General features: G+C 35.0%; 2 protein-coding genes and 1 long non-coding RNA gene across 6 annotated transcripts; 2 read left to right on the top strand and 1 right to left on the bottom strand.

Annotated features, from left to right (window-relative positions):
- Nucleotides 1-36,602: 36,602 nt before the first annotated feature.
- On the top strand, nucleotides 36,603-40,704 carry LOC108453734 (peroxisomal nicotinamide adenine dinucleotide carrier-like). 4 transcript variants are annotated; one of them, XM_017752016.2, is made up of 12 exons: nucleotides 36,603-36,857; nucleotides 36,932-37,021; nucleotides 37,099-37,173; nucleotides 37,251-37,381; nucleotides 37,681-37,735; nucleotides 38,078-38,230; nucleotides 38,488-38,556; nucleotides 38,637-38,744; nucleotides 39,131-39,199; nucleotides 39,306-39,360; nucleotides 39,968-40,179; nucleotides 40,319-40,704. In XM_017752016.2, the coding sequence occupies exons 1-11, from the start codon at nucleotides 36,771-36,773 to the stop codon at nucleotides 40,153-40,155; spliced, it is 1,080 nt and encodes a 359-aa protein (XP_017607505.1). In that variant the 5' UTR covers nucleotides 36,603-36,770; the 3' UTR covers nucleotides 40,156-40,179; nucleotides 40,319-40,704. The 4 variants fall into 4 exon arrangements, with proteins under 4 accessions (XP_017607505.1, XP_017607504.1, XP_017607502.1 ...); XM_017752015.2 differs by having other exon boundaries at nucleotides 40,302-40,704; XM_017752013.2 differs by having other exon boundaries at nucleotides 39,968-40,183.
- Nucleotides 40,705-41,271: 567 nt separating this feature from the next.
- Nucleotides 41,272-47,812, bottom strand: LOC108453736 (SH3 domain-containing protein 1). The gene is made up of 10 exons (XM_053028425.1): nucleotides 47,464-47,812; nucleotides 47,061-47,174; nucleotides 46,882-46,951; nucleotides 46,655-46,803; nucleotides 45,352-45,453; nucleotides 44,704-44,904; nucleotides 43,876-43,938; nucleotides 43,573-43,719; nucleotides 42,470-42,544; nucleotides 41,272-42,358 (listed from the first exon to the last, which is right to left on the bottom strand). The coding sequence occupies exons 1-10, from the start codon at nucleotides 47,521-47,523 to the stop codon at nucleotides 42,227-42,229; spliced, it is 1,113 nt and encodes a 370-aa protein (XP_052884385.1). The 5' UTR covers nucleotides 47,524-47,812; the 3' UTR covers nucleotides 41,272-42,226.
- Nucleotides 47,813-50,499: 2,687 nt separating this feature from the next.
- LOC128293261 (uncharacterized) lies at nucleotides 50,500-51,508 on the top strand. Its single transcript, XR_008283413.1, has 2 exons — nucleotides 50,500-50,911; nucleotides 51,280-51,508. It is a non-coding gene; the product is annotated as an uncharacterized LOC128293261 (long non-coding RNA).
- Nucleotides 51,509-72,089: the final 20,581 nt, after the last annotated feature.

The following is a 72,089-nucleotide window of genomic DNA, read 5'->3' as shown; positions in this document are numbered from 1 at the left end:
GGTGTATCCAATGATAGTTGACCATGTCGCTGAAAATGAAATGTGGAATAGAATTCCAAAACTAACTCATAATAGGCACAGTGAGCATTATCAAATTACCAACCTAACTAATATTGCGAAAATAAGTAGTAACATCAGTCACAAGATGTAAAGCATCCAAAACAGGTAATGACAAACATTTACAAGGCACGAGTTGTTTATAGCGTAAATGATCATACCTGTTTCAGCTGATAGGAGTATCAAAGACTAAGTTTCCATGTAAATGACACTCAGGTGGTAAGACAGTTGCTCGAGATTGATAGGTACGTCCACGAGTGGGTAGCGATTGCTGGTTGTCGCAAATATCGGGGGTGCCAGAGCGAGTAGGTTGTTCGGGGGCGCTGGCATTGGAGTTGGAGGAATGACCGACGCTTGAGTCCGTTGGTTGGGCCAAGGGCTATGTAGTCTTACGGCAGTGCCATCGTCGTGACGATTTTTATGCCGAACTTGGTGGTGGCGTCGTGGCGTGTGCATAAGGGGTAGGGGCAATGGTGGTGGAAGGCAAAGAAGGGTTTGTTCGTCATGTAGAGGAAAGGGCGACAGCGGTGGTTCAGTTTGCAACGGAGATGAGGGAAAAGGGGTGGTGCTTAGTAAAGAAGACGGCGCGCACAGAGGGATCGAGAACACTGTGGTGTCATCGACGTTTGGAGACGGCGTGGGAAAGGTGTGCGACGAAGAAAAAGACGAGGAGGAAGCTTCGTGTGGAGGAGAAAAAGAGGACGCCGGTGGGAAGTATGATGAGGAGGACTCACCGTCAGCCAAATTCACGTGTTGGGGTGCCAAAAATCAGCGCGGCAACTATTCACGGTGAAGGACGGCTCGACAGCGGCGCAGCTACGGGTGTGCACCATGGGTTGCGGTAAATCGACGGTGAGGGGTGGGTGAAAGTGTTTCGGTGGCTAGGGAATAATTAAGGGAAAGTGGGTTAAAATTTTAGGGTTTGGGGTTTTTAGTTGGTTGAAAGGAAGTGTTTGGCTGCAGGAGTAGAGTTGTTTGGCTGTAGGTTTTAGGTAATCTAGGGTAGGAAGGCGCTATTCCAGCCTGGAATAGGAGTGGAATACGATCTGTTTGGCTGAGGTTTATCTTTTCTCCTTGTGCTCCCTATTTATGCTTCGGTTTACCTAGACAGAAGAAGAGAATTTTTGTTAATATCCAAAATAAATAATAAATAATTAAATAAAATAATAAATACTAATAAAATGAAATAAAATAATAGATACTAATAAAATGAAATAAAATAATAAATAATAAAAATTAAGTAAAGTAAAAAAATAAAGGTTAGGTTGCCTCCCAATAAGCGCTTGTTTAACTTGCTAGCTTGAAGCCGTGATTGGTTTTACAGTGGCTCTAACTGAATTTTCTCGATCGGTTAGGCCTGAAAATTCTCGTAAAATGGCTTCAACCATTGGCCATTGACTACAAACCGCTTTCTTGTTTCATTACTCTCTATTTCAACTGCACCATGTGTGAATACTAGGGTCACAATAAAAGGTCATTGCCATCGAGATCGATGCTTACTTGGGAATAGTTTTAATACGGAGTTATAAAGCAAAACCTTTTGCCCTACCGAAAAATGCTTCTGAACTATTTTTTTTGTCATGAAACAACTTTGTTTTGTCTTTATAAATGCGAGCATTCTCGTAGGCATCGTTACGTATTTCTTACAATTCTTGGATGTCTAATTTCCTTGCCCTCCCTGCAGGCTCTAATTCCATATTACATTGTCGAACAACCTAATATTCTTTATGCTCCAACTCTACCAGAAGATGGCAAGCTTTGAAAAAAACAAGCCAATATGGGGTCATGCCAATTGGTTCTTTATACGTCGTTGATAAGCCCAAAGTACATTATTAAGCTGAAGACTCCAATCCTTTCAGTTGAGCCAAACTGTTTTCTTTAAACTAGTTTTGATCTCCCTGTTCGAAATCTCTGCTAGGCCATTCGTCTAGGGATGGTAGCCTGTCGCTATACGATGATGAACTCCGTATTTTTTCATGAGTGCCTCAATGACTTTATTGCAAAAGTGAGTGCCACGATCGCTGATCAAAGCTCGAGGTGTGCCAAACCTAGAAAAAATAGTTCGCTTTAGAAACTACACAACAGTTTTAGCATTATCGTTGCAAGTAGGCTTTGCTTCTATCCACTTAGAAACATAGTCTACTACAAGAATTATATATATGTTTCTAAATGAGGAAATAAATGGGCCCATAAAATCAATACCCCATACATCAAAAATCTCACATACATGAATCGGGGACAGTGGCATTTGATTTCGTTTAGTGACGGTACCTGTATGTTGGCATTTATCGCAAGACTTACAGAAATTATATGCGTCACGAGAAATTGTGGGCCAATATAGCCCACACTCCAATACCTTATGAGCAGTCCATTTAGGGCCAAAGTGACCTCCGCAAGCTTCTGTATGACAAAAAGTAAGGATAGAGGTTACCTCGGTTTCTAGAACACATCGTCTTATTATCTGATCTGAGCAGAGTTTCCACAAGTATGGGTCATCCCAAATGTAATAGCGAGCTTCACGTCTAAGCTTGTCCTTCACGGAACATGCTAATTCAGTAGGTAACGAACCTGTGGTTAAGAGGTTTACTATATCCGCATACCATGGGTAATGAGCCTCGGTCAAAAATAAGCTCTCATCAGGGAATTCATCTTTAATAGGAGTGTTATCATGAAATATTTTTAGCCTACTCAAATGGTCAGCCACAAAGTTTTCACATCCCTTTTTGTTATGAATCTCGATGTCAAATTCTTGGAGCAGTAAAATCCATCTAATGAGCCGTGACTTTGCCTCATTCTTTACGGTCAAGTACATAAGAGCTGCATGGTCAGAAAAAATAATCACTTTAGATCCTAATAAATAAGATCGAAATTTTTCTAAAGCAAATATAACTGCTAAAAGTTCTTTTTCTGTGGTGGTGTTGTTACTTTGTGCAGCATCTATGGTTTTTGAGGCATAGCAAATGACATGAGGCTCTTTGTTAATCCTTTGCCCCAACATGGCTCCCACACTGCGTTCGCTTGCGTCGCACATAATTTTAAAAGGGTATTTCCAATCTGGCGCATACACTATAAGAGTGGAGACCAACTTCTGCTTGAGTACGTCGAAGCCTCCTTACATTTTGGGCCAAACTCAAATTTCTTATCTTTTTGCATTAACTCGCATAGTGGTTCAGCTACTTTAGAGAAGTCCTTTATAAAACGCCTGTAAAATCTTGCATGGCCAAGGAAAGAACGTATCTCCCTTACAGTAGAGGGATATGAAAAAGAATTTATAATGTCAGTTTTGGCCTTATTGACCTCAATTCTCTTAGCTGAAACTACATGCCCTAGAATTAAACTTTTGTCTACCATAAAATGACACTTTCCATAGTTCAAGACAAGTTAAATTTTAACCTACTTAAAATTATCATGAGATTTTTAAGGTATTCATCAAAACAATTCCCATGCACAGTAAAATCATCTATAAAAACTTCGATAATTTTTTTCACATATTCGGAAAATATACTCATCATGCATCTCTGGAAGGTGGCCGGTGCGTTACAAAGTCCAAACGACATCTTTTTGTATGCAAATGTGCCGAATGGGCGCGTAAAAGTGGTCTTTTCTTGGTCCTCTAGTGTGAATGGAATTTGGAAGAAACCTGAGTATCCATCAAGACAAAAAAAGTGAATTTTACCTGCTAAACGTTCAAGCATTTGATCTATGAAAGGAATAGGGAAATGATCTTTTCTAGTGTAAGAGTTCAACTTCCTGTAATCAAAGCAGACACACCACCCATTTTGCACTCGAGTTGGTACCAAGTCGCCTTCAGCATTTTTCTTTACTGTCACGCTCATTTTCTTGGGCACGACTTGTACCGGACTTACCCATCTGCTGTCTGAAATGGGGTAGATTATGTCAGCATCTAGCAGCTTGATTATCTCCTTTGTTTACCATCTTCATAATATTCGAGTTTAACCGCCTTTGGGCCTCTCGCCTCGGTTTTGTGTTTTCCTCCAAGTAGATTTTGTGTGTGCATGTCAAAGGGCTTATTCCTTTTAAATCGGCAATGGTCCAGCCAATCGCCTTCTTATGACTTTTTAGCACCTGGATCAAACTTTCTTCTTCGAGCTTAGAGAGTTTGTTTGAAACTATGATTGGTAAGGTATTACCCATCCTAAAAAATGCATACTTAAGATGTTCGAGAAGCAGTTTCAATTCCAATTCTGGAGCCTGCACAATAGCAGGTAAAAGTTTAGTGTTTGATGGGAATAATAATTCATTAACAGATTTATGGTCATCAAATATAAATTCAAATTTATCTTCATAAATCGCCTCAAAAGTCTCGTCAACTAATGAGTCAATTATGTCGATACGGTTTACGCTCAAAATTTTACTTGGATGACTAATGGCGTCGTAAACATTAAACTTCACGATCTCCCCAACAAATTTTATCGTAAGAGTTCTGTTTCGAACGTCGATCTTGGTGCTAGCGGTACTAAGGAAAGGTCGACCCAACAAGAGGTCTGAAGATCCAGGATCACTATCCTCCTCTATTTTTATCATATAAAAATCTGCAGGGAAAATAAGTTCGTTAACTTTTACAAGTATGTCCTCGAGGACCCCTTCGGGATGTACAATAGATCTATCTGCCAACTGAATTATAACACTTGTTTTTGCCAAAAAGCCCGCGTTAAGTGATTCATAAATAGAATAAGGCATAACATTTATGAAGGCCCCTAAATCACACACGGTCTTCTTAATTCCCAAATGACCTATTTTGCATGGTATAACGAACATACCCCTATCTTTGCATTTTGCCAGCATTTTTTGCTGTAGTACTGCGGAAACATTCTCACCAACACTTACCTTTTCATTTCTTGCTAGTTTTCGTTTGTTGGTGCAGAGCTCTTTAGGGAACTTGGCATACCGCAAAATTTGTTTGATGGCATCCAACAGTGGTATGTTGATCTCGACATTTCTGAATGTTTCGAGGATCTCCTTGTCTTCTTTACCTTTTTAACATTAATTTAATTGTCCTGAGAATGGAGGTTGAACTTTCGGTAACGAAGGTTTCGCTCGGACCTGTTCATCGTTTTCAGGCTTTTCCTGGGTGATTTCTTGGCCAAGATTTTTGCCAGGAATTGGTTTCAGTACCTTTCCACTTCGCAGCATCACTGTATTTGCATTTTGCCTCGGGTTTGGTTCTGTTTGTGACGGCAGCTTCCCTTGAGAACTCATCTTCTCAATTGATGTGGTCAATTCTCTTATAGACGCTCCAGTTTTCTTTTGAAAATCAAGAATATTAGCTGCTAATTTATTGACCAAAGTTTCTAGAGAATTACCTAAATCTCGTAGCTATTGTGGAACTCGGTTCTGGTATGGCTGGTTATATCGTAGGTTGCCCCATAACTTAAGTTAGGGTGATCCCTCCATCCTGGGTTGTAGGTATTAGCGTAAGGGTCGTATCGCCTTTATGGTGGCCCAGGAAAGTTTCCTACAGCATCTAAATGGGCCATAGTATCATCATACAAACTGGGACATGCATCAGTTGTATGTTCAGGGGTAGCATATATTTCGCATAATTGGGCTGGTTTCACTTTTTCTGCAACAAGAGAATTCACAATATTAGTAAGTCTATCAACTTTATCTTCTAAAGTTGAATTACTTAGCTGGTGAACCCTTCTAGGGGGTTCAGGATTGGCTCGAAATTGCTGAGAAGTTGTAGCCATCATAGAGATCAAGTCTCTTGCTTGTTGAGGAGTCATGTTAACCAACGCTCCTCCACTAGCGGCATCTACTATATTTATCTCCATGGGTTTCAGGCCATCGTAAAAGTATTGGAGGAGAGATTGTTCTGTTATACCATGTTGTGAGCAACTTGCACACAACTTCTTAAATCGTTCCTAATAATCGTAAAGAGACTCTGCTTCTTTTTGCCTTATTCCAACGATCTTTTTTCTTAACTCAGCTGTTCGTGATTGTCGCGACGTAAAAAAAATTTTGGTTTCGGGTCGCTAATTGTGGCAATTTATTGAGAACTTTAAAACTGAAGTTTGATTTTTTTTTTACATAAACTGAAAAAAAAAAAGAAATAAAGATGGGAGTCGCCACCGATCTTTTTTATAGGTATGATCGGACACCTAATAAATTTATTTTCTTTAAAAAGAAGGACGAGTTTAGGTCTACGTTAAATTAGAGAAAAAGTAGGGTTCGGGAGTCAGTTACATGCGAGGAAGGTATGAGCACCCTCGTGACGCCCAAAATTGGTATCTTTTAAACATGTGTTGTCTTAATTTTCAAAAATGCTAGTTCAATTTAAATTCTAATCGTGATCCAATTTAAAAGACGAGAACTTTCAATTTTGATTTTTGAGAAGGATATACCGCTTTAACACGAGTACTAATTCCATCCAACATAGCGATGAAATTTACGACTTAACGTTAAACCGTGTATTGCCTCAACTAGTAATTAAAACATAAAAATTATTCATGAAATAAGAATTTGAAATAAATCAAATATGCAAACAATGACATTTTCAAATGAAAAATATTAATATAATACTAGAGCAAGAGCAAAACAATAATAATATTTAAAAGATAAATAAAAACCAAACATAAACAAATATAAAGTACATTTAGTAATAATAATATAAGGTAATATATACATAAGATAATATGCAAAAATATAATATATGATATATATACATGATGTATGAAAATATAATGCCTAATAGACATATATATGCAATATTACTAAATATATACGCATTAGATACAAATACACATAGTATAATTCAACATATACAATAATATTAGAATACTATGGACAAGGAAAATACATTTATACTAATAATAGTAAAAGATATATATACACCAAATAATAATATAATAAGTAGCAATAGGAAAATAATAAATACAAAATCAATAATGCAACATACACAAATAATACAAATAAGAAAGGTATATGCATACGGACTATAAAATAAATGTATTAAAATTAATAATAAATACAATATGGGTAAAATAAATATATACATGATATATACATAATGTGGTACTAAGAAAATATATATATATATATAAATAATAGTATTAGAAATCATATAGTATATATAATCGATAATATTAAAATATATACATAATATTATATATGAATTATTCATATAATATATATTAAAAATTGACTATTAATACGCACTAAAAATATATACTGGGGGTAAGCGGCATACACTAATAAATATAATAATAATAACCATGTAATACAATACTAAAAGGTAAATATAATAAAATGATATTAAAATAAAGGTATTAAAAACAGAATATACATATGTATACATCTAACAAGGATATATAATAATAATAATAATAATAATAATAATAATAATAATAATAATATTGAAACACAAAACCATTATAATAAAAATATTAAAATAAAGTAATAGAAACATTACTACATATATATATACATACATGAAGATATACACTAATGTATTTCAATAATAATAATAATAATAATAATAATAATAATATTGAAATGCAAAAATGTAATATTTAATAAAGAAACAAAACAAATAAAAAGGACTAAAATTGAACTAATAACAAAGTTCGGGGCAAATGTGAAAGGAAATAAAGAGAAAAGGGCTTATTTGAACGAAAAAAACAAAGGTGGACCGAAACAATAATTATTCCTCCCATTAAAATGCAAAGACATTAAGGGACTAAATCGAAAAGCGAAAAATTATGGGGCCAAATTGAAAATAAAAAATGACTTAATTGTAAAACCTTGAAAAGCGGAAGGACCGCAAGATAAATAACCCATTCAAACAAAACACGCGGATCCTCCTAGCGGGTCGGGCCGACATGGCGAAAACGACGTCGCTTTGGGGCTTAGTGTAGCCCCAAAACGACGCTGCTTTGGAGGGCTATATAAGGCCTAAAATAACCAAAAAATCATTTGGGAGAGGGAAAGAAAAAAAAAGAGAGAGGGAAGAGAGAGGAGAGAGAAGGGAGGAATCGGCCAGGGTCGGCCACCGGACGGCCACGGAGGCTCGCCAAGACACGCATGGCGTAAAAGGTAAATTTTTTTTTTTGTATATTTTTTTTATGTTTTAATATATATATAGGTTAAAAAAAACTTAAAACCGAATTTAAAATAGAAAGAAAAAGAAATCACCTTAGGTTTTTTTTTTTTAAGCTTTCAATCCTTTGATCTTGGTATTTTTTTATGCTTGAATGCTATTTCGTATTTAAACGCTGATTGAATCACTATATTGAATCGAGATTGAATGTTTCACTTTCTTGTTTTTGTGCTCATTTCTCTCGCAAAAATGAAAGAAAAAAAATAAGAAGAGTCCCTCCTTTTACCATCTTTTTCATTCGGCTTTTATAGCCTTATTTACAAACTATTTTTACTATTTTTACTATTGTTGCATGTTTGCTTCCTTCCTCTGTCTTTGCAGGTGCGGTGGGAGTGTGTGATGGTGTTGGTGGCAGACAGCATGGGAGAGTGGGAATAGAGCAATGGGAGAGTGGGTTCGGAGAATGGTTCGGGTTCGGAGTCTAGGGTTTTGGGATTGGGCTTGGATGTTGGGCTAGGTTAATTTTAAGTTTTGGGTTTGAGGATGGGTTAAATGGGTTAATGGGCCTGGGTATTTTGTAAACGGGCCAAATTGGCCTACAACAGCTGCCCCTCTTTGCTTATTGTCGTGTAACGGGAATAGAGCAAAGATACAAAGAAAGGCCAATTTTGCCCGGTCTCGCTAAGTTTTGACTTCTTTTGGTGATCTTCTCATCCGTGTGGTCTCTTTTAGTTCCCGTATCTTGTAGCTTTAGTTCAATCCATTGCATCTTTCGATATATGCTTTGTGGCTTCAATCCACTTTAATGTAACTTCAAGGATATAAGATTTGTTGCTTCGATCGCTTTTATCGTGACTTCGTAAATATAAGATTAATGACTTCAATTTGCTCTTCGTTGCTTTAGTCGATAAGGCTGTGGTCTTCTCTCAGTAACTTTAGAAGGACATCATCTAATATCCTTGATCACTCCACCGCAACTTCAAGGAAACAAAATCGTGTCTTCAATCAGTCCCAATCTTATTCTTTACTCGATATGTGATCCCGAGCTCAACTCACTCAACAGGTCCCAAGCTCAACTCACTTCTCGCAATATGAGTTGATTTTGAACAACAAAATAAAAAGGCTTAACTTACCTCTCGCAATGTAAATTGAAAAAATACCACAAGCAGTGTGATCTCAAGCTCAATTCACCTCTCGCAATATGAGTTGATTTTTTTTTTGAAAGACGGAAATTGAGAATACCTCAAGATGTGAACCGAGGCTCAACTCACCTCTCGCAATATAAGTTGATTTTTGAAAACAGAAATTGAAAATACCTCAACGTGTCTTGAGGCTCAACTCATTTCTCGTAATATGAGTTGAATTTTGAAAATGAAATTGAAATTACCTCAACGTGTCTTGAGGCTCAACTCACCTCTCGCAATATGAGTTGATTTTGAAAATGAAATTGAAATTACCTCAACGTGTCTTGAGGCTCAACTCACCTCTCGCAATATGAGTTTATTTTGACAAATGTAAATTGAAAACAGAATTGAAAATACCTCACAGTGAATGAGACTCAACTCACCTCTCGCAATATGAGTTGATTTTTTAATGAATGAAATTAAAATTACCTCAACGTGTCCCGAGGCTCAACTCACCTCTCGCAATATGAGTTGATTTTGATGAATGTAAATTGAATAATGAAATTGAAAATACCTCAACAGCGTGAGTGAGACTCAACTCACCTCTCGCAATATGAGTTAATTTTTTTATGAACAGAAATTAAAATTACCTCAACGTGTCCTGAGGCTCAACTCACCTCTCGCAATATGAGTTGATTTTTTTGAAAGACAGAAATTGAAAATACCTCAGCATGTGAACCGAGGCTCAACTCACCTCTCGCAATATAAGTTGATTTTTTGAAAACAGAAATTGAAAATACCTCAACGTGTCTTGAGGCTCAACTCATTTCTCGCAATATGAGTTGAATTTTGAAAACAGAAATTGAAATTACCTCAACGTGTCTTGAGGCTCAACTCATCTCTCGCAATATGAGTTGATTTTTGAAAATGAAATTGAAATTACCTCAACGTGTCTTGAGGCTCAACTCACCTCTCGCAATATGAGTTGATTTTGACGAATGTAAATTGAAAATGTGAATTGGAAATACCTCAGCAGGAGTGAGACTCAACTCACCTCTCGCAATATGAGTTGATTTTTTTGATGAATGAAATTAAAATTACCTCAACGTGTCCTGAGGCTCAACTCACCTCTCGCAATATGAGTTGATTTTGACGAATGTAAATTGAAAAAGAATTAGAAATACCTCAAATAGCGAGGTGAGGCTCAACTCACCTCTCGCAATATGAGTTGATTTTTGAAAACAAAAAGGTACAACTCACCTCTCGCAATATGAGTTGCTTTTGAAAGACAGAATTATCAGTGCTCAACTCACCTCTCGCAATGTGAGTTGATTTTTGAAAAACAGAATTGGAAAGTAGAGACCTGAAAATACCTCAACAGTGTTCTCGAGGCTCAACTCACCTATGAGTTGATTTTTGAAACATAAAGTGAAATTACCTCAACGTGTCTTGAGGCTCAACTCACCTCTCGCCATATGAGTTGATTTTGAAACATAAATTGAAAATTGAAATTACCTCAACGTGTTTTGAGGCTCAACTCACCTCTCGCAATATGAGTTGATTTTGAAACATAAATTGAAATTACCTCAACGTGTCTTGAGGCTTAACTCACCTCTCGCAATATGAGTTGATTTTGAAACATAAATTGAAATTACCTCAACGTGTCTTGAGGCTCAACTCACCTCTCGCCATATGAGTTAATTTTGAAACATAAATTGAAAATTGAAATTACCTCAACGTGTTTTGAGGCTCAACTCACCTCTCGCAATATGAGTTGATTTTGAAATATAAATTGAAATTACCTCAACGTGTCTTGAGGCTTAACTCACCTCTCGCAATATGAGTTGATTTTGAAACATAAATTGAAATTACCTCAACGTGTCTTGAGGCTCAACTCACCTCTCGCAATATGAGTTGATTTTGAAACATAAATTGAAATTACCTCAACGTGTCTTGAGGCTCAACTCACCTCTCGCAATGTGAGTTGATTTTCTGTCACTTGGTAGAACTCAGGTGTCTTTTCCTTTGATTCAGCAGCTATCATCACGCCCTCTTGCTTTATCGATTACTCAGATATGCCATGCATGATGTCATCATGATATGCACATGTTTGTCTTAAATGCCTTTATGCCTACGTGATTATGCAAGGCTCCTTAAGCATATTTGTCGATGTCCTTTTCGCTCGATTGTTGAGGATCTGCGCTCATTGCTTTGATTCTCGACTTCCTCTTCAGCCTCGCACTGCCTTCGAGGATCGACGCTTCTCGATATCACTCTTCCGCCTCGATTGAACTTTGTTCTTACTTTGAGACTCTTGCGCTTATTAACTTTTCATCCGTAATGCTTAACATTTCTTTTGTTTAGAGCATGCCATTTCACCATTTATCATGTAAATAAACACATAATGAAAATAGTCGTAGGGACAAAAGGATATCTCGTATTCCTTTATTTCAAATGTGGCAAACAAAGAAAGTTAATCGATGATAGTACAAAAATGTCAAAAAAAGAAAGGGTCGATTCAACGGATACAAATGCTCTAGATATTCAACACATGAACTCTTCCACGCTCCTCAATCAATAATCTTTTCGAGCATGGCTTCTTGCGTAGAAGATTTCAAGCTTTCAAAGATGCTTCAAATCATCGTAGTCTCACCGTGTGTCGTATGCTTTAAAACGCCTTGCCTTGTGTCGAATATTTGCTTCATTAGAACGCCTCTTGGGTTTTCATCCTAATCTTTTATGTTTAACCAAAGCGCCTTTTCGGTTTTCGCTCGATCCTTTTTTTTTAGATGCCCTTTTCGGTTTTCATCCTAAGCATAATATTTCTTCACCGCATCCGAGTTCACTGGATTCGACAACTCTTTCCCATCCATCTCGGTAAGGATCAAAGTCTACCGAGAATGCCTTTTTACAACGTATGGTCCTTCCCAATTTGGTGCCCATTTTCCTCGCAGTCTTTTTGTACCGGGAGAATCTTTCAAGACGAGTTCTCCTTCATGGAATTCTCTTGGTCGTACCTTCTTGTCATGGGTCGCGATCATTCTCTTTTGGTACATTTGCCCGTGACAAATTGCCCTTAGGCGTTTTTCTTCAATGAGGTTCAACCGATCATATCGAGCTCGAATCCATTCTCGCTTCTTCTAACTCGATTCCATCAATACTCGCAGAGAGGGATCTCAACCTCGATAGGTAGCACGCCTTCCATTCCATAGACTAGAGAGAAAGGAGTTGCTCAGAGATGTTCGCATGATGTGCGATATGCAAACAAAGCAAATGGAAGTTTCTCGTGCCAATCTTTATATGTCTCACCATTTTCCCAATGATCCTCTTGATATTCTTGTTAGTCGCTTCAATGACCCTGCTCATCTTTGGGTGATAGGGCGAGGAATTATGATGCTTTATTTTGAATTGCTCGCACATTTCTTTCATCATCTTATTGTTCGATTCGTGGCATTATCTCGAAATGATTCTTTCAGCAAACCATACCGCAAATGATTTCCTTTTTCAAAACTTACAAACCGCAGTCTTCGTCACATTGGCAAACGAAGCAGCTTCTATCCATTTTGTGAAGTAATCAATAACCACAAAAATGAATCGATGTCCATTTGATGCTTTTGGAGAAATTGGCCCTATAACATCTATGCCCCACATAGAAAAAGGCCACGGAGAAGTCATGACGTGAAGGGGCGAAGGGGCTACATGAATTTTATCGCCATAGATTTGACATTTGTGGCATTTTCGCAAAACTAATACGCCGCTTTCCATCGTCACCCAAGAGTAACCGAGTCTCATAATCTTTCCGCCATATCGAAACCATTGGCATGTGTCCCATGATTCCTTCATGGACATCTTCAAGTATCTTTCGCTTCGACATCCTCCACGATCTCAAAAGTACTTGATCCTTTCCCTTTATATAGGATATCCCCATCGAGAATAAATCCTGCCGCCATTCTTCCGATTGTTCTTTTGTCGTTCTCATTCGCTTGTTCGGATAGCTTTGATTTTTGATATATTCTAAGATATCATAGAACCATGGTCGTCCGTCCGCCTCTTTCTCAATGCTACAACAAGTGTGGGGACCTCGATATGCTCATTTTGAGGGCATTATTTCGCTTCTTTACTTGCTTTGAACATTGAAGCCAAAGTGGCCAAGGCATCCGCCATTGGTTCTCTCGTGGGAAGTAATGAAAAGTTGTTTCTTTGAATTCCTTGATCAATCTAGCCACTAAATCATCAGACTTAATCAATTTCGAGTCCCTCACTTCCCACTCTCCACGGATTTGGTAAATCACTAGGTCGAGTCCCCATACACCTCTAAGATCTCGATGTTTCGCTCGATAGTCGCATCGAAGCCCCATGATACAGCCTCATATTCTCGCGATATTATTAGTATGTAAGAAGTTTAGTCTTGCGTTGAACGGATAATGATTCCCGTCTGGTGATACCAGAATTGCTCCAATTCCATGCCCTAAAGCATTTGACGCACCATCAAAGCACATCTTCCATGACTTCTATTTTGATGATTCGGACTCTATTTCTATGATGCACATTAAGTCTTTGTCTGGGAAATCGAATCTTAAAGGCTCATATTCCTTTATCGTTCGAGTTGCTAAGAAGTCAGCTATTGCGCTCCCTTTTATCGACTTCTGACTTACATAGGCAATGTCATATTCGAAGGAGGATCTGCCATCGCGCCATTCTTCCTGATAGTGCCGGCGATTCCATCATGTATTTTATCGGGTCCAGTTTTGAAATCAGCCATATCGTATGGTACAACATGTATTGTCTAAGTCTCCGAGCTACCCGAACCAGAGCACAACAATATTTCTCAATGGACGAATATTTTGCCTCATATTCAGTGAACTTTTTGCTGAGGTAGTAGATCACTTTTTCTTTCTTTCCTGACTCATCGTGTTGCCCCAGTATGCAACCCATTGAACTTTCGAACACAGTCAAATACAATATCAATGGTCTTCCAGGAGTTGGCGGTACTAGTACTGGAGGACTAGACAAATATTGTTTTATCTTATCAAAGGCCACCTGGCATTCCTCATTCCATTCTCCCGGGTTATGTTTTCGAAGAAGCCGAAAGATTGGGTCACATTGGTTGGTAAGTTGAGCGATAAATCGGGCGATGTAGTTTAATCTCCATAAAAATCCTCTAACTTCCTTTTACGTGCGCGGAGGTGGTAATTCTTGGATGGCTTTTATTTTATCCGGATCGACTTCGATACCTCTTTCATCGACAATGAAGCCTAGCGACTTCCCGAGGTAGCCCCGAATGTACATTTGGTTGATTAAGCTTTAGCTGAAACTTTCTCACCTCTCGAACAACTTCTTGAGGTTCACTACATGTTCTTCTTCCCTCGGATTTAGCAATCATGTCGCCGACGAGACCTCTATTTCTTTGTGCATCATGTCATGGAATAACGCTACCATAGCCCTCTCGATATGTTGCCCAAAGATTCTTTAACCCGAATGGCATCACCTTGTAGCGTAACGTTCCCCACATTGTTATGAAGGTAGTTTTCCATATCCTCGGGGCCATCTTGATCCGATTATACCCCGAGAATCATCCATAAAAGAAAACAATGAATGTTTTGTTGTGTTGTCCACCAAAGTGTCAAAATGTGGCAAGGAAAATTATCTTTGGGCTTGCTCGATTCAGTCACTGTAATCCACGCACATTCTGCATTTTGCCATCTTTCTTTGGTACCGGACTATGTTAGCCACCCATTCGGATATTTGAGGCTTGTAGGAAGCCAAAGATCAAATTGTTTCTTGACTTCCTCTTTTATTTTTAGCAAGATTTGGGTCTCATCCGCCTTAATTTTTGCTTATGGGCTTGCATTCGCTTTAATGGGAGCTTATGGACCACTAAATCTTCATCTAGCCTCGCATGTCCTGGTATGACCATGCGAAAACATCTTTGTATTCATGAGTAAAGTGATCAAACTATGCCCGGTACTCTCTCAAATAGAAGTCCCAATCTTCACTTCTTGTTTCCTTTCTTCGCTCCCAGATTTATTGTTTCAACGGATTCTTGATGAGGCAAAATCTGCTTATCCTCTTTTCTACCATTCTTAGCAAATCAGAGACGAGACATAGTCTTCAAAGATTTTCTTCGCTTCAATTCTCCTAAACAAACATGACCTTCTCAAAATCGATTTCGGGACTTGTAACGGGTTTGTTCATCTTTGTTGACATCCGAAAGCACCGAAAGTTGAATGAAAAAGGAACTATAGAGGGCATCCAAGTATTGAAACCAACAAATGAAATGTTATGGCATGGGATGAGGCAAATGTAAAGATTGGCTATGAAATGAGAAAATGATTATGAAATTAGTGATAATGTGAAAGATTATGACGAAATGCATCTTCATTGATATTCATTTGAATGATAAAGAGCGAATGCAGTTTCATAAAAGAATTCTATTATATCTAAAGACATAATGAATGTTAACGCTTGAGCATTACTCAAGACTTATAAACTACAAGAAGTTCCTCGGCGGTCAATTGTTCAACTTGAAACCTGGGGACAAGGGCGTATCCTCGAGACACCTTTACTTACACCACCCCTTTGTCAATGACGTTTATAATCGACATTCGAAAACCCCTTTCAATTAACCCCAAGATGTTTCGTGGATCATCTTGTCCAATGTACATCATTCCCGCAGATGTAAATGTTTTTGACAAAGGAGAGTACTCTATTGGTTCCCCTTCGGTTCTCGGCCCAAAGTTCTTGCAATTCTTTCTCTTGATCCTTCTTCCACTGTCTTCTTCTTTGACGATGTCGCCGAACCCCAAACCGTATCGGGCCTTATGGTGCATCGGCTTTAAAGCCCTAACTATTCCTTGCAGATGTCTCCCTAAACCTCTTCTCGCACGAGCTCCCTTCCTACAATCAACTTGACACCCATTCGGTATTTCTCGCTTTGGCATTGGAATTCTGCTTTCTCAAATGACGAAAGTGGCATTGACGAATTCAAGGGATCGAAGGAACATTCCAATGTCTTCTTACTTCCGTGTATGGCGATCGGCAGAGATAGATGCGACAATGTCTTCTTCGCCTCGATCGTGACCAAACGACCATCCATGATAAATTTCACCTTTTGATGGAGGGATGATGGACCGCTCCAGCAGAATGGATCCAAGGTCTTCCTGAAGGCAATTATAAGAAGGTGTAATGTCCATGACTTGGAACTCGACATCATAAATGTAAGGGCCCACTTCCAAAGGGATTTCGATCTTTCCCATGACTTCGCTACCTCGTCCGTCGAATGCCCTTACCGTGGAATGACAGGCCTTAAGTAGGACAAATCCATCGGTATTCTAGAAAGCGTGGCCAATGGCATAACATTTAACGTTGACCCATTATCGATGAGTACGTTTGGTATTATGTATCCCTTACAACGAGTCGTGATATGCAGCGCTTTCACCAAGCCTCTACCATTTGGAGGTATCTTATCGTCACTAAAAGAGATGAAATTGTCCGCATTCAGATTGTTTACCCACCTATCAAGCTTCTCAACAGATATGTTGTTGGCCACATAAGCTTGATTTAACACCTTCAATAAAGCATTCCGTGTGGCTCAATTTAACAGAGAGATAGAATCGAGATTCGCTACGGTCGCTTGCTCAATTGTTCCACCACACTATACTCATTGTGCTTAATAAATTTCAAGAATTCTTGAGCTTCTTCCTCATTCACGTGCTTTTTAGTTTCTTGCACGGTGGAATTTCTTGCTCGACCTCGACTTCGTGCATCATCGCTTTCCTTTTTGTTTTGAGTCGCTACTTTTCTTACCTGGCTCAACTTCTTTAGAATAGCATCGTCCACTTCGAGTAAAATGACCTACATCCCCAACATCTTGATTATGGCTTTGGACTTTTCAACTTCCTGTAACGATATTAACATCATATCTCCATGGTAATCGCTTTGTTGTCCTTATACGGAAAGGAGACGGTACTTCAATTACCATCTGTGGTTTCAACGGCTCTCTCATCGCGTCGTAATAAATTATCAACGGTCGATCAAGACTATAAGGAGGCCCCGATGATTGGCTATCGAGACGATACTTCTCTTTCGTTGGCATCTTCCCTCTTATTAAGGACCTTGATCTCCTTATTATCCATCCGGTCTTGAAGTAACCTTTTAAAGTCCTCACATGACCGAATGTCATGTCCAACAATCCCATGAAAATTGCAAAACTTTGACCTTCTTCTCCAAAAATTCTATCGAGTGGATCGAGCAATCCTTTCTTAACCAATACCTCCCAGATTTTCGTAGAGGCGCCTTATTTCAAACACATCTCCTGTCTTTCCATTCATCCTCTTTCCCCACTGTGTTTACATTCCCTTCGGTATGGTTAGGAAACGGGTTCCCGTATGCGTATCGGCACTATCGAATTGTAGGATACCCGCGTCAATGAGTCCTTGAACTCTTCTTTTGAAAGCAAGATAGTTCTCAGTAGAGTGCCCCTGGTTTCCTGCGTGATATGCACAACTAGCGTTTGGATCGTACCATTTCGGGTATGGAGGTTTAAGGGGTGCCATGTAATGGGGTGATATTAATTGCTTCTCCAAAAGTTTTGGGTACAATTCCCCATATGATATAGGAATAAGGGTGAATTACTGTCTCTCGGGATTGGGCCTTGTTGGTCTTGGTTCATTTCTGGGTTGGCTTTGAGTGGGTAGAGTGTTTTGTGGGAATGTGATAACGGGTCTTTGGTTGTTGGTGGCGTATACGGGGTAGGACGGATGTGGTGCTTGGTAGTAAGGGGTTTGAGGGGGATAATAGAAATTTGGGGGTGGATAATTTCGAGGTCGGGGTTGGTTAGGATACGAATTGGGAATGTAACGACTCTCGCCTCCCATCATGTGGGCTTCGGTTCTTTCTTCCTTTACGGTTGTCTTTCTTTGAGCCTTCCGATCCTTCCATTCTACCACTTTTGACAAGATTCTCTATGAGTTCACCGGATATTACGATATCCGAAAAATCCTTCGTAGCACTTCCTACCACTTGTCATAGAATGGTGCTTTCAGAGTATTGATGAAAAGGACCGTTATCTCGGTCTTTGTCATGGAGGCTCCACTTGGGCGAGATATCTCTCCATCTTTGCGCATCGCCTAAAGGATTCTACTGGTTTCTTCTCCATCATCTGCAAGGTCATACTGGCCCGCACCATATCCAATACATGCTTGTCTGCTCGCAAAATGTCGACGCCAAGTCTTTCCAAGATCGAATCTTTTCTCTACTAAGTTGATTGTACCACCAAGAGTGACCTGTTAGACTATCTTGAAAGCAATGTATGAGTAGTTTCTCCTCATTCACATAACCATCATTTTTCGCAAAACATGACCAGATCGCCTTTGGACATCTTGTCCCATCATACTTCTCAAAATCGTGCACTTTGAACTTGGGGCAAAATCGATCAGTACCAAATCGAGTTCTTTGGCACCTAGTGCGGAGAAGACTTGATGCCTTCTATCGCTTTGAGTCTTTCCTCTAGACCCTATATTTTGTGTCATGGTTATCCGATTTCAACTTGGCTACCTCTCATTGGGTCATCCAGATCTGGGACTAGTGGATTAGCAGGACTAGCCCTCGGGTTTGACGCTAATATTCCTTGCCCCAAATTAGTGGGTGGAGCAGTGGCATAGGTCGATGTTCCAATCCAGTGGGTTCCCTTGAGTATACCCTCTCGTGTTGTATATGCGAGCGGTGGAGTGAATCACGGGGATAGAGTGGATCCTGATCGTGGTGAATTCTTGATCGAGACTCCTCGATGTCGTGGCTCGCATGGGTCCTTTTCCTTTAACTAGAGCTGACATCATCTCCATCATCTTGGCCATTTGATCTCTTTGCTCGAGTGATTCCTCTCGAGATCTTACCATTAGGTCTCTCGTCTCTTGTTGTGATTTGGCCAGTTGCTCTTGCAATTCTCTTTGAGCCTTTTCCATCCTTTCAATTCTCTCATTGAATTCAGCTTCCATCACTCTAGCTTGTCGGCGCGTTTTATACGGATGACGTGGTTCCAGTCTTGTGGTATTACAACTGCAAATTATATATTTTGTCTTTAGCGACCGAGTATGGGATATGCAATGTATGAATGCATGAATGAGTGCACGAATGTCAAAATGTTAGTTATGCAAGGAATGCAAAAAAAAAAATGGTGTTGATTTCAAGATAGCCCCATATTTAGGCATTTCATTTATCAACATAGTCTATTACACAAAGTTTCCATTTTTCCAACGATTACACAAATTTCCTAGCCACATTGCCTTGTTTCTTCACTTGCTCTAAAAACTCTGATATGCTCGATCTTTGGCTTAGAGGGAATTGGCAACTGAGAACTTCGGCTTCATCTGATAATTGAACAACTTGCATAGCCGCTTATGTAATTTCATTGATCAAGAAGTTGAGTTGCATTTCTTTTCCTTTGAGAGTTCCTTCATACGCGTGAATGTCCCTATCGCATCGCTCACTCTTTTCTTCTAGAGCCTTCAGAGGTTATCTAATTGTTGTTGACGAGATTGCAGCATATTTTCTAGATCTCGTGTTTTCCTTTTAATTCTTGATGTTCGATCGACTATTCGCCAATTCTGCAGTCACTATTTCATACTCGGCGTTCTTCCTTCTTAACTCTATCACACACAGTATAGCCTTTTCCTCCTCTTTCTTTGCTTTTCCTTCCAAAACTCCATTCCTCCCTTGATATTGCTAATTTCTTCCTTCCACTGCTGTCGACTTGCCCAACCCACTATTCTTTATTGTGCTTCTTAATTTCTTGTTTTCCAAATGAAGGTCCCTTAAGTCGTTTCTCACAATCTCGGCTTCTCTTTGTACTTTTTCGCTTCGACCTTTCAACCTGAACTTCAATCTTGGTGATAGTTTTCTTCTTGAAGGGCACTAAGGTCCCGAGACATCTTGGCCTTTTCTCGCTCAAATTCTTGTCTTGCCATTTCAAGCTCGACGGCATTTCCTCCGAGAAAGGATTACGAAAGTGTAACTTGTTGACGAGATCTCACGACTATTTACTCGTTGCTTCCTCCATATGTCGTAATCTTGGGTAAGGGTATCAGATACAAAGCTAATTCCATGAAATAAATTTCCTTCCAAGACTTTGCGGTGTCTCGGACTTTCTTCATATATCCTTCACCCATGAAAGCGAACTCGAATGTGCTAATCCTCCGATTATGGGAGGAATTGTCGCAAGAAAATTGCCTTTGGACCAATAGCGGAGCATATCCAACTCCTCCCCATAACCCAAGTAAAGGTACCCAATCTTGGCTTCCACATTTGCATAGCAGAACTGAAGGACGGATCCAGGGTGCTCTCTATGTTATATTCTCGGCGCGAAGATTTTGAAAAACTGATACCCAATGTTGCTCGGTGACTTCCTTCGGCCATTCTTTCTTGAGGTAAGCTTCTAGCGGGGAGAATGTTTTAGAAAACATATGGAATGGAGTGCGCTCTACCTTCCAGAAGTGACTCAAAATCCAAACATTGAGCAACTGAGCACATCCACTAAATCGTCCCTTTCCAACCCTTCGACAAGTACTCGTGGACCGAAGGTTTCGGCTAGGATAGTCGGGACAGGTCGACTCCTTGTTTTAACCTTCAAGAAATCAACTCATCGCAACTTCGAGATGTCCGAGAACTTTTGGGAAAATGACCAAGCCATAAATGGCCAAAGCGAATAGATTTACCCTTTTCAAAGATGTCGGGATGGTTCGAACCAAATCTCGTAGGGAGGACCATGGAATGCAAATGGTTTCATTCTTCTTTTTATTTGTTTTTCGCCCATGCATCGGTCATGTCTGCGGCCTCACTAACTTTTTCTTGAAGGTCATCGGCTTAGGCTCCTTCACATATATTTTGTCAATTGTACATTGTCGATGCGGAGTAAAGCAAAGATACTCTTCTATGGTTGGAGTCATGTCTTATTGATTGAAGGTCAAACACCGATAAGTCGGGTCCCGTAACCGAACCATGGCTTGAATCAACTGCTCGTCTACACGGATGGTGATCAGTGAGCTATATCTCCATACCTCCCAATGAAAATGTCTCTAGTGTCTGAATCCCACTGATTCCAAATTCGAACCAAATCCTCAAAGTTATTTTGGCGAACATTTACAGTTATATGTTCGGGCAAATTGGCAACACACCCTTCCACTAGACTATCCCCTTTTCTCTCGAGTTTTAGAGACCAGATCCAACCACGGATTCTTCTCTGTTATTTGTGTAATTGACTCCTCCATCGAAACCCGTTTTTGGCAACCAACCTTTAATCAACACCTTCCTAATATGATGCCTATGATGCATGATAAAAATAAAAACAAACAAACTTGGTTAGTAAACACAACAAATATAATTTGAAAAACAAACTAAACTACCCAATCCAATTATTTTGCATAAACAGTGTAAATGAAAGGCAAAAGGCATTTTCCCCGTGTACTTATTTTGGTGACTATAAGCGGACAGAGGTTCGGCATGGCTCTAATTGGATAGCTCGATGGTTCATTATATGCGTCTCGGTTCTAGACAGTATCAATTGCTCGTACTATCATCCGCTAAGATCAAGACGAAGCCTCGGTCATAACCCATCACAGCTCACGAGTTCAATTCGAGGATTACATTTACTTATGCCTATGCGGAGGGACAAGTTAACTCACGAAAGCATAAGTCATATGTAACCCGAAAGTATTCACTAGCTTGTGCGGAGGGACGAGTTAACTCACGAAGGCGTAGCATTTACTTTCACTTAAACGGACGGAGCCCGGGTAGAGAACTCATGTTATGCGAAAATGCAAGTGCACGGTGTGTGGGGAAAAACTCATAAACCTTTACGTTTTACTTAAAGAAACTAAACCAAAATTAAAACCATAAAAATTGAAAACTGAAAAAAAACCAAATAACAAGTTAGAAGAAATATTTACAACACGATACAAATGCATGAATTTTGAAAATGAGATTTTCGGATCACGACCCAAATATTTACTTTGAACAAAGAAATTTGAAAATTTTGACAAAACGTGTTTAATTCGACTCGACTCGCAAGCTTTTCCCCAGCGGAGTCGCCAGCTGTCGCGACGTAAAAAAAATTTTGGTTTGGGGTCGCTAATTGTGGCAATTTATTGAGAACTTTAAAACTGAAGTTTGATTTTTTTTTTACATAAACTGAAAAAAAAAAAAGAAATAAAGATGGGACTTGCCACCGATCTTTTTTATAGGTATGATCGGACACCTAATAAATTTATTTTCTTTAAAAAGAAGGACGAGTTTAGGTCTACGTTAAATCAGAGAAAAAGTAGGGTTCGGGAGTCAGTTACACGCGAGGAAGGTATGAGCACCCTCGTGACACCCAAAATTGGTATCTTTTAAACATGTGTTGTCTTAATTTTCAAAAATACTAGTTCAATTTAAATTCTAATCGTGATCCAATTTAAAAGACGAGAACTTTCAATTTTTGATTTTTGAGAAGGATATACCGTTTTAACACGAAATGACTAATTCCATCCAACATAGCGATGAAATTTACGACTTAACGTTAAACCGTGTATTGCCTCAACTAGTAATTAAAACATAAAAATTATTCATGAAATAAGAATTTGAAATAAATCAAATATGCAAACAATGACATTTTCAAATGAAAAATATTAACATAATACTAGAGCAAGAGCAAAACAATAATAATATTTAAAAGATAAATAAAACCAAACATAAACAAATATAAAGTACATTTAGTAATAATAATATAAGGTAATATATACATAAGATAATATGCAAAAATATAATATATGATATATATACATGATGTATGAAAATATAATGCCTAATAGACATATATATGCAATATTACTAAATATATACGTACTAGATACAAATACACATAGTATAATTCAACATATACAATAATATTAGAATACTATGGACAAGGAAAATACATTTATACTAATAATAGTAAAAGATATATATACACCAAATAATAATATAATAAGTAGCAATAGGAAAATAATAAATACAAAATCAATAATGCAATATACACAAATAATACAAATAAGAAAGGTATATGCATACGGACTATAAAATAAATGTATTAAAATTAATAATAAATACAATATGGGTAAAATAAATATATACATGATATATACATAATGTGGTACTAAGAAAATATATATATATATATATATATATAAATAATAGTATTAGAAATCATATAGTATATATAACTGATAATATTAAAATATATACATAATATTATATATGAATTATTCATATAATATATATTAAAAATTGACTATTAATACATTACTAAAAATATATACGGGGGTAAGCGGCATACACTAATAAATATAATAATAATAACCATGTAATACAATACCAAAAGGTAAATATAATAAAATGATATTAAAATAAAGGTATTAAAAACAAGTAATATACATATGTATACATCTAACAAGGATATATAATAATAATAATAATAATAATAATAATAATAATAATAATAATATTGAAACACAAAACCATTATAATAAAAATATTAAAATAAAGTAATAGAAACATTACTACACATATATATACATACATGAAGATATACACTAATGTATTTCAATAATAATAATAATAATAATAATAATAATAATAATATTGAAATGCAAAAATGTAATATTTAATAAAGAAACAAAAACAAATAAAAAGGACTAAAATTGAACTAATAACAAAGTTCGGGGCAAATGTGAAAGGAAATAAAGAGAAAAGGGCTTATTTGAACGCACAAAAACAAAGGTTGACCAAAAAAGAATTATTCCTCCCATTAAAATGCAAAGACATTAGCGGGGACTAAATCGAAAAGCGAAAAATTATGGGGCCAAATTGAAAATAAAAAATGACTTAATTGTAAAACCTTGAAAAGCGGAAGGACCACAAGCATAAATAACCCATTCAAACAAAACACGTGGATCCTCCTAGCGGGTCGGGTCGGACATGGCGAAAACGACGTCGTTTTGGGGCTTAAGTGTAGCCCCCAAAACGACGTAGTTTTGGAGGGCTATATAAGGCCTAAAATAACCAAAAAAATCATTTGGGGAGAGGGAAAGAAAAAAAAAGAAGAGAGAGGAAGAGAGAAGGGAGAGAGAAGGAGGGAATCGGCCGGGGCCGATCAACGGACGGCCATCGAGGCTTCACGCAAGACGTGCACGGCCACCGCAAAGGTAAATTTTTTTTGTATATTTTTTGTTTATTTTTTTATGTTTTAATATATATATAGGTTAAAAAAAAACTTAAAACCGAATTTAAAATAGAAAGAAAAAGAAATCACCTTAGGTTTTTTTTTTTAAGCTTTCAATCCTTTGATCTTGGTATTTTTTATGCTTGAATGCTATTTCTGTATTTAAACGCTGATTGAATCACTATATTGAATCTGAGATTGAATGTTTCACTTTCTTGTTTTTGTGCTCATTTCTCTCTGCAAAAAATGAAAGAAAAAAAAAGAAGAGTCCCCCTTTACCATCTTTTTCATTCGGCTTTTATAGCCTTATTTACAAACTATTTTTACTATTTTTACTATTGTTGCATGTTTGCTTCCTTCCTCTCTCTTTTGGTGCGGTGGGAGTGTGTGATGGTGTTGGTGGCACAAGCATGGGAGAATGGGAATGGTGCTGGTGGCGAGCGGCATGGGAGAGTGGGAAGAGGCAAGTGGGAGTCTAGGGTTTTGGGATTGGGCTTGGATGTTGGGCTAGGTTAATTTTAGGTTTTGGGTTTGAGGATGGGTTAAATGGTTTAATGGGCCTGGGTATTTTGTAAACGGGCCAAAATTGGCCTACAACAGTGATGCTGGAAAAAACCTATTGAGAAATAAAAGAGAAAGATCAGCCCAAGTTATAATAGATCCAGGAGGTAAGTAAAATAACCATTCCTTAGCAGAATCTGCTAGGGAGAAAGGAAAAGCACTCAATTTGATTTGATCCTCAGTTATCCCCTGAGGTTTCATACTAAGACAAACCATATGGAACTTTTTCAAGTGCTTGTGGGGATTTTCATTTTGTAACCAATGAAAAGTTGGCAGTAGCTGGATTAAGCCTGATTTTAATTCAAAATCAGTATCCATAGTAGGATACGTAATGCATAGTGGCGGTTGTTTTGCCGGAGCTTCGGCCAGTTGCTGAATTATTTGAGACATTGGTTGAGATGCTAGATTAGGGTTTTCGTCAACCCTAGCGTTAAACACTTTTTTCTGGGGAATGGACTTCTACTTTTCCACTTTCTAATGTTTGAGTAGGGTTTTCGTTAACCCTAGACTCTGCTTCGTCGTCGATTCTGATTTCTGGCGGTGGATTACTTTGAGTCTCAACCACCACTGACTGCTTTTTCCTTAGCTTTGTTTCCTTATGATTAGCTTTCGCAGTCTATTCAATCTCTGAATCAAACGCAAGAGTACCTGGAGCAGATCTGGTCATAAGAAATAAAAAAAAACAAGATTAGTACGTTGCCAGTCCCCGGCAATAGTGCCAAAATTTAATGCGGTCGTTGTGAGCATCAAATATATCCTATTTCCTACAAAATAATGAAAAAGAACAATAAAGGGGAAGTAGGGTCGAATCCTCAGGGACTGGATTGCACGAATACTTGTTTTTTGAAATCCTGGGCAGAATCGTGCCCAAGGAAACTTATGTTCCTGGGGAAAAAAAAAGAATTAAAAGTTTTGATCTGGAAAAATAAATAAAAACAGAATTGGAAGTCGGATTGAAATTGCGAAATTAAATAAATTGCCAAAATTAAAATGGAGAATATAAAAATAAATAGAGTTTGGGAAAAGAGAGAGTTTCTTATGTGGCGAGATTCTACCCTCCGGTTGTCTCGATCTGCCTTGGGTTCAATCCTTGGCTTTTAAGTAACCCTTCTCAAGCAGGATAAGCCAGTTATAGTGGAGGAAGACGCTTACGACCACTAGCTCCAAGAATTTAGACTTAAGATTTGGTGGAACCTAACTCTAGCCAATAATCATTTTTGTGTGACTATCTTCTGCTAGATCATCAGTTCTTGACGGTGAATACCACGCCATTTTGTCTCTTGAATTCGCCAACCTCTGATGCAGAAAGCCAACGAACTGACTGTGCAACCTTCCCAAAATGTATAAAGTGCCCGTTCCTTGCACAAGTTTAAAAGATCACCTATTAAGGGATATGGACGGAAGCGTTAGCCCCGTAATGCGGAGAAGCAATGAATACCCTGTTGAGAAGGTTAAGCGTGGATTTTAAGCCTCATGAACCTTTTTGGGGAAATTCAAAAACCTTTGGCTAGATTGGTTTAGTGGCTCATGATTTTGAGAAAGAAATAAATATAATAGAAATGAGATTTTTGTTGAAGAAAATATGGAGAGAATAAAAGACAGAGTTTTTGGGAGAGGGACTGTTTATAGAAAAAATAGATGTCCAATAAGTGTCACTCCATCCCCTATTTATAGTACTAGAAAACCTAGCCTATTCCTAATTAAATACTAAAAGATAAATACAAATAATTAAAGATAAATAAAGATAAATGAAAATAAATCCTAAAATTAAATCTAAATAAAAATCCTTAATAATTATCCTAATATAATTGAAATTAAAATAGAGTCTTGTGCTATAAAATCTCTTCTTTTGCGTTTTAGCCCTTATGTCGTCCATGCTTGTATTTTTGGCACCATTTCTCTCCTACTTCGCATGTTGGCCTACTTTATCTCCAAATTCATGCTTTTTTCCCTTAAATTTATTTCTGCCTTCAATTAAGTCCCTAAAAGATAAAAGATCATAAAATAACCCAAATTAGTATGATCATACTCAAAATAAACATACAATTAGCACATAAAATATGTTGCTCTAGAGTATTATCAATTAACTAGGGTTGCTGCCACCTATACTTCTAGTTAGATTAAGAGTTTATTTTTCTAGTTGAAATAAACTTCTACATATTAACAAGGGATTTACTTTTTCTTCTTATAAATAGATGGCACCGGTAGGGCAATATACATAATTTTAAGATATTGTTACTCTGCCTGAAAATAGAGAGAATTTATTCTCAATTATTAAATCTATTTTTTTGAATAACAATTTCTGTCGGATTCCAATGAGAAGAGATTTTTCACTCGAAGCAGTTTGTGGAATGAGAATAACAAAGAAGGTCGTTCAATTCAAAGTCGGGAATGACAAGAATCCGTCTAGCCAAAACACATGTGCGAATTTGGTTAAGGTTTATTGTTATAAATATCACAAATCGGCTCGATTTTCAAAATTTTTATTTTTCACTATGCAAGAAAATTGTTTTCAAATCTATTTTTTTCCAACACGAACCATGCTCAACGTCACGTCGTGGCATGATGGCCTGACCTCGTCGCGACAACTTACACTCAACATCGCAACGTGATATTCTATTACTGCAAATTGTCAATTGGTTCCAACAAGCTACACCTAGAACATCAATTTATACCTAAATCATTCGTCAAACCAATCAAATACAACATTCATAAAGGCTTAATTCTATAACAATTAATCACTTATGTCCTTAAACTACTTATACGCATACTTTAATTAAACAACAATGCTATCTATCATATGTTAATCAAGATAATATACATACATTTATGTATGAAATTCCAATATGACCAACCTTCATATAGCAAAATATACAAGCCAATCCACTTGTTTAACTATATCTTTTAGCCATTATCAAGCTATTTATTCAAGCTTCAATACAACAAAATCATTAAACTTATCCGAAACCAACTTGACTTGGGTACATGCCATACTTAACTCAAAACAATATAGTACAAAATTTGTTGAGTTGAGGATTGTTTCCAGGATGCTGGGTCTACAACTTACGATCTCAGGAATCAACTATACCTACGCAAGGAGAAAACAAACTGTACGCTAAGCAAAAACACTCAGTGGTATTTTCATCATTTAAGTCAATATAAAAAAATTTCAAAATCAATATGTATTTTTTCTATTCAAGTCTGATACATAAGTAATTGTAATATATAATTCCATGCCAACTATTTACTATACAGTATAAGCATACATACAAGCATATTAACATGTAAAATCACTATATAAGCATACTAACTTGCCACATATCATTCACTTCTTATGTAATGTAATCAATTTTTACTAACATCCATAGGTGCTTATACTTATTCATTTATCAACAACAACCATTAAGCATATATGTTTGATCCCATATCAGTATTTCAACCATATCCGAGCCTAATGGCTCTTTCATAGGCATTCAGTCATTAGGACTCGATTTGAACTTATTTTGCATTTTATCACATACCACTTTTCAAATTCATTTCTTTTTCAAATACCATTAGTGTAACACCCCTAACCTGTATCCGTCATCGGAATAGAGTCGTAAGGCATTACCGAATTAAACACGATCTCTAATGAACACAAATATATATATATAATTATTCACAAACGTAAGTCTCAAAGATTAATTAAAATTAACTTCATAAATTAATATATTCTTTAAATTAGAACATTCCACTTCATGTACATATAAATAGTCTTACTATCCACATGAAACAATAATAATAATTATAATCTATATATTGCATTATATCGATTCACTACTTACGTTTAATTAATAAAATCTTATAACCATCATATGTATATAAATAATAAACACTTGTAATCATAATCACTTTACACATGTACCAAGCATGCAAAATCTTAAATAATATGGCAAGTCTAAGTGTTAAACACGCATATATAGCTTAATACATAAATGAATTTCAGAATTTGTATCAAGCACATTACTTTCTCTTTTACTCAATTTTTTTTTATGATTTTTAAGAATACAATGACTTCTATAATAAACTATAGGACCGAATATACATATCATCAAACAGATCAAATGTATATTATGTTTACGCACTTGACATAGACTTAATATAAAACTAGACATTTATACTTATAACTTTCTTATTATGAATGCTTTCAACCTGCGCATTTAACCAAAATCCAAAGCTAAACTTATCATTAAATTTCTAAATACATATCAATTAGCTAACTAGATTGTCCATGAACCATATGCATTATTGAAACACTGCTGCATATAATGTTTACTATCATATAATAATAAACACACTAAACATTCATTATACCTTTACTCTTTCTTGGCCGAAACCTGCTGTTTAAGAATCACATGCAAAACCAAACATCCAACTTCAATTACTAATCAACGAGTTCATTAAACATTTTACTAAAGATTTATAAGACCAAGCCTAACATAACACGCAAGCTACTTTCAAAGCATATAATGCTCACCTCACATACTTTGCATTCAAAGCAAGCAATTTAATGGTCAAGATTAATTAAAACCTTACTTAACATAATCCGATACTTATATAATAACTTAGCCATTTTCGCATGGCATTATACATAACCAACCTTCATCATTTTTTTTTCAAAATATAATCCAGCTTATACATGCCATAATTTAAGTTTAGCTAATAAGATACCAAAACAGTAGATAGTGTGATGAACTTGGCTGACAATCCCCAAGCTTGTAGCTTGACTTCAAAATCTTGTTTCCGTAAATAATAGATTATTACATACCTAACCGTTAAGCTCTCATTTCATATTTATTCACAACTTATTCATGCCCGATGAACCATTTGGAATTGGGTAGGACACTCAGATTATCACACATATATCGTACAATGCCAACGTCCCAGACGTGGTCTTACATGTAGCCACATATCGATGCCACTGTCCCAGACAGGGTCTTACTCGTAAACACATATCGAAATCACATATCGATGCCATGGTCTTACTCGAACACAGATTTCGGAATCCTATGTCATGATATATGTATCCTAACTATTTCTAGGGTTCATACGGGGCTTTCGGACGTCATAACTCGGCTGAGACGAATTCGGAAATGTAGTAATCCATCCTTTTCACATTCAGCTTTAGTAATTATAAATTCATACATTTCATAACAGCAAGTATCTCTAGCATTTAACTGTAATTAAACTCGTTTATTTGTTTATAAACTTACTTCGGACTTCGTAAAACAGAATCGAGCAGCTAGTCGACAACTTTCATCTTTTCCCGATCCAAATCCGATTTCTTTAGTTCTTGATCTAAACATATTCAAATTAAGATCATTCAAATATATTTTCATTCAATTTAGTCCAAAAACACATAAATGGGAAAATTATCGATTTACCCCTAACTTTTACAATTTTTACAATTTAGTCCTTATTGCACAAAACACAAAATACACAAAATTTCACAACACCCAAGTTAGGCCAATTAGTACCCATGCTCATACAAGTCCACATATTTTATCAATTTCACATTTTAGTCCCTCAAATTATTTTTTTTGCAATTATGTCCCAATTACTCAAAATCATCAAAAACTTCAATACAAAATGTGTTAATCTAAAACATATCTTTCATTTTTCATCATCAAACAACAAAAATCACAAGCTATCAACAATGGCACAACTCAAAATATTCATCAAAATAAAAAATTCAAGCATGGGTTTTGTAGTACTCGAAGCAACGATCTCAAAAATGTAGAAATTATAAAAAACTGACAAAGAACGAACCTTGAATTTAGCTTGCAAGATGGCCGAACCCTAGTTTCGGTGGATGATAATATATGAACATAACTTAATTTATTTTTATGTTATATAATATATAATAACTTAACATTATTTTATTATTATTTTTAACCTTAGTGTAAAACATTATTTTTTTTCACTTATAATTGTCCATTACCGTCCACCCATTTTAATAATGGCTTATTTACAACTTAAAGTCTCCCATTCAATAAGCCAACATCAATTTGACCCTTATACTCAAAACCATCAAATTTTGAATCTACGCGATTAAGTCACTTTTATTTAATCGGACACCTAAACGACAAAATTAAATCACAAAAAATTCACAGATATAAATTCACACAAAATAAACACAGAAAATAAATTTTAAATATTTTTTTGACTCGGTTCGTGGTCCCGAAACCACCATTTCGATTAGGGTCTAAATCGGGCTGTTAGAATTAGCCAGTTCTCATGTTTATAACCCTATTAACCGAACATGGACTCAAAATGGATACATAGATCTGTCACCCTAGGTTGCCCGTCAACGATGGTTTTCACAATCTGTTTATCCTGCCACCCCAGGTTGCCCAACAATGATGACACTAAAAGTACAATCTACCACCCTGGTTTGCTCAGAAACGATAGTTTTCAATCAATAATCTAACCCTATGGCATGCCAACTATATCCGACTCGGTCCGGACAACTAATAGGGTAACCAATTTCCAATTCATTATATATATTTCAAATTTACATTCCAATATACTCCATTCATCATCATTTCATAAATTCATAACATTTTATAACATGTTTGAATCCAATTTCATACAAATCATCACATATCAAGTAAGTCATGTAACTTTTTATTCTATTCAATTTAGTCCCTGTCTCTGTATTCAATCACTATCATGGCAATTCAGCTCAAATAACCAATAAAAACTCACCTCAATGTCATATTATGCAAAATGGCATGAACATAAAGAAAATAAATGATCCCGAATCATAGAATTTGGAATCTAATTTCTGAGTTATTTGTCAATGACATTCGATTTACCTTTCCTTTTCAGCATTTCTGTGTCAATGTTAGCTAAATAAAATCATAAAACATTTAATATGATCAAATCCCGTTCAAATTAGAACCAATTAAAATATCAAACATATTTTACAATTTATTCAATTTAGTCCCTGAACCCGGGACAAACATAACTTTCAATTTAAAGCTTTGAATTGAAACCTGATTTCATAACTACTCATTAGGGACCTCTTATTTCTTATTCCTACATAAATTTTATGTCAATTTTACATTTTATTCAAATTGGTCCCGAATGTACTAAACTAACAATTAAGCTTTACAATGTAGTCATTTTCTTAAACTAAGCTTAATTTCTATCAAGTTCACACATATTTCTTCAAGAAATCAACAACAACAACTTTCTAAAACTTTAACAGTTTTACAATTTGATACATGAGTTAATTAAATCAAGCTTCTATGACCTCAAATCTATAAAAAATTACAAGAAAATGACTTAATTGCACTTACCAATTGATGGCTGAATATCAAAGAAATTTCTTAGGTTTTTATTCTTCCTTTAAACGATAATAAGATGACAAAAATAAGAAGATGACATTTTTTTACTACCATAGACTATATATAATCTAGTTAAGCTTAACTAAATTGGTTTAATTAACATAATCTTAATTTAATTAACTTAAATTTAATCAAAAATTAGTGGATATGCTTATTTCCATCCACTATCTCTAAATTCTAAAGGGTTTAATTACTATTTTGGGTCTTTGGTTAATTGCAATTTAAGTCCTCAAGCCATTTTCTAATTAAAAATCTATAGCGATTAGACTTTAAAATTTAGTTCCTAGGCCCTAATTAATCACAATTTTGGCTAAATCAACTACCCAAATTTCAGTTCATCTATATAATAACTCCGTAAATATCTTTATTTAATATTTACGAACTCGATTTACAGAAACGGTGTCCTAAAACTGTAATTTTTGATATCACTGAAAACCGAGTTGTTACAATTTTAGTGACCTTTCCCAGACCAAAATGTTGTGTTATTAATCCAACAGTTACTTTCAAAAGGTTGAGTTGAAATTATTTCTTAAAATCAAAAAGTGCAACTTGAGAAGTGATGTCGTTTTAAAAAGTCACTTAGGCACCTATTGGTACATTATAAATAGACAATAAATTTGGAAAATTAAAATTTAATTCATTCTATCTAATTTGTGAGTGAAACTTTTAATACAAAAGTATTCTTTGTTTTCATGATATATATTTAACTTGAAATATGATATTATTTGTTTATTCAAATCATGATATTAGTAAGTAACATTTGGATGTTATTGATGAGATAATATTTTAAGTGTATTCATTGCTTAAATGAAAGTTTGTAGATGGTCATATAATATGAAAAGTTTTGGTTGGTTTTGAAAAAAAATGCTCATAAGCTAAATGAGTTTTATATATGATTGCACATTTTTTAGTCTATGCTATAAAGGTCAGACTAAAAGTGATTTTGACTAAAAATGAAATAAGATATATGCAATTTACATGGTTAATTTCTCTAGTCAAGGTAGAATAGTGGAAAACATCAACTAATATCACAAAATTACTATTTTGATATAAATCTTCTAATGAAAATGTGAACGTGATAATTATATATTTGAAAATAAAGATCATATATATTGTGCATATTGATGGTGCACATGGTGTGTGTGTGTATATATATGAGCTGAATTTGATCTATAACCTCATGGTTTTATAATTTTGAAATATAGTGAAAATTTGAAATTCATTTTAGAAGTCATGAATCAAAGATCTCGTAAGGAAATAACAATATGAAGTTATTTATCTCATTTAAGTGATGGACATTGTATTGAGTATACCATTACCATGCTCATTGATAAAGAGTGTATAAATGTGTGATGTTATAGTCAAATGGTCAGATAGTTGATGGTTCTCTAATATGACTCTGTTCTAAAATAATATATGTAACACCCTTGTGTTAAAAAAAATATATTATTTGAGCATGCATACATGATAAATTTTTAAGGTTATATATTGTTTATGAAAAGAAACTATGAAAAATAGTAAATATGTTGTCTTGTTTCACCAAAAGATTTAATGCCTCTTTACAACAATTTACTTGACAGAAAAGACATCATGTATGGTTTCATATATTTGTTAATTGTGAAATTTAATTTCTTGGATTCCAAGAAATACATAAAATGAGTAAATGTAGAACCATAATTATAAAAGATAAAAGTGGTCACTTTGAATATTATGAGACAATGAATTGATAATTGTACAAATAATATCTTTGATAGCATTCTTTTACAAAAGAATGGATAATTGAACATGGTAGTGGTATTGGTTGTGTGAACTTTTAAGACTCAAATAAATATAAAGTTTCACCATGTGGTACAGATAATTAACTTAACTACATTGGAAATTTAGAAATTTAGGGATGAGGTACAAACCTATAATATTTAAATCACTCATGATGGAAACTCGACTTAATGTCAAGTCCTGAGTTCAATGAGACAAAGTACATCATTAACATGTGACTACTAACACGATTAAATGTTATATAATATATCATCCCAAGGTGAAAAGTGTTAGGTACCAATAATGAAAAGAGGAAAGATGAGTATTACATTCTTAATAGACCCATAATATAAATATGTTAGAGTGTTATAATTACGGGAACACTCTCGATGAGATCTACCAATATGAGTGGAAATGTGGCCACTTCTAAGAGCTCAAGGGCTTGGTTCTAATAATACTCATGAAAAGAGGTCATAGACACATGACCATAATAGTGTCCTTGGATACTATGCATTGATTGGTGTTGAAATTGTTGTGTAAGATGTATTCAGTTAATACAAAAAGGATAGTTGATTCGAAGCTTAGTCTACCATGCAATTTTGATTAACTTTAATATGTTTTCACTAAGTTAAGGTTCAATCATAAGACACTTTCATTTATATAATTGATTTTCAAGATTATCAAAATCTAGAATATTTTAAAAATGGGGAGATGGTTGTAACATTTTCAAAATATATATAGTGTTCTAACAATTGCAAATAAAAAGTTATAAGTAATCAAAAGTTATGTCACTAGATAAATTGATTAAGAGTTATCATTATTCATACTAATGAGTTATTTTTATTATTATTGAAAGTTATGTTACTTGATTATTAACAAAAAGTTATGATTATTCAAGTAATATGTAATGAATAATTGTGTTCATTCTTAATAGATGTGACTATCCAAATAGACATATATTGAATAGTTATGTCTCTATAAAGAAACATGAGAACTCCCATAAATAGGAGTGAGATTTCATTTGTATGGCAAATCAAAAATTGAGAAGCAAAAGTTTGTTCTATTTTCCCACCATATTTTATATTAAAAAAATTATTCTATAAAGAATTATCGCAGAAGTTTTTTTTATAGAATTTGATATTCTTACTATGCTCTACTCAATGTTTAGTGAATTATTTCATTAATGCAAAATGTAGACAACCATTAGGCTTCAGTGTATCATCGAGGTTCATTTGCCAATAACTCTCTTGCTCACTAAAATATAAATTGAGACGAATAGAACCTTAAAGATAATAACATAATTACACACCTTGAAGCATTCATTTAATTTTTCATAAGTTCATTTTATTTTCACACACCAAAACATAAACCAAAATAAAATATGCATCAAGAGTCCACACATAATATATGAAACATTAACTCTTTATTAGCATTGCTAAAGTCTCACTAACATAAAGTTTAAATATTTCACCAACAATTTATTAAATGCTAACTTCATTTTTCCCTTTTTTAATATATCTATAATATATATAATCATGAGTTTAAAAAAAATTTGAATCGATAAGAATACCATTTATTTTCCATCATATTATCGACATTTAAAAATAATTATATATCAATTTTAAAAAGTAAAAAAATTATCATAGTAATTATATTAAAATAAAAGTTGTGATAATCATAATAAATTTAAATTTATTATTTGGAAAAAGAAATATATTATAATAAAAACTTGTCGTGAACTTATTTAAATTTTAATTTAAATTCATGACTAAATTAAATTTTGATTTGATATTAGGATTAATATTAGAGTTATATCTATTTAAATTTTAATTAATTTTATAAATAACATCCAAGAATTAATCACATTCAATCAACTAACATCTAAAGAAATTTAAAAATAGAAATTGTTAATATTAATAAATTAGTAGAATTATATAAAGAGAATTGAGCATTAAAGCAATGGTTCATCGGATAAACAATATCGATCATATTCGAACAACAATGACACGACATCGAAGAGTAATCTAATATTATTTTAATTGTTGATGAGGTAATATGATATTAAAATATGTTTTTTAATTCTTTTAAATTATTTATATTATGTGAAACAAACACTCTTAAAACTGTTTATTTTTAATTGTGAATATTTTTCGTATTTATCATGAATTATTATTAAAATTGTTGCATGTTACTTTACCCAATATTTTTATTTTTTCAAATTAATTTTATAGTTCACTTTTATTATAATTCTAAATTTATATATTATTTAAAAACTAAAAAAAATCAATAATATTTATTATTTAAAATTAATTAAAATTAAATGCTTGAAATCTGCATGTTAAAAATGAGGAAAGGGATAACAACAATATGTTTGAACCAATTAACTAAATAATTAATTAGAAAGCAGGACGTAGCATTGCTGTAAATACCAATAGCCCAAGTGGGCTAATGAAAATGAAGTCAGAAGCAAGTAAACTATAAGGAAAAAGAGAAAGTAAGGCTGGCAAGGAAAGAGTGAAGGAAGTAGAGGATAAGTTGGTGAGTAACTGAAGACGACTGAGAAGGCAGTGAAAGCAGGAGAATAACCAATTATGTCCAACTCCAATGCTATAGCTAACGGAGTGGCAGGAGCTGGCGCTGGAATCATTGCTCAGATCCTCACTTATCCACTTCAGACGGTGGGTACTCTCTCTCTTTCTTTCTCTCTCTCTTTTTATATTTATTTTTCATGTAAATGGCTTCCATAACGAAGGTGAATACGCGTCAACAAACGGAAAGAATCGCCAAGTCCAAACCCAAACCCCCCACTGCGGCTGCTGGTACGCTTCTTCAGATCCTCCATGTACGTCCCTTGTTTTTCCTCTTTCAAATTGCTTCTGTTTCCTTGCCTCCACTTGAGATTCTCATTTCTTCATGTAGGTGCTACAAACCGAAGGCTGGGGAGGACTTTACTCTGGTCTTAAGCCTTCTTTATTTGGAACTGCTGCTTCGCAGGTAGTGTTTGGCTTTGACTTTGGCTTGCCCCCTCCACTGCTTTTCACCTCTTCATGCTCTACTTGTGATGTTGGCAGGGCATTTACTACTACTTTTATCAGCTATTCAAAAATAAGGCTGAGGCTATTGCTGTTGTCCGTAAGCACAAGGGACGTGGGGATGGCACCCTTGGCATCTTTTCTTGGCTTGTTGTAGCAGCTCTTTCAGGGTAATTCTCATCCCTTTTATTATATGTCATTCCATTCCAATCCTATCTAATATACAATACTAATTTCCCGTCCTTTTTTGTCCGTCCAGTTGAGTGCTAAGACATGGTATAAGGATTAATAATAGTTTTATTCAATTTTAATATACATCCCCAGCTTGCTTTAAAATTAGTCGGACCAGGGCTAGGGAAAGGAAAAGTAATGTGGTCTTCTCATGTCATAATTATGAATAAAGAAGATGCTTTCCATCCACTTCGAACAATAATAATTGACTAAATGATCTCTCTCAATGACCCTGCAGGTCCTTGAATGTATTGCTGACAAACCCAATATGGGTTCTTGTGACCCGTATGCAGGTCTTGTGTTTCTTCCCTTTACTATACCTCTACCATTATTAATGTTGTTGTTGTTGCTGCCTTTCTTTGTGCCTTTTTTTCCGTTGTAAAACTAGTGATGTGTGGAATTTCAGTTTTTGTGAATATTCCAATATTGATGTTTATGAATGATGCTCTATCTCATCAGTACTAACTATATTTGAGTTTAATTTTCCACCTAACTTCCTACAAATACAAAGTGGCTTTGAAAGAACAAAAATTCAAAATCATGGAATGGAATGCTCACTAAACAACTGTTTGGTCTACATAGTGCTTGTGATCCCCTGAAGATAATAAACAGGGCGTTCTCTGTCTTTACTTCAGACTCATACTCAAGCAGAAAGAAAAATTATGGAGTCCAAAAAGGAAGCTCTATTAAAGGAGGCTTCTGAAAACGGCTTAATAGGTTCAACACTGCCGGAAAAATTGGATGAGCTTGAGTCAACAAAGCCTCATCCTTATGGAACCATTCATGCGGTTCGTATCTCTCTTGCTTTTTCTTTTTAATGCCTTGTGGGTTCAGAGTTTGAGGAACGGTTGCCATTGACATAATTAGTTTCACCATTTTCTCTGGTTGCTTTTCCTTTTATTGGTTTAAATAGATTTTTAGTTAGCCTTAGTTTTAGTGGAAAACTTCTTAAAAACTGCTAGTCATACATTTTCTGATCTTCAAAACTATGCATAATTATCAGATTATAATGTAAATGACAACCGTTATATTCATTCATTGCTAGGCCCGTGAAGTTTATACCGAAGCAGGAATTAGAGGATTCTGGAAAGGCATTATACCTACACTCATTATGGTTAGTCTCTATTTAATCTATGTAAACCTGGGATAAACTATCTAGTTGAATCTGACTAATGAAGATTTTGTTTATGCCAGGTCTGTAATCCCTCAATCCAGTTCATGATATATGAGACCTCATTAAAGCGTCTGAAGGAAAAACGTTCTGCTAATAAGCATGGATTAAAAAATGTATCAGCTTTGGAGGTACAACATAATCTTTGAGATGCATTACCGAATGGTCATCTTGGAGTTGCATTTTTATTTCAATTTCCTTTCTCCTTTTTCAGCATTGATGTCAAAATACTTAAAAACCTTGTTTGTTATGCATGGTTCATCTGATTGGTAGATTTCTTTCTTGCCTATCAAATTTTCTACTTTTGGAACAAAAGATAGATTCAGAAAAGGTTAATCACATATTTGGTACACTAACTACTGTCAAATGTTCAATTTGATACCTATTGTTGAAAAATTAAATACCATCAATGACTTTTCAACCTCCCCACTATGGAGCTGGTCTATTCCATAAAACATCTGAACGGTAGTCTTGTCTAAATTTCTACATTTTTCTGCCTTGCTGTTTCTATGAGCAGGTGTTTTTATTAGGAGCCTTGGCAAAACTTGGGGCAACTGTAACAACATACCCACTGCTGGTCGTCAAGGTAAACATTGGCAGAAATGCAAGTGTCTTGTTATGTCCTTTGTCTTGCACCAACACTTTTGAAGCATATTCTTACTTTATTTGTTCTCTTTTAAACGCTTGAACAGTCTCGGCTTCAAGCAAAACAGGAGATTGGTGGGAATATATCACTAAGATATTCAGGTTTGTATACCAAAGGAATTCGGCCCTATCATGATATTTAAAACTTTTTGGAGTTTGGACAAATTCTTATCATCTTCCTGATACCAGAGTTTTTCTGTAGTAAGATATTGTACTGGCTGAGGTGAACTTATAATGGTTATAGTTTACATTTTACTATTTTTCATCTTTTGAGTGTCAGATTTTGTGCCATTTCTCCAAACCTTTATTGTTTCTGATGGGCAGCCAGTAACTACCTGATGCCCATAAGGTGCTTTCAGGAAGCTGCATTTATAAGTTACAGGAATTTTGTATTCAATTATTCCTTCATTATGAATGTTCTACATCTCTTACATGCTTTAGTTTAGTTCAATTCTATACTCATGTTCTACCTTATACAAAGCTGCATTATGATTTGATTCTAGTTTAGTTACCAATATACCTTTCCCTTGTCTTGTTCAATCTTTTTCATCTGCGTGCTCAAGTAAGGTAAAATATCAATTGACATCTACATCCGTTCTAACCTTGTCTAATGAAGACTTTGCCTTAAGCTTATCTGCTATGTGACATTGATATCCATGTTTCATTTGATGTTGGGCAAGAATGCTAACTGGAAAATTTCGCTGCACAGGTACAGTAGATGCAATTGTTAAAATGATGAAGTATGAGGGATTGCCTGGCTTTTACAAGGGGATGAGCACAAAGATAGTACAGAGTGTTTTTGCTGCTTCTGTACTTTTCATGTTCAAGGAGGAGATTGTGAAAGCTTACATATTCCTTGTTCATAGGATCCAGAAAGCAAAAGTCCCATTGAACTGAATGTGAAAAATTTATTCTGTAAAGGCAGGTATTATCTCTCACTCATTTCCTTTTTTCCTTTCTGGGGCTGGCATTGCATGTGCCCAGTTCTTAAAACATTGTGTCTTAACCAGATCCATTAGTAACGAATTTTGAATTATTTTCAGATAATGTTATGTTACAGGTAATGAAGTTCAAAGCTCTAGAGATGGTGAAAATTTCAAGCAATTTAAGCTTAACATTAAGAGACATGAAATGATCAATTTAAGCATGATAACAAAATTGATTATAAGAGTGTCTGTGTAGAGTAGCAGGACATAGGCTTTGAGGCTGTGAAAGTTTAGATGAATATATAGGAGTGAGATATTTGGCAGCAATTAGAAAACATTACAAAGCTCATCTCTTCCCGAATTACCTTGTGCCTTTTATGTACAGCTGGTTTAATGGCTTTGCTTATTGCAACTGCATTTTGGTGCCTACTTCCTATTTTAACCGTTGCTCTTTGTTAATATGATTCATACACAATTGATAAGGGCAGGGTTGTGCAGGCAGAGCCTGTTGATTAGAAAATTATGCGCACAAGCATTTGAGTTTTTTAGAAAGTGAAGCAAAAATGTCGCATTCATTTGTTGAGTTGTAAAAAAACTACCTTTCCATCTTAAGTTTACAACGCTCAACACATTCCCATCAGAATGAAGAGATATCAGTGCTTTGAAATTAATAATTTATACATATAATTATTATTCAACTAAAAACATAACCATTAAATCAAACAACAATACACATACTTGGACAACCACCACATTAACATATTCTTCTTGTATCCTTCCATAATGACTTAAGTGTAAAACTTTCATCTGTGGCCTTCAACCTTTATGTTTTCAGCATCTAATTTTTCTCAAATCCTTCTTATAAAACAATTATACAACCATCTAAAGATATATACATGCATAAAACCTTACATTTTTGTCCCACTAAATTTTTCGCATTTTGACTTCTTATTCTTTTAAAATTATTATAAATATATTCGATAAAAAGAAAACCTTTAAATGAAGTGATTAGGACATGAAAACCTTTAAATGAAGTGATTAGGACATTGGAAAATACTAAATAATCAAAAGATGCAACTCTTCAGAATTCTTATTGAAGACATAAAATTTCATTTATGGAACATATTCTTTAACTCATAAAAGAATGTTTTCAAAATGTTCCAACAAAAACTGTAGGTTTCTGCTTCTCAAAATCCTCTACTATACTGCATCTGTGCCTGCCAATCTGCCATTAGCAATTTTATTGAAATGAAAATACAGAGAAATCTGGTAACTCTTGAAATAACTTCGGCATTTTTAGTGCACCCAATTTAGTTTATCAGCAGTAGAGATTTATTCAGTAAATGGTTGCAGAACCAATTTAAAACACAGCATACGGCAGAGCTTCAGTGAACACATTTCTGGCAAACTATGTTCTATGGGTCTTTTCAATCTTCATAAACTTTTTGACTTGGTGCGAAATGGGAATGAGCCAGGATTTGAGGGCAAAATGTCATCATGGAACCTCTGGGTTCAGATTTCGTATTTGTTTTGAGCTGGGGTTAGTGAATAATGAGTTAAGAGTTAGAGAGTCAATGCCATTTTCATCAAGCCATGGCCTACTTATGAATGCTCTTAAATTAACTAACTAGGACAGCTGACAGAAAAATAATTCGGAGAAAGATCCTCCAATCTGCTCCACCAAAGTATTACTATCTATTTAATTTAAACAAACAGGAGTAATTATACTGCCTATTTAAACAGGAAATCAAACTGAATATTGAGAAATGAAGAGACAAGACAAACTGTGAGACTTATTTATTTTAGAACAAGAAAAAGAAATAGTTCTTGAATCTTCTTCGCAAAACTGAATCATACTAGCTTTCATGATTCACCATACAAATACAAATACAAATACAAACACAATTGTACATGTATAGTATTAATAAATGTACTCTGTAATACTTACATTATTACGAAGCCAAAGGAGGGGCGTGTTCAACTTTTTTTGTTTACCACTATGCTGTTCAACTCCCTCAGAGCGGTTACCTTATGATGGTAGATCAGGCTGAGGCTGCGGAGTTCGGCTCAATTAACTTGCTTGCTGGTGCTTTCTCTTGTCTTTCTACATAAGCAGAGGGAAACCATCCAGCCTTGCCCTTGCATTCTCCCTCCGACCATCCACTAGGACCCACCTTAATTTTCGTATTACATTACAACCAAACATATGATTATCATCACCTAAAATATTAAAGTTAAAACATTTAACCAGGCTAGCCAGCACTGCAGTTAGAAATAGCCCGTACCTGGCGAACCACAACATAATCACCAACTGCTAAGCTTAATTCCCCATCTGTTTCAGCATCAAATGGGTGTACAACCTGTTAAAACAAACACCTCAATCAAGTCCGCAACTGTAAACTAAAAGCACTTGAAACCAAGCCAGTTTCACAAACAACCAAAAATGTGTGTGTGTATATATATATATATATATAGACACCAACTACATAAGCTTGACGCACAACAATATAAAAACTGATTAAAAATTGGCATCCCACTAATCGATTTAATATCTGGGGATTTCTTCAATAAAGTTTTACTTTTAAAATGAAAAATAATGGTATATGATGCCACAAATGATTACGTCCATTTGCTAAATTACGTCACAAGTCTCAAGGTCGATCATACCCTAGCCAACTCAAATGCAGTACAAACATCAAGAAAGGGTTTCAATCAGCCTCCAATGAGTTTTCCGGCAATAAATAAAAAATGTTCTTTTTTCTAACAGACACAGAACACAAGAGAAAGAAAAATAAGAGACTCAAAGAAGGCTGTAGAAAGGAACACAGATAGGTGAAAATGTGAAAAATAATCACTCTAAGTGGCTAACTGAAGCTCCAATCTAGGAAGAGGACCTTTTTGGTTTTTGGCAAAACAAGAAGAGGAGGTTCAAGTATCCTAAAATTTACAAGTTTTCATGGTTGTCAATCAGCTATTCTAACTGGCTGTTTACCCTAGTGGAAAAATTCCTGTAATTCTAAATTTGAGAAAGCATAAGAGGACTGAATCAAATTTTGCAGAAACCATAGCTAAACTGAATCAAATTTTGCAGAAACCATAGCTAACTTCAGTGTTAAATTCATCTTTTTCCTTCATTACACAAGACCAACACTCCAGGCCATTTTCAGTAAATTTTAGCTACTGTCAAAGTACACTTGTTTCAAAAATCTCTAAAACCTTCTACCTAACATAAGATAGGCCTGCTTGATATGATCACTAACAGATACATAGAATATAAGAGGAGTAAACTGACATGTCTACATTTACTTTATTCAGAGAATACGTTCCCGACTTCAATTTATCTACAGAGGGGCTAAAAAAAGGGAACAGAAGAGTTCAAAAGCTAAACCTTTGCTATGAAAAATACATCGCTTTGATTGCTTCCCTGAGCTTCAGATTTATTCGAACTAAATTTATCATGTGCAGAGGCGACATTCACCTCTCTCTGCAACGTCACTGAGTTCAATGACTCGTTCATCTGCCCCTCTAGAATCATCTATCCAGCAGCAAACTTTGATCATAACCTTTTGGATATGCAAAAAATAATTGAAAAGTAACAGCAATTTGGCCCCCATAAAATTCATGTACTTGATGCCGATGCCTATAGATGTCATGAGAACAATAACACGGCCAAGGGGGATTAAGTACAAACCTCAGCATGTAGCTTCTCTAAACTAGCAAGAACACGTTGATGGTAAGATTTTTCGGCGTCAACCTGCAAAATGATTCTGGTGAGGGCCAAGGACCTGAGCATTACATCTAGGGGTGATGAGCATTAAATATGAACTCACTGAAGAGTCAAGACTAAGTTGACTGCATCAATTATCTCACAGATAAGTCTGAAACATCAGACAGACAATACCCTTGTGATACAGCCTTGGAAGGAAAAATCTTTGCTACTTTCATATATATGTGTGTTCAAGCACACATGGAGAGAGAGAGGGAGGGAGAGATTCTCATTCTATGAAGGACACACCATGCAGGGAAGTGTCCCCGTATCAAATATAGACATGAATTTGACACGACATACAAGTCGGTCAAATGAGAGCATGTCAAATTTTTTTTTTAAAAACAGACACAACATATTTGGACACTCGGAAACTACTAGAGGTTTTTTAACAAGATATTGATAAGTGAAAAGCTATAGCGTGTTAATATTTTTTTCACCTTGATCCACTAAAGTTTCATCTTCCTCTGACAAGGACTTTTTTGTTCTGGACTACAAGTCAAACAAAGCAGCTAAATAATTTGCTAAACTAAATTTATGACTACCAATGTACATTCAAATGGAACCCTCAAAAAAGGGATCATTCTTTTTGCATAAATAACAGTTGCAAAACTTCTTTCAGTTGAAGGTCAATCTTATGTAGCTGTAAAGATAGTGCTGCTGAGAACTAGAAAAACAGTTTTGTTTTCTAAACCAAAGAAACAGGTTCATTACAGGCATTGCAAAAAATGGTTAAATTAAAATTAGCAATACCATTGCAAGAAGCAGCTGGAAAGTAATCTTTTGCTGCTGATCCTCAGCTGACAACATGGCAGCAGTTGCTTCTCTTCCTAGAACCATCATTGAGGATTTAAGGTCAGCCAATCTTGCTTCTGCTTGTTTAAGCTTCATGTAGCTTTCTGCAGATATATCAGCTTCCCTGGTTTTTGATCTACGCCTCAAAACATCTGCTGCCTGTTTGTGAGGGGGGAAGGAAAAAGGCTGAGAATAAATAAACATATAAAAAAGAATTAAGAAGAAAGCTATAAAAAGATACGATAAAATTGTTTAAAGGTTAGACACTTGAGCCGAAAAACATTTAACTCATTCCATATTTTTTTGGAATAAGAAGGAAGAACAAGCATAATTTCGCTTGTTAATGTGTTAGGAAAAAAAATTTACCCTGCCTATCCTGTCAGTGAACACATAGATTAATTTTTGTGTTAACTAGATAAACCTTTGATGAATTGACTGAGCCATGCAATGACAATAATTTCAAGAGATTACAGTAGACTGCAGTCAGCACAGTACATCCAAATTTCTGATACCTTTTCTGTTCAATGGTCTAACCAACCAAAGTTCGCACAGCTAGATTCTGACAGTTGAAATCGGTCAACTCCAAAATTTAAAACAATGAAATACCTGAGCTTCAACCTCTTGGCGGAATCTGTCATATCGGTGGGTCAAGTGCCGAGCATCTTCTAGAGGAGCTCCTGTAATTAATGCCCGTAGTGGCTCAGAAACCTACATATATGAAACCTGTAACACAATTAGAAGCATGAAAAAGAAAAAGAAAACGTAAAAAAGGAGGAAATATCAAAGCTAGGATACATAAATGTTATCTTAAATTTTCAACACTGTTTCCTAGCAATACTTGGTATCAAGTGCACCCTTGGCATGTTTAAAACAAAGAGAACAGAACAGAAGGGCAAATAATCTATTCGAATATGGTCAAATCAAAATATCCAATTTTTTGGAAACCAGTCCAAGTTTGCTAGCAACAAATGTCACAAGATAACTAATTATAACTAATTTTGGAAAAGCTATGGATAATTAAGTCCTCATTCGGCCACACATTTTGATACAAAAGGCTGCATACAATTGGTAAGGCAGTTATGTACATTATGTATAAATATATATACATACTAGAAATCATGCTCAGGAAACAATAAATCAGTAAATTTTGTCACTTCTAGTCTATAAATGCCTAGAATCAGCAATACGCATCAAACACTCCATCTTGTAATCTGCACCATATCCTTTTGAAGGCCACTGCTTTCAAGGTAGCTTGTATAATAGAATTGAAAACTCAAATTCATTGAACTCACATTTTTGTTTTCTTCTGCTCTCAATCCGCAAGTATTGTTTCTTATTAATGCCAGAGGATTCACATCAGTGATTGCTTCTGCCGACCAACTATGTATAAAGTCTAATTTATTCTTGAAGCTACTGAACTATAATAATTACTAATATAAAATTCCTCACAAATGAACTCTGAAAAGTTTTATTCTTATTTTTAGCACAAAACAGCTTCACAAAAAACTAGTTCATGAGAGCAAACCATACACAAATTAATGAAAGAATATTTAGTTCTTTAATTGAAGACAATGCCAAAGGGGATCATCAACTGCATAAACTATTGAAGAGTAAAGACCATGCCTAACAAGAAACAATCAGAAGGCATACTTGCATGCTTGCGTTCTAGTCTCTAAATATCTCATTTCTTTTTCACAAACCATATTGCTGTCTGTCCGAAACTATATAACCCAAAAAATAAATGTTCCGAGTTAGTTTTCTACGAGTTAGTTTTCTACATCTCTTATAATTGTTTCATCATAATAATATTTTAAGTAGATTTCAATTATCTTTAACAATACCTATAATTTCCTCTCCACAAGAAGCTCCTAAGAACAATTAGTATATGGTAATAAAGTTAAGAAATTACCTGCTCACCAAGGATCCCAAGCAAGGTCTCCCTTTCATCTTCTATTGATTTATGTGAATTGCCAAAGTGAAGAGCGGCTTTTGCAAGAGAAGAACCAGTATTTTGATTTTCAACTCCATACTTGCAACAATCATCAGCCAACTTCCTAGCTAAAACAATTGAGGTGAAAACCGTGAATCAGCTTTGTACAGGGATCAACACCCAGTAAATGAACCAACCATGCTTACATATTTCTATCAGCTTTGAGCTTGTTGCAATAAAACCTTCTATGCCACGGACGATGTTCCGCTGCAAATGCTGCAAGCATAGTTTAGAAGTGTAAGTTGATATGCATTTACTTACAAGTTAAAAGTTAAACCACTTTATTAGAAACTAGGACAAGTTAAGAAAGGATTGAAAAATGTACCTTAGCTGCCTTTGTAGAACTGTACAGGTCTTGAAGCTTTTGATGACATTGAAGATCAGCTTCATCAACAGTAATGTCTTCATTGCTAAAATGCCCAAGATGCCTAAGTACTGCCTACAATATAGAAAAGAATTGAACCATATATTTGAAAATTACCTTAGAAACTACTGAGAGTAATGAAAAAACAGAGTAACAAAAGAACGGTATATAGCTTAACAATTCTACCCAAAGTATTCTATGAAATTGAAGAAACAGGAAAACTTAAACATTAGAAATCAACTATTTATAAGATAGCAGGAAAATTGGTGAAGCATAGTGATCCATATGAGTGCTTTCTATCAGTCAAAAGCCTGAAGTTGAAACTTAGAAGCTTAATTAAAAAGGAAAAGAAAGAAAACCCTACTTGCTGTTGCTTGGCAACTTGCTCTCTGAGCTTGGTAGCCTGCTTCTTGATAGCTTCCATATCTAACAGAGGAAGATGAACAATAGATATGATGATTACTGTAAATCAATGTCCAAAACCAACAACAACAGAGCGAATCATCAAAAAGATGGGGAGAAATCAAAGGATAAAAGAAACCCAAAGACTGAGAATCAGAAAAAAGGCTTGGGAAGCTAGAGAAGAGGAAAGTGTCTTTCAACTGTACTTCCACCAGAAAGGCCGTAAGCTTTTTCAGTTTTTTTTTTTTTAATTTGAGATTATTTTATTTTCTTTCAAGGAATTTACAAGCAGCGACAACCACAATATGAATAACAGCAAATATATTATGTAAAATTGATATATTACACCCTCTTGCACTATTGTTTAAACTTTTTAGTAATACACGTGTTATTGAATTTTAAAAGAAAACATGTTTATTTGTTTAATTATTTTTCAATCTTATTAATTTCACATCTTAGTCAAAAGTATTATTATAATAAAAATATGAAATAAATCTTAAAATTATACATAAATTTTAATTTAATGTATAATTATATATAAATTTTAATCGATGTAATTATACACATGAAACTTTAATATTAATTTAATTATACACATTTAAAGAAATAAATACATTAATTTATTTTATATTAAATCAATATAATTATTTATATGCAAGAGTGAAGCCAAAAAACTTTTTAGGAAGATGAAATTAATTTTAATTTTAATAATTTATATCTTTATAATTTTTAAATGATTAAATATAATTTTTATTATTTTAGGGATAAAATATAATTTTACTTTTATTAATTTAAAATTTTAAAATTTTTAAAGGGCCTAAATGGATAATTTTTATTTTAGGAGATTAAGCCCTATCAAGCCCAATACGTCAGTATTTATGTATGTAATATATAAACATTGTCGAAACCATTTTTTTATTTCGTTTTAAAAATGATGGATCGACTTTTTGGAAAGCGAAAATGGAGTCGCCACCAATCTTTTTTTGTTTAAGTGTGATCGGATCACCTAGAAATTTGGGTTGTTTTAATAAAACATTTTGGTTTATTAAAACAATGATTTTGGTCTACGAAAATATGAGAAAATAGGCTCGGGAGTCAGTTACGTATGAGGAAGGATTAGCACCCTCATTACGCCCAAAATTAGTACCAAATTGATTAAATACTGTCCTTTTGTCTAAAATTAAAAATGTTTTTGAAATGTGGTTCTTGTTAATAACATTTGAATAACCCGAGTCCATTGCAAAAAATCTTCTTGTTTCGACGTTCGAAAATTTGTAATTCGAAAATAACAAAAGGATGCCCAACTATTTGGTCTAATGAAAAATCAATACCCAGCACAGTAGGGTACGATTCCTCGAATTTCCAAACATTGACCATTGCCTCACCTTGGAAGATACAAGTGAAATTCCGAAGAGATATTCGATTATTTTGAGCAAATAGGAAATTGCAACCAAGCACGATAGTGTACTATTCCCCGAACTGCTAAATACCGAACATTTCCTTTATAAGTTTTTTCTTTTAGAAAACATGAATGAAATTCTAAAGAGACATTCGATTATTTTGAGCAAACGAGAAATTGCAACCCAACACGTTAGGGCACGATTCCATGAATTGCTAAATATCGAACATCTCTTTCGTTTTAATGAAATTTTTTAAAAGACATGAGTGGAACACCGAAGGAATATTCGATTGTTTCGAACAAACAAGAAATTATAACCCAGCACGATAAGTCACGATTTCCCTAATTACCAAACATCTAATATTGCCTTTACTTGCGAAAAATCTTATTTCGAGGTAACCAAATGTCATATCCAGTGAGTTAGGACACAACTATTTCTCGAATTTCCAAACACGAAACATTGCCTTGATTTGTAAAGTTTCAAATACAATTGCAAAAAAATGAGTCAATATACTTGTTTGATTATTTAGAGATAAAAACAATTGAAGTTGAGAAAGAAGTTGGAATTAAAAAAAACATGATGCAATAAAGAGCATGCAAGCTTAGTATTGAGCCAGAAATAAAAATTTGGGACAATAACATTACATGAATAATCAAGAATGATACAAAAACATGAAGGAACAAATATATAAATACAAATGTTAATAATTATAAGCTAATGAATTAAAAGCCAACTTAAAAGAAGTTCTAAGCAAATTACTCAAATAAAATATCAAGTTTTAAAATAAAATGAACAATAGGGAAGAAAGGAAATTTTAAAAGAACACTACTATAAAAGTAATACAAAGACTTTAAAACAAATGATGGATATAAAACTTTTAAAATAAATAGAAAAACATAAATAAGTAATAAATTAAATAATATCATACGAATGAATTTTAAAATAAATGCCATAAAATAATTTACATGGAAATTTGAGATGCATCAAATATATATATATATATATATATAGATAGATAATACATAAATGAAGTTTCAAAAAGATTTAGCAATATACAAAGTGATATATGTACAACATTTAAGTAAATAATATATGAAATTAATAAACCTAATATAATATATATATATATATATATATATATAAGAGATAATGATAATATACGAAAGTATTTGAAAAAAGAAAAGAAAAAAATATGCACATAAAAAAAAACAACGAAATCATCACAACAATACAAGATTATATGCTAAAATAATATGCTCTTATTTCTTAAGGAAAAAAACTTCATTGTAAGCACAACAAAACCAAAGGGATAATTTATAAACAAAACTAATCATTTAAACAAAATTGTGGGCTGAAATAAAACGCGCACAAATGCTCGGGGATCAAAATTGAAAATGACCCAAATCACCAAAAACACTGCCTAGATGAGGACCAAACTGAAACAGCATGCAAACTTTTGGAGAAAAATAAAAGAAACATAATAGGAACAAATTAAAAGTAACGTAAAATAGGAAGGACTGGCCGTGCAAATTACCCATTTAAAGGGAACATGCTCAAAACCAACTGTCCATGCGCAGGCCATCTTTTTCCTTTCTCCAAAACAATTAAAATTAAAGAATAGTGACCCTTTTTTAAAAAAAAAAAATTTAGAACACCCAAATCCCTTTTTTAAAAAAAAACTTTTTTTTTCTTAAAACATTCACCCCTTTTTATTCATTCAGCAGAAATAAAGAGAGCAGCCCATTCTCCTCAACTTCTTTTCTCTGCTAGGTTTTTTACCTTCTCCCTTTTGAACTGTCACCAAACCATCGTGAACCCACCGTGGCTTCCATCGTAAACGGTGGTTCAAAGCCTCATGGAACCGAGTTTTTGGCACTTTTAAAGGGAGATTCAATGGTGATGCCTCTCTATACCGAAGAAAACAAAGGAGAAAGAACCCCCACCTTCTCCTTGCGTCGATTCTGACGACGGAAAAGAAAACTCCGGCGACGCAACCCCGGAGTGCATTCGGTAAGACTCTCTTCTCCTCTCTTTTTTTTTATTTTTTATGCCCACTTTCGTTTAATAGATTTGTAAACAAAAATAAAAAAGAAATAAAAAAGAAACTAAAGAATAAAATGAAAACCAAGAGAATACGATCGGAAATCCACCTTTTCTTTGTGTTTTTTTCTTTTTTTTTTTTCTGAAATCCTGCGTATAAGAATGGGGATCCCCTTTTACGATTTCTTTCGGCTTCTATTTTTAGCCGAAAAAAATGAGATAGAATCCAAAATCCCCCCTTTTCTTCCTGATTTTCGGATGGCTTTCTTATAGCCATCCATTTTTTACAAATTTTATTATTATTTGTTGCTGTCTTTTCTCCTTTTTCTCCTTTGCAGGTGTAAGTGAGGCAAGTGGAGGTGTGGGTGGTGACAGACTTTGATGGCTAGTTTATTTAGTTTTTTTTTTTGTGTGTTTGGGTTGAGCTAGTGTAATGGGATTAGGTTGGGCCAAAATTGGGTTTGGGCTTATAACTGGGTAATGGGTTAGGTTTAATTTGGGTTTGATTTTATTGGGTCCCGGACAAAATTTGGGTCTTACAAACATAAAATAATTTTATATAAATAATTGTGTTAATAATTTACAAGAATTGAATCAAATTAAAATTTTATTTATAAAATTACACAAAATTAAAATTTATATATATAATTATACATTAATTAAGATTACTTTATTAATAAATAATTCTCAATTTAGCTCTTAAATTGGTAATTATTTTTTCTTTATTCCACTTTTATACTTCAACTATTAATTTGTTAAACCATTTAACTTATGGGTTAAAAATTTGACATGTGACATCATTAAAACGTGCCATGTCGTTTTATTTTATTTTTAAATATTATAAAAATTATATTAATTAATAAAATCATAAATATAAATTATATAAAAGTCGAAATAGTACTTAAAAATAAAAATTAGTTAAATTTAAAAAAAAGTTAAAAAACCTCAAAATTTTACAAATATATTTTCTTGAAAAACTATAATAATTTTCTTTTTTCAAAACACCCAAAATATATCTAAAAATTCAAAATAGTATATCAAAAATTCAAAAATTGAAAAAAAATTAACACACAAAATATAAATTCTAAAAATGAAAAATAAAAAGTTTTAACTTAAAAATTCAATATATATATGTTCTAAAATTGTAATAATTTTAAAATTGCATATATATAATTTCTATAAAATATCCATAAAATATTAAAAATGAAAATGAAAATTTCGTCAACAACAGTAGGTCAATGGTAGACAGCTATTAGTGAACATCGGTCCACGACGATTAAGCGTCCATTGATTAAAGTCAACGGTATATTAATAATTAAAATTTTAAAAATATTTTTTATTTTTAAATTTTATGAATATTTATTTTAATAAACTTGACTGTCACATGTCACATGTTATATTCTAAATGATTGAAGATGCTACGTGGCACATCTAAATTGATACCTTATGTTAATTGATTTTTTGATTTTTTTAATACTGTTATAAAAATTGGACTAAATCAAATAATAAAATAATAGTTTAAATATTAAAGTGCGACAAAAAAAATGTTGAGGTAATGAAATGAGAAAATTAGTATAGTTTTAACCGGCATTGACATTTTTTATAAATATGTTCTGTAGGTTATTATATGATTTTTTTTATCTGAGATAAAAGAAATTGTTAAAATTAATTTAATATCAACCAAAATTTAAAAATAACACAACAATTTTACTGATTTTTATATTTTATTTGGAATAAATTAATGAAGGTTTTGTTGGGTGGAAATGGCGTTGGTGAGTGAGGTAGGCTTTGTTAAATCAAGTTTTAGCATTGTCTTTGTCTTCTCGACAGTTGTGTGTTTACTGGGCCATCTACAGCTGTGTAAATTATTAATTAAGATGTTTGATTTTGAGCTAAACAATTATATATCGGTAATCCAGTTATTTATGTATGATTCTTCTATCTACTTCAGAAAGAGGAATTGTATGTCAATTATTTTCGCCCATTTTAATCTACTAATTTATACATTTATTTTATTTTATTTTATTTTATTTAACCAACGAAATTGAATAATTATATATATACACATTGTTTTTAATTCATTCTGGCCGAATAGTTTTTAATCCCATTCATTGAGTCTTCGAAAGCTCTGAATGGAATTTATTAAACTATCGTTTAGGTTATTGTCTATAATATATATATATATATATATATATATATTAAACTTTTTATATGTTGTTTTATATTTTTTATTTTTAAATATTTTTATAATTATTATAATTTTTAATAAATTTAAAGAAGATACGGCACAATCTTAATGTGACACGTGGTAAAAATAACTCAAAAAAATTAAAAACAATAATGGCTATACTTTAATGGTTAATCATTAAAGTTACCAGGAAAAAATTGAATTGATAAAAATTCTAACATTCTAGAGCTTAATTCAATAAATTTGTATAAAAAAGTGTTATACCTCTCCCCAAGAATGAAGACATGTGGCAAATTGGAAAACTACATTAGCTATCGAATGGAAGGTCATCAGAAGCTTCACCTCCCATCCTAACCATCCAGACAAGCAAGAGGTAGCCTTTAAAGGAGGTTAGCCGTCAACTCCTCCAACTCCCAGTTTCTGTTAAGAACATGGTCTTCTTGGTCACCAAACCCTCACGTGAGTTCAACTACTTCGTACCATCAAATCAGAATGAATGACAGGATCTGTCTCATCTTAAGCATCATCGCCCCATTAAAGACATTCGCCCTACACATCCCATAATGATGGTTTGATGGCAAGTCCCACGCACTAGCATCATTCAACACGAAACCCATCTATAAATTCCTTCAAAGACGATGAATAAGGGATCGACTTTCAAATATACTAGCCTATACTCTGTTTTATCTTTGGCATCCAATCTTTCGACTTTCTCCACCTCCACTTTTGCAATCTCTGGCTTTCTGCCTCAATCGGATGAATCGACCTTTGTTGTTACCACCATACTCTCCTCCATACTCCTCCTTTGTTTAGGAATGATAGGGGGTTTGATATCTCTACAAATTTTGAAATATCCAAATTTGAATCCGTAAATCTGCCTAAAAATCTGAATCTGTAAATTATCTGTAAATTCTTCGAGTAATACTATATCCAATTCCGAATTAAATATCACTATCTGTCAGATATCTAAATCCAAAAAATCTAATTTTCACATTTTCAATCACATGTTGAATCTGCAAAATAATATAAAATAAAAATAAATTTAAATAAAATTTATTTATAGTTAATAATAAAAAATACAAATGAGCAAAAGTAATTAAATATAATCCAAACAAATTAAACATGATAATTTTACAACATTTAAATATACCTAATAACTTAAACATAAGAATTTTGAACAAATTAGAAGTTTCATAACAATCAAAAAATCTAAATTTAACATTTTCAATCATATGTCGATATTTGAATCAAGTAAAATCTATATTTGAATCAACAAAATCCAAATCTAAATATGCAAAATGATATAAAATCAAGCCAAGAAATTAATTTTAAATAAAATTTATTCATAATAAACAATAAATAAATGTAAATTAATAAAAGCGATTAAAATAATAATCCAAACAAATTAAATATAACAATCTCAAAATAATTTAAATATACCTAACACTTTAAAGATAAGAAATTTCAAACAAATTAAAAGTTCCATAACAATCCGAATTACTTAATTACTTAATCCATATTAATTGTATATATTATATGTTGGAAAAATTGCATTTTATGGAACTTTGAGGCATATTCTCAATAGGTAAAGATGGAGAGTTAAATCATAAAATTATGGTTTCATATTCTACTCTATGAGATCTTTACAACAATATATCATATGCTCTAAATGGTTGAGTCATGAATGAGAAATTAATGCTCAAAGTAAGCTATTTGGAAATATTTGTTGAGGAAAAGTAAATGCTTAGATCCCACATTGGTTAAATACCAAGTGTAAAATGTGTTTATAAATGGGAACCCATTCTTAAAGAATGATTGAATGATGAAGTTTGGAATTTTGCCTCACGCGCAAGGGGAGTGCAGGTCCAAACCCAATGGGGTTGAGGCGCACAACATGGACAACACAAAATGTCCGGACAGGTTGGGGCACAAATGGGCTTATGGATATTTTAGCCTAACACGAAAATATTTTTTCCTCAACAGACATAATCTGGTTATATAAGGACACAACTTATTTATTTGATACCAATCAATTAAATCAAATTGATTTATTGGCTCCTTAATGGCAGATTTTGGGGTAATTTTCCAAAATTCTAACATTCTCATTGCCTATAAAAGGCTATGTTTTTTGAAGGGTTTTACACATTCTGATATTTTCTCAAACCGAAATTCTGTTGCTCTCAATATTATTCTTTTTCCTCTCTGTTTTTCTCAAACATTTTGGTGATTAAAAAAATGTATCGTTTGTTCATTGATCACTGCAGAGGTACTGCTACTTTGATCTTTGTGTTGTTGTATCCTGGGAGACATTCGACCAACGTTTCCTCAAGTACCGTAGGAGCGGCAAAATCTGTCTTAAGGAAACTGTGTTTCACAGGCCTCAATGTTTCTTAAAATCTCTGTTCTTCCTTTTTATTTTAACTTCTGTTACGATTTTATTTGATTATTTATATTTCAAAAATTAAATATAAATTGTTCTATTTATATTTCATTATATATATAAATATTTATTTATGTTTATCTATTTTGTTTCACTAACGTGTTTTGTCTAACAATTCAAATAAAATCTGTTAACAAAAGTTGAAATAAAAAGGAAGAATGGCAATTTTACGAAACGTTGAGGCCAGTGAAATATAGTTTCCTTAAGATAGATTTAGCAGTTCCTACGGTACTTGGAGAAACGTTGGTCAAATGTACACCAATAAGTTTTGATGTACACCAACACACTATCCCATACAAAGTGATCCAATTCACGTTAACAATTGAATATTAAAGGCTTTAGTCGGATTCTTTTGTAACCAATCCTACAATGGGAGAGAAAAACACAAACGTTGCCTATGAAGAGGTAAAAGACCGTTCCAAATCAAAGTTAAGCTTGGGCAGTCACGAAGTAAATGAATCAGGCTTTCTTTGTAACATTCTGGAATTTGGGGTTAGAAGTTTTGAGGTTTGTGGTTAGAGTAGGTTGAACCTTTGGGTTCAACTTCGCGTTTTAATATTAGAATGGGTCTGCTGGTCTGATGGTTAGTTGTGTGTTAGTGTATCTCGGGGTCTCGTATTCGAATCCCTGTGAGTGTTTTTGATATTTATTTGTCTTTATGTTGTTTTATTTTATTTTTTTAAAAAGGGAAGCTAACTTTAAAATAGAAAATAAGCTTATGTTTTTCATTTTTTATTTTTATTCTTTTTCTTCCTCATCATTCTTTTTTTTATTCTTACCAAATTCCAATTTCATTTGTTTCTTGTTTCTTCTGTTTTACACACGTTACGTGTTGTTTGTCAAGACTGATCATCCTTGTGTTTCGTTTTATCAAATGTGAAGCGAGTAAGTTTTGTTCATGAAGATTTATGGTAGAATTACTTTTGTTTCTATTATTTTTTAATGGAAGTTCTTATAGTTTAAATTTATGTGTGAAATTAAGGTTTCCGAACAGTTGGCGAGGGTGAATCGATTGATCTTTGTTGCTTGATATTGCGGTCTAAGGTGTGTGTTTTGAAACGGTTTAACTTTGGTATTGAATTACGGTGAAATTCGATAATGTCTTGTGTGTTTACGAAATTGGTTATTTGAAGTATTATATTGTTTCTAAATTGCATGAAATTCTATATGTTTTGGCATAATTCTGGGTTGCCAAGTGTTGGGGAACGTTTCGACATCAAAAGCATGATTTTCAGGCTATTTCGGTGTGGTTACGTGACCATACGGGTGGCCACAAGAGCGTGTACTGCATACAGGCAGTCCACATGGCCGTGTGCAATTGGGAATTTAGGGTTTTCGATGGCTTTTTGGTTCCACACGACCTGACCACACAGACGTGTGTACCACACGGGCGTGTGAGATCTCTACACGGTCGTGTCACCTCTACTCTTTATTTTTGGCATTTTTGGACAGAGAGTTACACGGGCTGCTCATACGGGCGTGTATCCCCTCCACACGGGTGTGTGTAGCTTTCACATGGGCGTGTAGACCCCCATAAGGCCTGGGCACTTCCACACGGCCGGGGCACACGACCTTATGGCCCTATTTTGCAATATTTTTATTTTAAATCATAAACTGTCTATTTTATGTTTCTGTGTAATCCAAACCTCGGTCAAGCCTCAGTAAGTGTGTTTGAGACTCGATTTAGTTTGGTTCATGTATATATGTGCGTTTATGGGCTTTAATTTTATTGCTCGTTTACATGATAAATAAGTATGTGATTATTATTGTTGTCATAAATGAATATTAGAATACAAGTGTAATCAAATCTGAATCTGTTCAACTGGAAATGTTAATGTCCGTTTCTGTATGTTTTCTACAAAATGTGTGCATTGTTGCATAGCATGAAAATTTTGGGATTTGGCTATGAAGAGAAAGAAGACAGAATTAGCAGTTTTAACTGTGATACATTTGTATGACGGGTTACCGCACTATCCTATACGTATATCAGCTCAGCTGTATATAGTTACTCAAGTGGCATAGTTCCACGTTGTGGTGTGTTGGTGGATAAACCTATTATGGTTCTATGTGGTGTGCATTGTGGACGGGCCTACCATAGCCCTTATATGGTGTGCTAGATGGACGAAGTGGTGTTTGGTTGGTGGGGTGGGATTTTGACTTATGCATTTGTTCACATCTGAATATACGTCTGGTCCTCAGAACATTTTCTCTGTTTGTGTGAACTTTTGGTTATTGACAATATAGTTAATGTCATGTAATATGATTTGTTTATTGTGTATGGCTATAAAATCATTTCTGTGGTTTGATATTGTATTTGACATACCGATTGAGACTTCTGTAAGTGATATTTTTATGCACATGCTTGTCTGAAGTATTTATTGTGTCACTCCGTCTTTTGCCGTTTGTTCATGTTTCAGACTCACACTGAGCTCACGTAGCTCATCTCTGTAATGTCTTTCCTTTCAGGTACTTTCTGTGTTTTGAAGCTAGACTTGTTATACTAGAGGTCTCAGAAAGATATGGTTTGATTTGGTTTAAGTAAAATCTCATAAGTTTTATACTATTAATTTTAAGTTGGTTTGTAAAATGATTATATAAACTGTGTTACAAGTTTTTATGCTGGACTTTCGTAAGGTGTTATTTGGATTGAACTTTAGAAACTGTGAGTTTTATTTCTGAATGTTTGACGCTGGTTTAATATTGTTTCAAACATAATGAACAAAAAGCTTTTCTTGGTCTAAATTAAATTTTTTGTTTCTGCCACTTCTGATGGCCAATGTAACCTCCAGGATTCGGTCTAAACTTCTAGGCTGGGTTTTGGGGCATTACATTCTTACTGTTGTGTTTTTCTTTTTTTTTTTTTGGTATATTGTGTGAATGCATTTGAGGGGTGATTTGTTTTTTTTTTTGTTTTTAATACATCTTTGTTATCTTTCTATTCTTTTGCTGGGTTTTTGGAGAATGAGTGTTTTTGTTTAGTGAAATCAAATAGGGAATTGTACTACTATTATGCTATGTTGTAATCAAGTAGGGGTCAAATTGATAAAAATTGTAAAAGTTGTAGGACTAAATTTTTTATTGTACCTAATTTTTCAACAGAATTAATGGAAAAAGTTAATGGATGGATTGAATATGAGCAAATCGAAAGATAGAAAGGTTAATTTTGAGTAAATAAAATTAAAAAAAAATTAAATTTGCACAAATTGTAAATAAAATTAAAAAAATTAAATTTGCACAAATTGATAAGTACAAAGACTATCTTCAAAATCAAACCTATTTTATAATCTCTCCCTGATTAAATTGGACAAGTGAGTAATTGTAAACAAAATTTAAGGACATAGACACACAACTATTGTCGATACCATTTTTTTTAAAGTTAAAAAATAGTGGGGATCGACTTTAAAAAACGAAAATGTGGAGTCGCCACCAATCTTTTATTTAGGTGTGATTGGGTCACCCAATAAAACACTTTGTTTTATTTAAATCGATTTTGGCCTACGTAAATTTAAGAAAATGGGTTCGGGAGTCGGTTACGTATGAGGAAGGATTATACCCTCACTACGCCCAAAATTGGTACCAAATTGATTAAGTGTTGTCCTTATGTCTAAGTTTTAAAGCTGTTTTTGAAATATGGTTCATTTTGAAGCATTTGAATGGCTCAAGTTGGTTGTCAAAATTCTTTCGTTTCAGAGGAATGCAGCATCACATCCAGCACGATAGGACACGATCCTTTATACTCTCGAAAACAATGATAAACTTTGACTTCCGAAAGTTTATACGTTGAAAATTACAAAAGGATGCCCAATTATTTAGTCCAACGAAAAATCGAAACCTAGCACGGTAAGGCACGATTCCCCGAATTTCCAAACATTGAACATTGCCTTGTTTTAGATTTTAGAAAACATGAGTGAAATTCTAAAGGAATATTCGATTATTTTGAGCAAACGGGAAATTGCAACCCAGCACGATAGGGCACGATCCCCGAATTGCCAAACATCGAACATTTCCTTCATTTTGAAGAGTTTTTAAAGACATGAGTGAAATTCCAAAGGAATATTCGATTATTTTGGACAAACGGGATATTGCAACCCAGCACGATAGGGCACGATTCCCCGAATTGCCAAACATCGAACATTGCCTTCGTTTTAAAGAATTTTGAATGAATAGTTATAAAACTAGCTTAAAACGTATTAATTCGACTTGGAATAAAGCGGAATACATAGTTTTAAAGAGTTGGAAGTTATAAAGCAACATTTGTAAACCAAGACGAAAAAAATGAAGACATAGGATAACATGTATGCATAAAATACGACAATGGATGAATGAAGATAATATAACTTATTTAATCAACTAACAAAACAATTAAATATAATTAATCTAAAAATATAACTCAATGTTCAAGCATGTATGGAGAATAATTGACATAATAAAAAAACGAATAAATGACGTGCAACAACAATCTATGGAATAATATGTAAAAAAATCAAAATACAAAACAATATAGAAATTAAGAGCTACTATGAGGCTTAATCGATATAAAACTATATATATATAAAAATCATAAGTGAATAACACATGCAAAATTAGAAATAATTTATATATATAAAAACTAAGTATATACATAACTTATTATTGAAATATATATTATAAAAGAGGAAATTTGAGTCAAATAATGGACATAAACATTTTAAAGATGATGTATCCATTTAAAGTTGACAAATGTGTATATATATAAATAGTATTTAAATGTAAGACTTTAAATCAAAACAATATGTAATAAAATATGTTCAAAAAATGACTCATATACATAAAAATATATACGGATAAATTTAAAAGAACTTATAAAATAAATTAGCATGGGACATAATATGTACATAGAATTATATTAATTTTATTATAAATTATATATATAATAGACTTAAAACATACTCTTATGTACAAAGAAAACTATAGTTATAAAATACATGGATTTAGTAATGTATATAGATCAAATAGATGTACAAATATATATATAAATATTTAAACAAAATGTTATATAAAAGCGTTAAAATAGTAACTTTAAGAGAACTCAACGCATATACACATATGTAAAAAGAATTTTAAAACGATGATTTTATAAACAAGATAAAGTTTTAAGAGAACTCAACGCATATACACATATATAAAAATGTTAGGAACTTTAAAATAGTAAGCATTACGAGTCAAAAACTCAATTAAAATACTACATGTACAAATATATATAGATTATCTAAAGGAATATTGTACAAAAATGTTAAAATAATCTAATAAAAAATCTTCAAAAACAATTGTACAAATAGAACCAAACAAAATGATTAAAACAAATCAGCATAGAAATATTAAATATGTTAAAATGGTAAGTTATACAAATAGAAAACTAAATTAAAACTGAATTAAAATAAGAGGAATAATTTATAAATAAAATAATCGAAAATTGGATCAATAAGTAATCCGCGCAAATATATGGGGGCTAGAAATAGAAATATCCCCTAGACCAAAACGCTGCGCTGTACATCGGACTAAAATGAAAATGCGTACAAATTAAAGAGCTAATTTAAGAAAGAAAAAAAGAAAAGCAGATAAGGTGCGATTGAATGCATACGCGAAAGGGGAGGACCTATCGTGTAAATATCCCCTCACCTAAAAAACGTGCGGGTCCCAAGGGCGACAGACCTGATCGAGTCAGGCTGGCTCCAGACAACGTCGTTTTAAACCATTGAAGATGGTTTAAACGACGCCGTTTTTGCTTCTTTATAAAGGCCAAATGAGGCCTTCATTCAGCCGAACCATGAAAACAACCCTAGCCTCCCTATTTCATTCTCTTCAGTTGAACTCTAGCCCTCCTTTTAAACACCGATTCACCTCCCTAAATGGCGATCAATACCTTAATGCCTTGAGGGGCATTTTTTAGCCTTGAAATTTCATTTTCACTTCGATTTCGAAGAAGCCAAAAGAGATCTACGACATATTTGCAAGGTAAAGTTTATCTTATCCCTTTTCTTTTATTTTTCTAAATGCAATGATGAAGGATTTGAGTAAATGCCAGTAAAAAGAAAGAAGAAAAAGAAAAAGAGTATAGAAATCGAAAGCAAAAAATCACCTTTCTCTGTTTTTTTTTATATATTTGATTGCCTTATATTGCGTGTTTTTTATGCGTAAAAAAAAATCAATACATTGTTTGTCTTGCTTTATAGCCGAAATCTAAAAGAAAAATAAATATAAAAATACAGTATTTTTCTTACTTTTTGCTGTCGTTCTTTTGTTCGTTTAAAGGTACGGGGTACGGGGCGTGTGTTGGGACTTGGCGTGAGGCGTACGGAAGCGCGCGTAGAGGTCGTACGATGTTGAAGGCACATGGAGGCTGGGGCTCGGCTGCGGCGCAAAATGGGACAAGCCCTAGGGTTTCTGTTAGTGTTTTAACTTTTGGGCCATCTGGGCCTATTTCTATTGTTGGATCATTTGTGAAATTGGGCCAAGTGATCTGAGCTGTAATTTGGATAGTATTTATTTTGTTTTATATTTTTTTTAGATTTTATATTTATTTTGTATTTTGGTGGACCCGGGCAAATTGGCCCGTTTACAGCTGCCCCTCTTTGCTCATTGTCGTGTAACGAGAATAGAGTAAATACTTCAAAGAGGACCAATTTTGCCCAGTCTCGTCAAATCATGACTTCTTTGAAGCTCTTCTTCTTCGAGGTAGCTTTGTTCCAATCCTATGCAACTTCAGGGATATAGGAATTGTTGCTTCAATCTGCTCCGTTGTAACTCTAGAGAGACTAGCCTTGTAGCTTTTAATTTGCTCTACCGCAATTGCTCCACTGCAACCTCAGGAAGATATGGTTCGTGTATTTTTATCCTACTCTACTGCAACTTTAGAGAGATAAGGATTGTGACTTCGATCTGCTCCACTGCAACTTCAGGGAGATAAGATCTGCTAACTTTAGTCTACTCCATTGCAACTGCTCCACTGCAACTTTAAGGAGATAAGACTTGTAATTTTTGATCGCTCCAATGCCATTTCAGGGAGAAGAGATTTGTAGCCTCGGTCTACTCCGCTGAAATTTCAAGGAGATTTGCTGTGGCTTCGAGCCGCTCCAATGCCATTTCAGGGAGAAGAAGTTTGTAGCTTCGATCTAATCTGCTAAAACTTCAAGAAGATACGAATGGTGGCTTCAAGTTACTTCACTGAAACTTAAAGGGGATAGAATCTGGTAATCTTCAGTCTGCTCCACTACTGCTTAGGGAGATAGGATCTGTAATTTTCAGGCTGTTACCCTACTGCTTAGGGGGTTAAGGTTCACTGTCTTCGATCTGCTCCGCTACTGCTTAGGGCGACAAGATCTACAATCTTCAGCCTGTTACCCTACTACTTAGGGGAGTCAAGGCTCACCATCTTTGATCTGTTCCACTGCAACTTTGAGGAAACAAGATCTGCAATCTTCAGCATGTTACCCTACTACTTAGGGGGTTAAGGCTTGCTTCTTCGATTTGCTCCACTACTGTTTAGGGAGACAAGATCTACAATATTCAGCCTGTTACCCTACTACTTAGGGGGTTAAGGCTTACCATTTTTGATCTGTTCCACTGCAACTTCAGGGCAACAAGATCTACAATCTTTAGCCTGTTACCCTACTACTTAGAGGGTCAAGGCTTACCGTCTTTGATCTGTTCCACTGCAACTTCGAGGAGACAAGATCTACAATCTTCAGCCTGTTACTTTACTACTTAGGGGGTTAAGGCTTGCTTCTTCGATTTGATCCACTACTGTTTAGGGAGACAAGATCTATAATCTGCAACCTGTTACCCTACTGCTTAGAGGGTCAAGCTCACCGTCTTTGATCTGTTCCACTGCAACTTTGAAGAGACAAGGCCTGTAATATTCAGCCTGTTACCCTGCTACTTTGGGGGTTAAGGCTTGTTTCTTCGATTTGCTCCACTACTGTTTAGGGAGACAAGATCTACAATCTTCAACCTATTACCCTACTACTTAGGGGGTTAAGGCTTTTCGTCTTTGATCTGTTCCACTGCAACTTTAGGGAGACAAGATCTGTGAATTCATCGATGTTGCTATACCGTCCTCTAAGGGCATGATTTGTAGAATCGATTTCCTGTACCTATGCTTATGCCAAATAATTAGGATGCCATGATCAAAATGAGTCAAATGCTTCTAACTAGATGAATGATTATGAATGTAGAAATGTCATGAGAGTGATTCCTTTTTAAATACTTAAGGTATCATTGCTCATAGTTCATCAGGGTTCTATCATTGATGTGCTATTGTGTCTTTTTGTTTAGCCGGTATCTTTAACAGAAAATTTGAATAAATAGTCACAATTTGGACTACTTTTTCCAATATTTCTAACTTTTGAATCTGGTTAGTCCTGACTAGTGGCCCTGTTTCAGGTCCTTGTACTATTTAGAGACCTTCCAGAGTAATATGCATAACTTCTTTTGTGTGAATATTATAAGTCCAAAAATCGTGATTTCAACGAAAAATGCTCGAAAGAGATTATCATAATGGACAAGATGGAATTTTATTGAGCAAAACTCAAAGTGAATAAATTAAACAAGATAGCAAATCTGCTAAGGTACAAAATAAGATGAGAAAAGTGTGCCCCAGATATCGCAGCACGAGCTTCTCTATTCTAACTTCTCAAAGGCCACTTCGAGTTAAATATGTGTTTAGGAGTCTCGTGTATTTCGTTGATGCTCCAAGATGTACTGTTATTTCCTCTTGATAATTTGGGAGGACAAGACTACCACATGCCCCATGTTCAAAATTTGAGCTCCCGTTTTCGGGTTTTCAACTCAAAAACCCATTTGGTCTCAAAGCGCCCTTTGCTGGTTTTCGCCTTGGCCTCTCACTTTTTAGGTAAAATACTTCTTGATTGAATCCGAATTCACAGGATTGGGCAAGTTTTTACCATCCATCTTGGCTAGAATCAATGCTCCTCCAAGAAAAGCTTTCTTTACTACATAAGATCCTTCCCAGTTTGACATCCATTTCCCTCTGAAAACTTTTTATATGGGAAGGATCTTTTTCAAGACCAGGTCCCTCTCATGGAATTCCTTCGGGCGAACCTTTTTATCATAGGCTCGCATCATTCGTTTTTGGTACATCTGACCATAACGGATAGCTCTTAGCCTCTTTTCTTCAATCAAGTTCAATTGATCATATCGAGACTGGATCCACTCTACTTCATCTAACTTTAGCTCCGAAAATACTCAAAGGGACGAGATCTCAACTTCGATTGGCAAAATCGCTTCCATTCTGTAGACTAAAGAGAAAGGCGTTGCCCCAGTAGAGGTTCTAACTGATGTTCGATAAGCAAAGAGGGCAAATGGTAACTTTTCATGCCAATCTTTGTAGGTCTCAGTCATCTTCCCCACAATCCTCTTAATATTTTTGTTGGCCGCTTCCACTACCCAATTCATTTTCGGCTGATATGATGATGAGTTGTGGTGTCTGATCTTGAACTGACTGCAGACTTCCGCTATCGTACTATTGTTCAAGTTTAATGCATTGTCAGATATGATCCTCTCCGGTATTCCATATCGACATATGATCTCTTTTTTTAGGAATTTGCTCACTTCCAACTTTGTAACATTGGCATATGAAGCGACTTCTGCCCATTTGGTGAAGTAGTCGATAACCACAAAGATAGATCGATATCCATTGGAAGCTTTCGGCGATATTGGTCCAATTACATCTATACCCTACATAGAGAAAGGCATGGAGAAGTCATGACATGCAGCGGTGAATGAGGCACATGAATTTTGTCTCAATAGATTTGACATTTATGACATCTCTTAGCGTAATTGACACAGTCTCCTTCCATAATGGACCAATAATACCCGAATCTCATAATTTGCCTGGCCATTGTAAAGCCATTAGCGTGTGTCCCGCAGACGCCTTCATGGACTCCTTCCAATATTTTCTTAGCCTCTACAATGTCTACGCATCTTAATAGCACTTGATCCTTTCTTCTTTTGTATAGGATATCCACATCTAAGACATAGTCAATGGCCACTCTTCTCAGTGTTCTTTTATCATTCTCGCTTGCCTGGTCCGGGTACTCACGATTCCTTACGTATTGCAATATATCGTGATACCAAGGGTGATCATCTTTTTTTTTATCTTCTTCAATATTGTAACAGTGAGCCGGAGTTTCATAAATGCTCATTCGGATGGGTTTGACATCTTCTTATTTGTTCACCTTGATCATGGAAGCTAAGGTAGCCAAAACATCGGCCATCTGATTTTCGTCTCGAGGAAGGTAGCAGAAGGTAATGTCATCGAACTCTTTAACCAATTCAAGGACCAGTTTTCTATAATCGATCAACTTAGGATCTCTGGTCTCCCATTTTCCCTTGAGTTAATAAATCACTAACGCAGAATCTTCATACACCTCTAGCACTTAAATCCTGTGTTCTATGGCTGCACGAATACCCATGATACACGCCTCGTATTCTACCATGTTATTCGTACAATCAAAATTTAATTTACTAGTAAATGGATAACGATCTCCGTTCGGAGATACCAAGACTGCCCCGATTCCATTACTCACAACATTTGATGCCCTATCGAAGTTTAGTTTCCAGGGAGGTTCTTCCAGAGCACCTTCTTCAGCGGTAGCAACACACATTAGGTTTTTATTCGGGAAATCGAAGTTCAAGGTTTCGTAATCTTCTAAAGCTGTACTGGCCAGAAAATCTGTTATTGCACTATCTTTTACTGCTTTTTGATTCACATAAACTATGTCAAATTCAGAGCGCAGAATTTGCCATCGAGCCATCCTTTTATTCAAAGCTGTTGACTCTATCATGTACTTTAAATGGTCCAGTTTTGAGATGAGCCAAGTAGTGTGATACAACATATACTGCCTCAACCTTTGGGTTGTCCAAACCAGGGCACAACACAACTTTTCTATCGGCGGATATCTTGTCTCACATTCAGTGAACTTTTTACTAAGATAGTAAATAGCTTTTTCTTTCCTTCCTAACTCATCATGCTGACCAAGCACGCATCCCATAGAATTCTCAAATACTATCAAATACAATATCAATAGCTTATCGGGGTTAGGTGACATCAGTACTAGAGCGTTGGATAAGTATTGTTTGACCTTGCCGAAAGTCCTTTATCATTTTTCATCCCATACACCTGGGTTGTGTTTCTTGAGGAGGCGGAAAACAGGGTCACATTCCTCGATTAGTTGTAAGATGAACTGAGCGATGTAATTTAATCTTCCTAAAAAGCCTCGAACCTCTTTCTGGGCATGCGGCAGAGATAACTCTTGTATGGCTTTGACTTTGTCTGGATCAATCTCAATCCCTTTCTCATTAACCACGAATCTGAGTAGCGTTCCAGACTTGGCTCCGAAGGTACATTTGGCTGGATTGAGTTTTAGCTGAAACTTCCTCAACCTTAAGAACAACTTCCTCAGGACTTTTATGTGCTCCTTCTCTATTTGGGACTTTGCGATCATATCATCGACATAAACTTCGATTTCTTTGTGCATCATGTCGTGAAACAGGGTTACCATGGCCCTTTGATATGTTGCCCCTACATTTTTCAATCCAAACGGCATCACCTTGTAGCAGAACGGCCCCCACATGGTTACAAATGTAGTCTTCTCCATGTCTTTAGAATGCATCTTGATCTGGTTATATCCAGAGAAACCGTCCATGAAGGAAAACAGTTAGTGTCTTGCCGTGTTGTCCACCAATGTGTCAATATGAGGTAGTGGGAAATTATCTTTTGGGTTGACTTTATTCAAATATCTATGGTCTACACATATTCGTACTTTTCCATCCTTCTTAGGGATGAGGACGATGTTGGCTACTCACTCTGAGTATTTTACCACCTTTAAAAATCTAGCGTCAAACTGCTTTCTAACCTCTTCTTTTATTTTTAACAAGACGTCGGGCCTCATTCTTTGGAGTTTTTGCTGAACTGGCTTACATTCTTCTTTTATGGCGAGTCGATGCACCACAATATCGGTGTTCAACCCGGACATATCTTGGTATGACCATGCAAAGACATCTTTGAATTTTTGCAGTAATTCGATAATATCTCACTTCATCTCTATGGTGATACAAGTTCCGATCTTCACCTCTTGTCTTTCTCTTAAACTTACAATTTCTACTGATTCTTTGTGAGGTAGGATTTGTTTCTCGTCTTGTTCTACCATCCTCAACAGATCAGGAGATAGGTTACAGCCTTGGTCATCTTCAAAATCCTGAGAATCCTCCATACACATATCTCGCTCAAAAGGAGACTCTGAGCCACTAGCAGTGTCACTCATATCATTAATATCTGAAGACCTGTTATGAGGATGAAGGAAGATACAAAGAACCAAAAGAATTTAAGGATACTTATCTGTATGGTATGATTATGAATGAAGAACGAAAGAATATTTAAAAGAATATCCGAAGAACAAAAGAATCCGAAAGTAATCGTTTGTATAATATGATTATGAATGAAATAGAAAGAATGAAAGAATATCTGCTCAAAATGATAATAACTGTGCATTTTATTGAAATAACGTTTTTGAACATAAGCCTATTTCACAAAAGATTCTTATTACTCCTAGGCCTAGAGCAATAAGTGTGTTTTGAAAATTACTCTGAGTCAGCTCTAAAAACTACAGGAATCTCTTCCGCAGTCTAGTTATCCAGAACACTTCCAGGTATGTAAGGGCAAATGCTCGACAAACTTTCTCCTCCAGCCCCTTCTTCGTATGTGGCGTTGATGTCTAAGCTTTACAACTTTTCTTCTATGGCTTCCTTTCTTGGCGTTCGGGATGAATGATTCCTTCAGAAACAAAAGTTTTTGATATATAGGGGAGTATCATTGGCTCCCATTTGATTTCCTCCCCCTTCAACTCTGCTCTCCTTCTTTCTTGTTTCTTTTCTAGCTCCTTTTTCCTTTGTCTCACATCCGGCTTAAATCCTAAGCAGAAGCGGTCTCTCTTGTCCTTCAATACTGGTGTTTCAACCCTTCCTTGGAGATGTCTCCCAAGTCCTCTTCTCGGTAAAGCTCATTTTCTAACAATCAACTGCAGACTCATCCTTATAGTTTTGGATAATTTCGGCGTCAGAATCTTGCTCCCCTCAGTAATGAATGTTGCATTAACAAATTCTAAAGACCGAAATGAGCATTTGATTGCTTCGTCATCTGTCTCTAAATAGGGTGCATCACTGCTTACAGCTGTAATGATATCCTCTTCAGCATTTATCGTTATCAACCGCCCCTCTGATACTAACTTTAATTTTTTATGCAACGATGAAGGCACTGCCCCAGCTGAATGTATCCAGGGCCTCTCCAATAAGTAGTTGTATGAAGGCTTGATATCCATCACCAGGAAATCCATCTCATATGTGTTTGGCCCGATCAAAAGAGGTATCTCAATTCTGCCTATCACCCTTCTCTCCGTACCATCGAATGCCTTCACTATATTCTGGCACTCTTTCATGTGAGAGCTGTCTATAGGTAATCTGCCTAGTGTGGACAATGGTAGGACGTTCAAGGCCGACCCTTTGTCAATCAGTACTCCTGGTAGCGTATATCCCTTACAACGCGTGGTGATATGTAAAACTTTAGTCGACCCTCTACCACCGGATGGTATCTCATCGTCATTGAAGAAGATAAAGTTATCGGCACTTATGTTGTTAACCAAGCGGTCTAGCTTGTTGACGAAAATATCATTGGCAACATATGTTTCATTCAAAACTTTCATTAGTGTGCTGCGATGGACTTCCGAACTTAGAAGCAAGGCCAGCACCGAGATACGAGCTGGTTGTTTACGTAGTTGTTCCACAACACTGTATTCGCTGTGCTTTAGAAACTTTAAAAACTCCTTAACCTCCTCTTCATTGACCGGCTCATTAACAAGAAGTTCAGATTTAGCCGCTTTCTCCTTTATCTCTTTGACCACCGTGGCTTTTCCTTTTACAGGTCTTGCTTTCTCACTTGCTGAATCGTAGCGTCTCCCACTACGTGTATAGGAGCCCCTATCTTGGTCCTCTTTTGAAGTGTCAACTAGGTTCTCTTTTCCTGGGATCATCACGTTACAGTCGTAATTCTATGGGACCCTCTTGCTGTCTTTATAGGGGAAGACTGCAGGTATTTGGATTATGACTTTCGGTGGTATTTGCACTCCCGCTTCATTACTTTTGGGTCGTGATATGATGACCACGGGGTAGTTAACTGTTTGGTTCTGCGCCGTCGATTCTCCCTTTGACACGCATATATCTCTCTCTCTGGGGTTTTCAGTTTCTTCATAAAACTCCATTTCTCTATTGTTTATCATGTCTTGTATGAGGGCCCTGAACTCCACACACTCTTGAATTTCATGCCCCACTTTGTTGTGAAACTCACAGTAGTTCCTCTCTTCTTCAGATTCTTCTCTCAAATCCGACACGATTAATCCTCTTTTGACCATCTCCTTCCACACCCGTCTTAATGGGGTCCTGACCTCTGCAACCTCATATTTGATCATCTTGCTTCCGCCTTCGCTTATCCTGTTTACTCCTTGGTTGGTATGATTGAGGATCGGATTTCTTGCTACATTGGGTATGGCTGGGTCATCAAACCTTACAATCCCCATTTTAATGAATCTTTCAACTAGCTTCTTGAACGCGGTGCAGTTTTTGATCGAGTGTCTGGTGATTCCCAAATGGTATTCGCATTGGGCGTTTTTGTCATACTATTTGGGAAATAGGGGTTGCAGTGGCTTCAAGTAGAAAGGGGACACTTCATGAGCGTTGAATAGGTTCTGGTACAGCTCCCTATACGTCATGGGTATAGGCGTGAACTGTGGCCTTTCTGTGTTCGCCCTTGCGTTGGATTCTTGTCTCACAGTACTGTGTTGATTGGTGGTCACCGTCTTTGGTTGGTTTACAGTGAGTGACTTGGACTGACCCTTACTAAATGTGCTCGTGTTGTTCACTTCGTTATCTATTTTCTTCGGGGCCAATCTTTTAGTACTTTCCCCTACTTCGATTTTGCCACTCCTCACAGCATTTTCAATCATTTCACCTGCCATCACTATGTCTGAGAAGCTTTTGGTGGCACTCCCCAATATATGAGTGATAAAAGGGGCCTCCAAAGTGTTGACAAAGAACATCGTGGTTTCTTTTTCTAAAAGCGGCAGTTGAACTTGTATGGAAACTTTTCTCCATCTTTGCGTATACTGTCTGAAACTTTCATTTGGTTTCTTCTCCATATTCTGGAGAGTGATCCTGTCAGGAGTTATGTCCGTCACATGACTATACTATTTCATAAAGGCTTGAGCTAGGTCTTTCCATGAGTTAATCTTAGCACGGCTCAATTGGTTATACAATTTAGATGCCGCCCCAACCAGACTGTCCTGAAAGCAGTGAATTAATAGCTGGTCATTCTTGACGTATCCCGTCATTCGCCTGCAAAACATAGTGATATGAGCCTCAGGGCAGCTCGTTCCATTGTACTTCTCAAATTCAGGCATTTTGAACTTGGGGGGAAGGACCAAGTCTGGGACCAAACTCAGGTTCTTAGCATCAATCCCGTGATGACTATTAGCATTTTTCATAGCTTTGAATTTTTCATCCAGCCATTTACATCGTTCTTCCAATTGTTTTTGCGATTCTATCTTTGCCTTTTCCTCTTCCACGACTTTATCCAAATCAGGAACGAGTGGATAATTCGAGTTATTAACAGGGTTAGAGCCTGAGCCGGCTTGGAAATTCATTGGTATCGCAGCTCCGGCTTGAATTTGCTGAGGCATAATCGTAACAGATGGTCTTTTCAGATTAATCTTAGGTTGTGTCAGTATATGTGTAGAGTGAAGCTAGGAGGATATTAAGGGTCTTTATTATTTTCCTCAACATTGTCCATAGGACCCTTTCCTTTATCCATTCTTCCTATCAGCAGTTGGGACAACTGACTCATCATCTCTCTTTGAGATTCCATCATTTGCTCTTTCATCTCTTGCTGAATCTTGGCTAGCTGCTTTTGCATCTGTGACTGCATTTGTTCCTGCATGTCTTTTTGCATTTGCTCCAATTTCTCAAGTCTTTTGTCTTTTGACTTGGTCTTTTTCCTTGTACCATAGGGGTGTGTAGTTGGTTGGTTTTCGTTGGTTTCCAGATTACTGAAATAATTTTTAATTAATTAGAATCTTTTTTATGACCTTTAATGCATATGATGTAATGCAATAAAAATACATGAATGCAAATGAGGCATCAATTTTGATTCAATTCCCTTTAGAAAATTCACTAGAAAATAAAATTCTTTACCTAAAACTGAGTTACAAATAAAACTTTGCCCTAATGCTCAGAGCCTTAATTTTCCTAAGCAACGAGGCTAGCTCCTGCCCCCGATCTGACTCCAACTCGTACTTCACGCTCAGTGTGTCCGCTTGTACCGCTAAAGCTTGCAAGTATTCGGCTACCTCCCGAATCTGAGTTATGGCTTCCCTCATAATGTAATCCCTATTCCTAACTTGGTCTTGCGCATGGTG

The sequence above is a fragment of the Gossypium arboreum genome, chromosome 5, assembly GCF_025698485.1.
Source record: "Gossypium arboreum isolate Shixiya-1 chromosome 5, ASM2569848v2, whole genome shotgun sequence".
NCBI classification, from domain to species: Eukaryota; Viridiplantae; Streptophyta; class Magnoliopsida; order Malvales; family Malvaceae; genus Gossypium; species Gossypium arboreum.
Note: the sequence above shows the minus strand (reverse complement) of the source record. Positions and strands in the feature narration are given on the sequence as shown.

What these genes read in the sequence shown, in the direction of transcription:
- LOC108453734 (XM_017752016.2), top strand. Translation starts at nt 36,771, where the DNA reads ATGTCCAACTCCAATGCTATAGCTAACGGAGTGGCAGGAGCTGGCGCT. An exon ending in TCACTTATCCACTTCAGACG is followed by an intron (nt 36,858 to 36,931) that starts GTGGGTACTCTC and finishes TCCATAACGAAG; the next exon opens with GTGAATACGCGTCAACAAAC. An exon ending in AAAATGTATCAGCTTTGGAG is followed by an intron (nt 38,745 to 39,130) that starts GTACAACATAAT and finishes TTCTATGAGCAG; the next exon opens with GTGTTTTTATTAGGAGCCTT.
- LOC108453736 (XM_053028425.1), bottom strand. Translation starts at nt 47,523, where the DNA reads ATGGAAGCTATCAAGAAGCAGGCTACCAAGCTCAGAGAGCAAGTTGCC. An exon ending in TCCAGCTGCTTCTTGCAATG is followed by an intron (nt 43,939 to 44,703) that starts GTATTGCTAATT and finishes ATCATTTTGCAG; the next exon opens with GTTGACGCCGAAAAATCTTA. An exon ending in ATTATGTTGTGGTTCGCCAG is followed by an intron (nt 42,359 to 42,469) that starts GTACGGGCTATT and finishes ACGAAAATTAAG; the next exon opens with GTGGGTCCTAGTGGATGGTC.